This window comes from Physella acuta, unplaced genomic scaffold, assembly GCF_028476545.2.
Source record: "Physella acuta isolate Inbredline_101_S28 unplaced genomic scaffold, ASM2847654v3 ptg001010l, whole genome shotgun sequence".
Lineage (NCBI taxonomy): Eukaryota > Metazoa > Mollusca > Gastropoda > Physidae > Physella > Physella acuta.
The window spans coordinates 161,368-233,456 of NW_026732527.1; the positions used below are offsets into that span (position 1 = coordinate 161,368).

The window sequence follows — 72,089 nt, forward strand, 5'->3', positions numbered from 1 at the left end:
TGTACTTCAGGCATGCTTCTCTAGAGATGGTATTTTCTTGAACTTCCAGAGTGTACTTGAACTTGGGGGTGTGGGGAAGACAAGTAAAATATAGATACTTTTTGTTTATAAATAATAATTTATTTCCATTCTTCTATTTTGGCTGAGGATCTTATACATTCATATTATATATATATATATATATATATATATATATATATATATATATATATATATATATATATATATATATATATATAATTTCGTCCGTCTTACTGAAAATCTTGATTTTAGTTTTATGTCCATCTCAAGAAGGTAACAAGATGTTCTGGTGATTTCAGCTTTCTAACAAACTGCTGAAAGTAACCAAAACTGCGCACCAAAGTCGAAAAAGAAATTGATTTTTGCAGCAAAGTGAACGCAAACAAGACGTGTGCATCTGTTTTACTTTCCAACATGGCAGCGAGCGTGCCTGCCTGATATAGATTGACAGAGGATTGTAAACAAATGTATGTTTCTCACAGTGGTTGTAGACTATATGAACACCATGAGATTGAAGTCAAAGGACACTGAAATGATTTGGTTAGTCCTACACTTTTGGATACTGTCTAACACTTGCATTGCAGGTAAAATATATGTGTAACGAGTGTATGTCACGATACAAGTTCTAAATGTATCGTTATATCGATTGTTATTTATGTAACATATTTCTAAATCAAAAGTATAAAATAATTGAGGAATTCTTTGTGTATTAGAATCTCAATCTAATCTATTTCTTGCATTACACATTTTTCGAAACCTTAGCCTTACACCAATCCCTAACACTTGGACGAACACTATTCGACACCAACACTAACCATAAACCTAAACAACATACACAGCGACATTCCTTGGTATATATCTCTAGACCAAGTATCATATCGGCGCGTATTTTACGAAATTATCCTACTGGGATACGGGCCGCCAACCAAAGATCTCGAGAGTCCTTCTGGGTTATGGGCCGCCAACCAAAGATCTCGAGAGTCCTGCTGGGGTATGGGACGCCAACCAAAGATATCAGCAGTCCTCTGTCCTGCTTTTTAGAAACTATCAAAAACCAGAAAGCTGGACGAATTTCTAATTTCCAAGGCCTTTGACAAATCAGGCAGCATTAAACTTGACGAATTGAAATCTTAAATGAATCATTGTATCAGAACTTTGACGAAACAGTCCCAGAAAAACGTGAAGAAACCGTGTTCCCATTAACTTCACAACCTATAGCCACTGTCATGCTCTGTCCAAAAAGAAGCCGCCATAATGAAAGAGATTTCTATGGGACAAAGGTTTGACAAAAGTGGTCTAACCACAGCTGAACTGCATAGGTTAAGCAGCCATGCCATTCTTATGTTCAATTTTTTTTCCTTATATTTACTTTTTTTTTTTTTTTTTTTTTTTTTTTTTTTTTGTGTTGGATCGTTTATAATACGATTGAATGGTAGTATTTACTTTTACATTGTTATTTGAAAATCTAGGTTTTATGAGTCATAACATTCATACGTTAACTCTAACTTTATTTAAAAATCTAGGTGTTATGAAAATTTTAATATGTTATCGTGGAATAATAACATAAGTAACAATGAGATTTTGTAGGCCGACATGCTTTCATGTTTTAGGGCACTTAACACCATGGCTTTACTTCTATTGGGGACCTAGCCCCAGTAGAGCCGACATCAAGATGTCTGCTACATTGATCTCTGCCGTGAAAGCTACTGTTGACGTGAGTATTATTTCCCCTGGAAGGTGGGTTAATGTTGTAGGGGAGATAACGTACCAGCCTGAATCAATTTCAGCGCTCGTTATTTTTCCCACGTTTTCTTTAACTTGCTTTCGCGTCTGTTTGTTTGTTTGGTTCTCCAATCAAATCTTGCGATCGAAATTTCGGGCACTTCCCAGTTAGCTAGCGCGCTGAAATTTTCAGGGAAGCTTTGTTTCCGATGACAATAGAATATTCAATTGTTTTTATTACTAAATTGATCCATGGAAACATTTTATTGATCATTTTAGACCCCTATATATTTGTACAAAAAACGTGGGAAAAAGGGACATAACCCAGTAATTGTAATTTGATGAAAACAAGGTTCGGTACTCTCCCTCTTTTGGCTTACTGAGTAGTGGTCACGCGGTGTTTGTGTACAAACCTATGCAAATCTAACACAGAAGAAACTTCGATTGGAAAAGGCACGTGTTTTTTACGAGTTGTCTTCGTTTACCCCCCCAAAAAAAAGTGAATGCGAGAAGATCAAATTGATAGCAAGATTTGAATGCAAACAGACAAAGACTAAAAAGTAGAAAATAATTATCATTAAAAAAAGTTTTTAAAAACCCACGTTTTCTGATTGAACTAAAAAGTAGAAAATAAATGCTATACATCACAATAATGCAAGCGCTCACTCTACTATAAGCGATGAAAAACGTGGGGCGCCGTGATTTTCTTAGTTTCTAATACTGTTGACTCTCTACAAGCTCCCTAATAAAAGTCAATAGTATTATCTAATGAATAGTAATATAACTTTTACATCTTATATTAACAATGACCGATAAAAAACTTTTACTTCGGCGCCCCACGTTTTTCATCGCTTATAGTAGAGCGATCGCTTGCATTATTGTGATGTATAGCATTTATTTTCTACTTTTTAGTTCAATCAGAAAACGTGGGTTTTTAAAAACTTTTTTAATGATAATTATTCATTTCTGTAACGATATTTTAAGTTTCTCGCATACGGAGTATAGAAAAGTATTATAGTCGTGCTAAAGAGAATAAACAACAAAGAAATCGAAATTTAGTACAATCTCGAAATTCTGTCCAATCTTGACATTTAAACATAGTTAGTCGAAAAACACAGTTGGCAGACTTGTCTGTGTGTATGCGTGTCTGTGGATAATTGTACTACCGTGATTACTTGTTTACCGTATTATACGTGGGACAATGTGTTATATAGAAGCATTCGATTCTATAATAAACGTGTTTCAGCTTTGAGCCTTATCCAGTAACCGGAGATGCAACTGCATGTCTGTAAAATGAATGTTATAGTGTACCATATGTATTGCAGGTAGAGTACCACGTTCTATCAGAAGTTCCATCTTTGACTGTCTCCGTTCCTTTAGAAGAATCTACCGTGAAGGGGTTTGTCCTGCCAAACAAGTAAATATCGCGCGATTTTAAAGACACATTACATCTTATCAAGAAAAGAGATAAACTCTCTCGATAAACAAACTATGGCATAGCTGTCTGTCTGGTCTGTGTGTTTACTCTGTCTGTCTATCTCGCTGCCTACCTGCTTTCCTTCCTTCCTGCCTACATGCTTACCTGCCTGCCTTGTCTGGTCTGGTCTGCCTGTCTGTCTGTCTGTCTGACTGTCTACCTGCTTTCCTTTCTTTCAGCCTACATGCTTACCAGCCTGCCTGCCTGCCTACTTCCCTGTATGCCTGTCTGTCGGCCTGCCTGTCTGTCTGTCTGTTTGTCTGTCTGTCTGTCTGTCTGTCTGTCTGTCTGTCTGATTTCCTTCCTTCCAGCCTACATGCTTGCCTGCCTGCCTAAATGCCTGTATGCCTGTTGTCTGCCTGTCTGTCTGTCTGTCTGTTTGTCTGTCTGCCTGATTTCCTTCCTTCCAGCCTACATGCTTACCTGCCTGTCTGTTTGTCTGCCTGCCTGCCTGCCTGCCTACTTGTCTGTCTGTCTGTCTGTCTGTCTGTCTGTCTGTCTGTCTGTCTGTCTGTCTGTCTGTCTGTCTGTCTGTCTGTCTGTCTGTCTGTCTGTCTGTCTGTCTGTCTGTCTGTCTGTCTGTCTGTCTGCCTGTCTGTCTGTCTGCCTGCCTGCCTACTTGCCTGTCTGTCTGCCTGCCTGCCTGTCTGTCTGCCTGTCTCTCTGTATGCCAACATAAAACTATTACAAACACATTTTTCTCATCATTTAGTTGTAAGTCTTACAAGCAGTTCCTTCAAATTCTGCCGTGTTTTCTCTTACTTTAGCGACATATTCGAGCAAACAGACTACTTTACAGTGTGCTTTAAATCAGACAATGTCGTGTTTTCTCTTACTTTAGCGACATATTCGAGCAAACAGACTACTTTACAGTGTGCTTTACATATGACTATGTCGTGTTTTCTCTTACTTTAGTGACATATTCGAGCAAACAGACTACTTTACAGTGTGCTTTAAATCAGACAATGTCGTGTTTTCTCTTACTTTAGCGACATATTCGAGCAAACAGACTACTTTACAGTGTGCTTTAAATCAGACACCGCTTTCCATATGGTGCTGGTCTTGTTGACGAACGACAAGATACGTGACGTAGTGCGGCCCCTCTTCTACACCGACTGGGGTCATATGTACACAGTCATCGCCCTTGTGTAAGTATTTGCATTGTGTTTGCCTTTTCTTCTGTGTTTGTATTTGTGTTGTATTTATGTTTTCATTTGTGTTTGTGTTTGCGCTGTGTGTTTAGTTTTGTTCTGTTCCCAAGTTGGTACATTTATATATATATATATATATATATATATATATATATATATATATATATATATATATATATACGTATGTATATATATAAACATATATATATATACATATATATATATATATATATACTTTATATACATATATGTGTGTGTACATATAAAATGAATCAATGAATAAATACATACAAATATCGAATCAAACGTATAATCGAATTAAAGAACACTACCTCACAACACAAATTAATTTATTTTTAAATATGAATTAATAAATACAATAAATATTTAGCCATGTATTTTAAGGAATGCAATCTGAGTTTTCTATTGGATAATTTTTTTACACATTGTATTGTGGCACTCATTTCAGTGGAAAACCTTCAGTGCTAGTGCTAACAATCAAGCACCTGACCTTAAAAATCGAGAGACACTACGCCAATAACGATTCGATTGAGTATACCAAGCTGACTACAGAAGTCATATTGAAGACGTGGGTACAACGTTGCATTTTACTTTTTAACAAATCCGGACATGTTAAGTCGCTCGTGAAATCTACACATTTTTTCACACAATGCTTATCTTTGATTAAGTAAATTAGGTTTATCTCATTTTTTAATGCCGTTGAAAGCATATTCTAGTATTGTTTTAACATTGCCATGATCTTTGTAATATAATTGATGGTAAATAAAAGTGTCGGAAATAGTTTGGCAACCATCAAACTTTTGTTAAACTCGAGCAAGTATTATATCTCGTTTTATATACAGCCCGCTTAGAACACTCCGCTTCAAATGTTGCGGTCGGGTTCAAACCTTCAACGTGTACATGAGACTTCCAGAAAGGGAAGGACACAAGTTTATAGCCTATATATTTCCAATATTTACTTCTCTCAAGTAAGGGAGGTAGGGGGGGGGGGAAGGAGCGCGAGAGAAGGTATACCCCCACCCCTAACCCCAGGAGTCGTGCCTAAAACACAGCACAGTATGATCCCACGTCTTAGAAAAATGACTATAAAACTAGCGCGAAAAATAATAATTTCAACGGCTGTTATAGAATCAAACTTTCAAACGCAAAGAGAAGAAGAAAATTTTTTTGCATCAGTAACAAAGAAAATGGTCATTTAAATATTTGTTAAAGAAAAATAGTCATTTCAATAATTCCTACAGCATGAAAAGAGAAATCGGCCATTTTTTCAACAGAAATTTTGTTCTTAATTTTAAGGACCGCGATTAGGTAAATGTTTTTTTTTTAAAGTTGGGAACTGAAAATGTTGTGATAGCAAGCAAACATTGGTCTGACAAACAAAATATTGCGTACTATTGCTCAAATGACACTTGGGTCTGATTTTTCAGTACAATACACTGCTATAAGAGAGCACCCAATGAGTGTTATAAGAGAGCACCCAATGAGTGTTATAAGAGAGCACACAATGAGTGTTATAAGAGAGAGCACCCAATAAGTGTTATAAGAGAGCACAAAATGAGTGTTATAAGAGAGCACCCAATGAGTGTTATAAGAGAAAACCAATGAGTGTTATAAGAGAGAACCAATGAGTGTTATAAGAGAGAACCAATGAGTGTTATAAGAGAGCACCCAATGAGTGTTATAAGAGAGCACCCAATGAGTGTTATAAGAGAGCACCCAATGAGTGTTATAAGAGAGCACAAAATGAGTGTTATAAGAGAGCACCCAATGAGTGTTATAAGAGAGCACCCAATGAGTGTTATAATAGAGCACCCAATGAGTGTTATACGAGAACACAAAATGAGTGTTATAAGAGAGAACCAATGAGTGTTATAAGAGAACACCCAATGAGTGTTATAAGAGAGCACCCAATGAGTGTTATAAGAGAGAGCACCCAATAAGTGTTATAAGAGAGCACAAAATGAGTGTTATAAGAGAGCACCCAATGAGTGTTATAAGAGAGCACCCAATGAGTGTTATAAGAGAGCACAAAATGAGTGTTATAAGAGAGCACCCAATGAGTGTTATAAGAGAAAACCAATGAGTGTTATAAGAGAGCACCCAATAAGTGTTATAAGAGAGCACCCAATGAGTGTTATAAGAGAAAACCAATGAGTGTTATAAGAGAGCACCCAATGAGTGTTATACGAGAACACAAAATGAGTGTTATAAGAGAGAACCAATGAGTGTTATAAGAGAGCACCCAATGTGTGTTATAAGAGAACACCCAATGAGTGTTATAAGAGAGAGCACCCAATAAGTGTTATAAGAGAGCACCCAATGAGTGTTATAAGAGAACACCCAATGAGTGTTATAAGAGAGCACCCAATGAGTGTTATAAGAGAGCACACAATGAGTGTTATAAGAGAGCGCCCAATGAGTATTATAAGAGAGCACACAATGAGTGTTATAAGAGAGTACCCAATGACTTATATAAGAGAGCACCCAATGAGTGTTATAAGAGAGAACCAATGAGTGTTATAAGAGAGCACCCAATGAGTGTTATAAGAGAGCACCCAATGAGTGTTATAAGAGAGCACAAAATGAGTGTTATAAGAGAGCACCCAATGTGTGTTATAAGAGAGCACCCAATGAGTGTTATAAGAGAGCACCCAATGAGTGTTATAAGAGAGCACCCAATGAGTGTTATAAGAGAGCACAAAATGAGTGTTATAAGAGAGCACCCAATGTGTGTTATAATAGAGCACCCAATGAGTGTTATACGAGAACACAAAATGAGTGTTATAAGAGAGAACCAATGAGTGTTATAAGAGAACACCCAATGAGTGTTATAAGAGAGCACCCAATGAGTGTTATAAGAGAGAGCACCCAATAAGTGTTATAAGAGAGCACAAAATGAGTGTTATAAGAGAGCACCCAATGAGTGTTATAAGAGAAAACCAATGAGTGTTATAAGAGAGCACCCAATGAGTGTTATAAGAGAGCACCCAATGAGTGTTATAAGAGAAAACCAATGAGTGTTATAAGAGAGCACCCAATGAGTGTTATACGAGAACACAAAATGAGTGTTATAAGAGAGAACCAATGAGTGTTATAAGAGAGCACCCAATGTGTGTTATAAGAGAACACCCAATGAGTGTTATAAGAGAGCACCCAATGAGTGTTATAAGAGAGCACCCAATGCGTGTTATAAGAGAACACCCAATGAGTGTTATAAGAGAGCACCCAATGAGTGTTATAAGAGAGCACACAATGAGTGTTATAAGAGAGAACCAATGAGTGTTATAAGAGAGCACCCAATGAGTGTTATAAGAGAGCGCCCAATGAGTATTATAAGAGAGCACACAATGAGTGTTATAAGAGAGAACCAATGAGTGTTATAAGAGAGCACAAAATGAGTGTTATAAGAGAGCACCAATAAGTGTTATAAGAGAGCACCCAATGAGTGTTATAAGAGAGCACCCAATGAGTGTTATAAGAGAGCACCCAATGAGTGTTATAAGAGAGCATCCAATGAGTGTTATAAGAGAGCACCCAATGAGTGTTATAAGAGAACACCCAATGAGTGTTATAAGAGAGCACCCAATGAGTGTTATAAGAGAGCACCCAATGAGTGTTATAAGAGAGCACCCAATGAGTGTTATAAGAAAGCACCCAATGAGTGTTATAAGAGAGCACAAAATGAGTGTTATAAGAGAGAACCAATGAGTGTTATAAGAGAACACAAAATGAGTGTTATAAGAGAGCACCCAATGAGTGTTATAAGAGAGCACAAAATGAGTGTTATAAGAGAGAACCAATGAGTGTTATAAGAAATACAAAATGAGTGTTATAAGAGAGCACCCAATGAGTGTTATAAGAGAGCACAAAATGAGTGTTATAAGATAGCACCAATAAGTATTATAAGAGAGCACCCAATGAGTGTTATAAGAGAGCACCCAATGAGTGTTATAAGAGAGCACCCAATGAGTGTTATAAGAGAGTACCCAATGACTTATATAAGAGAGCACACAATGAGTGTTATAAGAGAGAACCAATGAGTGTTATAAGACAGCACCCAATGAGTGTTATAAGAGAGCACCCAATGAGTGTTATAAGAGAGCACAAAATGAGTGTTATAAGAGAGCACCCAATGTGTGTTATAAGAGAGCACCCAATGAGTGTTATAAGAGAGCACCCAATGAGTGTTATAAGAGAGCACCCAATGAGTGTTATAAGAGAGCACCCAATGAGTGTTATAAGAGAGCACCCAATGAGTGTTATAAGAGAGCACCCAATGAGTGTTATAAGAGAGCACAAAAAAAGTGTTATAAGAGAGCACCCAATGAGTGTTATAAGAGAGCAACCAATGAGTGTTATAAGAGAGTACCCAATGACTTATATAAGAGAGCACCCAATGAGTGTTATAAGAGAGAATCAATGTGTGTTATAAGAGAGCACCCAATGTGTGTTATAAGAGAGCACCAAATGACTGTTATAAGAGAGCACCCAATGAGTGTTATAAGAGAGCACCCAATGAGTGTTATAAGAGAGCACCCAATGAGTGTTATAAGAGAGCACCCAATGAGTGTTATAAGAGAGCACCCAATGAGTGTTATAAGAGAGAACCAATAAGTGTTATAAGAGAGCACCCAATGAGTGTTATAAGAGAGCACCCAATGAGTGTTATAAGAGAGCACAAAATGAGTGTTATAAGATAGCACCAATAAGTGTTATAAGAGAGCACCCAATGAGTGTTATAAGAGAGCACCCAATGAGTGTTATAAGAGAGCACCCAATGAGTGTTATAAGAGAGCACCCAATGAGTGTTATAAGAGAGCACCCAATGAGTGTTATAAGAGAGCACAAAATGAGTGTTATAAGATAGCACCAATAAGTGTTATAAGAGAGCACCCAATGAGTGTTATAAGAGAGCACCCAATGAGTATTATAAGAGAGCACACAATGAGTGTTATAAGAGAGCACCCAATGAGTGTTATAAGAGAGCACCCAATGAGTGTTATAAGAGAGCACCCAATGAGTGTTATAAGAGAGCACAAAATGAGTGTTATAAGAGAGCACCCAATGAGTGTTATAAGAGAGCACCCAATGAGTGTTATAAGAGAGCACCCAATGAGTGTTATAAGAGAGCACAAAATGAGTGTTATAAGAGAGCACACAATGAGTGTTATAAGAGAACACCCAATGAGTGTTATAAGAGAACACCCAATGAGTTATATAAGAGAGCACCCAATGAGTGTTATAAGAGAACACCCAATGTGTGTTATAAGAGAACACCCAATGTGTGTTATAAGAGAGCACCTAATGAGTGTTATAAGAGAGCACAAAATGAGTGTTATAAGAGAACACCCAATGTGTGTTATAAGAGAGCACCCAATGAGTGTTATAAGAGAGCACAAAATGACTATTATAAGAGAGCACCCAATGAGTGTTATAAGAGAGCACCCAATGAGTGTTATAAGAGAGCACCCAATGAGTGTTATAAGAGAGCACCCAATGTGTGTTATAAGAGAGCACCTAATGACTGTTATAAGAGAGCACCCAATGAGTGTTATAAGAGAGCACCCAATGAGTGTTATAAGAGAGCACCCAATGAGTGTTATAAGAGAGCACCCAATGAGTGTTTTAAGAGAGCACCCAATGTGTGTTATAAGAGAGCACCTAATGACTGTTATAAGAGAGCACAAAATGAGTGTTATAACCACCAACAGGTACAACCATCTCCTGATACCACTGTACGGCAACTATCACGCTACATTGCCCTGCCAAGGTACGTAAGGAATCCTTGGATCATTTTCATGAGTCTCTAACTCTCTCTCTCTCTCTCTCTCTCTCTCTCTCTCTCTCTCTCTCCCTAAATCTCCATCTTTCCCCGTTTTATTTATCTGTTTTTCTCACTGTAGCTCTTCCTATCTAAAAACAAGTAGGCTAAAATGTTAAGTTACCTTTCCAACTGATTGTCCAAGGAACAAGTGAAGTAGAGTTCACCTGTTTCTGTGACATCGGCATATAAGAGGATAATTTGGTCAGTATGATGCATCCACTACTTTCCCTTACGTGAGTTGGGTACCGATTAGAGCTGGACGGACTCAGGGACGTTCAACTGACCTGAACCTGGATTCGAACTGGGGACTTCCGGGTCAGCAGTCTAGCATAAACGCCATCCCTCTTATATAAGAAAGTAAAAGTAAATTTCCCTTTTGCCGGGCCGTGTGGTAGATGAAGTAGAGTTCTGTGACCTCGACCTTGAAAAAAAAATTGTGAACAGTACTATGGATAGCCTTCTTTACCTTTCCATAAGAAAGCATTATTTAAGTAACACCCCAAACTGCATTGGCCAGGCTACGGCTTACCTACACACATGAGCACAACCCACATCCCGCCCAACAACATTACACCATCTCTCTTTCCTTTCTCCCTTTCTCTCCTCTAACTCGGTTCCTCATTTCTCTTAGTTTTCTTTATATATTCGTCTTTCTCTCTCTCCGTCTCTCCAATTTTTCTCTGTATATCTCTTTATCTTTTCCTGCCATCCTCTTCCCCCCTCTGTTTACCGCCAGAAAGGATCGTTTAAAACCTGTTAACTCATTGACTTACGAGTCAAATAACTGTGTGCTAAGCCTCGTGTTGTTGATGTGTACTCACTGGTGTAGGTGCCGTGTTAGAGGCAGCAGATAAATTCGGTGTGATGTACCTAACCAGACCACCAAAGCAGTACTCTTCAGGTAAACAGCTGATTTTTTAACGGGGAGTTGTGACTTGCTTAATCCATTCCTAAAGAATTTTTAAACAGGAAAGTGTTATATTTGGTTTCCCAGTTTGTTTTAACGAGTAAATTAATTTAGAAGATCTGTTTACAGTTTATTTTTTTAACTGTGGGCTGTAGTTTAGGGGATCTAGTTCTCAATGTTTCTTGCAGACTTTTTTTCTCCGTGGGGGCGGGGGGGGGGGGGGGTGTGGAGGCACTAGATATTTTCGGGGGGGGGGGGGGGGCGGACACTAGTAAAAGTATATGTTTACTATATAAATTCCATCTCGTTCGGGAGGGGGGGGGGGAGGTAGACTTTCCCGAAGAGATGCCTGGAAGAATCTCTACCACTGTGAGCTGTAGTTTAGTAACATTTTTAAAAATGCCGAGTTCGTTCCTAACTTTTAAAGCGGAAGCTACTGATTGGTAGACTTTTTTTCTGTCTGATAGAGACTGACTGATCTAGACCTCAAATGTTAACAGCAGGCTGCACAGTTTAGTCTAATACAAAATAAGTTGATACATTTTATAAACAACTTTATCACTTGGATAAAGTTTACAAAAAAAAAAAGAAAAACTTTAACATTTTTAAATTTAAAAAAATAAGTGAAGATTTTCAGACTTAAAACTAAATCATGAAAACTAAATTGCAAATTAATTAAAAGTAACTCTGCATTACCTACGTATAAACTAACGAGGAGGTAAGAAAGATTTTTGAAGAGTTTGTCCTGTTACCGACATGCACACGTGACCTTCCCTCGCAGAGCATGCAGTCCCAGATAAACTATCTGGCAAGAAGTATCTTACGTACCGATTTGGTCAGAACGCCGGCGGGGGAAAGTACTACATCGTCTCGCAGGAACTTGAAACCAAACTGGACATCGTGACCAAAGGGAAAGGAGAGCCCGTCATACTGCACGAGATTGGGAATCGCCACGAGGTGAAGGTTAGTCACATTGGTTTTTTATCGTTAACTAGACGTTTGAGGTCAGAGGCGTAGCGACCCTTTCCGGCGACCGGGGACAAACTTTGCACCCCCCCCTCGAATTTCGATTTGTACCCCCCCCCCCCGTCAAACTTTCGATTTGCACCCCCTCGAACTTTCGATTTGCACCCTCCCCCCCCCCTCAAACTTTCCATTTGCACACCCCCTCGAACTTTCGATTTGCACCCCCCCCCCCCGTCAAACTTTCGATTTGCACCCCCTCAAACTTTCCATTTGCACACCCCCTCGAACTTTCGATTTGCACCCCCCCCGTCAAACTTTCGACTTGCACCCCCCTCGAACTTTTATTTGCACCCCCCCACCCCTTACTTTAGATGTGCACCCCCTCGAACTTTCGATTTGCTTCTCCACCCCATTTTGGCGCCCCCTAAGGTCGGCGCCCGGGGACATATGTCCTCCCACGCCCGCCCCCCCCTCGCTACGCCTCTGTTTGAGGTTTCATTTGAATACATGACCAGTTTCTAATTGGCTTCCTCTAAGATGTGGTTAACGAGATGTAATTTCATGAACTCAGACACAATATCTTATCCTAGAAACATACCTCGGGTGTGGGTATCGCATGATATTTGTAAGTTTTATTTCAATACAACGAATGTTTCTCTGACATGTATGTTAAATGACATGTATATTAAATGACATATACTGACCGGGTCACGCTGACATGTGTGACGACTGACATCTCCATGTCATGTAGATTGAAAAGTCAGCCCTGGCAATCGTCAGTGAAAAGGATGTTATCGTCATCTTCGCCTCACAATCTGATGATCAACTCTCGAATATGGTGCCGCTAGAACGCTTCAAAACTAGCTACATTCTAATGTAGGTATTACACTTTTAGATGTAGGGATTGTAGTCTTATGGTGGTCTTGCAGTTTTATATGTAAGTATTGTAGTCTAATGTAGGTGTTACAATTTTATATGTATTTATTGTAGTCTAAAGATGGCACTACTCTTTTAAATGTAGGTATAGTATTCGTATGTAGGTGTTACAGTTTTACATGTAGGTATTGTAGTCTAAAGATGGCACTACTCTTTTAAATGTAGGTATAGTAGTCGTATGTAGGCGTTACAGTTTTACATGTAGGTATTGCAGTCTAAAGATGGCACTACTCTTTTAAATGTAGGTATAGTAGTCGTATGTAGGTGTCACAATTGTCATCAGAAGTTAGATAGTTCTGCCTCAGTGCAGATGATAATCACAAATCTATTCAAACAATATGGTTTGTTTCTAATGGTATCGATATTCTGCGTGGCCATTACCTACCTGTAATATATTAAGTAATAGAACATATTTTATCACTGATATGTACTATACTGTTCCGTGGACTCGATACTAGGGCAGTAGAATGTGTAATAATCGGTAATTATGTAATTAAACTGGTAAGAGGGTCTGAGCTACTTCTCTAGCGGGGATATATTAAATAAATGTGATAATCGACAGTAACAAAGTGAAACTAAGTCGCGGACAGGGCAAAATATTACATGCAATAATCAAATCAAAGGACAAAGTATTACATGTAATAATGAAATCACAGGAGAAAGTATTACATGCAATAATCACAGGACAAAGTATTACAAGCAATAATCAAATCAAAAGGCAAAGAATTGCATGCAATAATCAGCTTGCGCTAGCTAGTGACAGCACGTATTTAGCATTGCTAATAGTCAGGTCTAATGATCACTAGGCTTAGCTAGGGTTTACATCGACACTCAAACACACACAACCACACTTAAACACACACAACCGCACACAACCACACTCAAACACACACAAACACACTCAAACACACACAACCCCACTCAAACGCACAACCACACACAAACACAGACAATACCACTTAAACACACACAACCGCACATAACCACACTCAAACACACGCAAACACACTTAAACACACACAACCGCACACAACCACACTCAAACACACACAAACACACTCAAACACACATAACCACACTCAAACACACAACCACACACAAACACAGACAACCACACTTAAACACACACAACCGCACACAACCACACTCAAACACACGCAAACACACTTAAACACACACACAACCGCACACAACCACACTCAAACACAGACAACCACACTTAAACACACACAACCACACTCAAACACAGATAATCACACACAACCACGCAAACGTTATACCAGACAAACAAACAAAATTCTCAAAAACACAAGCACATATCCAAGATATATTTATGCCAATTGAACATTGATCACCATAGAAGACGGTCAGATACTGTATATAAGAACGTCTATAAAAGGACAACTGGATTTTGAGATGTCTTTCAGAGTTCCATTTGGGTTGCCTAACTGGGCCAAGAATCTCATCACCCTGATACACAAGAAAGTCGACTCCGGGAAGATAAATTTGGACGGGAGAGCTTTGGTGACTCCGTAAGTATCTCAACATTTGATCGGTGTTTCATACATTCAAGAATCTATGGGAAAAGGTAAAATCCACAATTTTCACCAGTTTAAAAACACACGTCAAAGAACAAACAAGATCCTTTAAACAGTTACGCGAATACGCAAACACGAATATACAATCACGAATATATACTTAATACCACACTTGCATACTGTAATCTAAATTTAATGAAAGGAAATTAAAAGGAACAAATGAAACATTGCAAAAATGAATTAATAAACAAAATACCAAATGAACGAATGCCAAATCTATATATATATATATATATATATATATATATATATATATATATATATATAAATATATATATATATATATATATATATATATATATATATATATATATATATATATATATATATATATATATATATATATATATATATATATATATATATATATATATATATATAAATGAATGAGTAAAGGATTTTTTTAAAAAAATCAACGTTTAACCACTAAAATATTGAACAATTGAAGAAACGGACGAGTTGATATATAACTTATAACGAATGACACCATTTTCGAATGCGTGGATGAAAGAATGTAAAATATGTTTCTGTATGTGCATACATGTGCTTTTGTTTTGTATGTGTTTTTGAGAGAGACACCCAACCACCTCTTCGCTCACTTCGCACATGCGGAAAACGTCACGCGAACCCTGGTTAAACCCTGCAGTGTCGCACCACCCACAAGTTTCACCTCGCAGGCTAAACACTGTTTAGTCCCTGAGATCTGGTGTTTTCCTCTTACGTGCTTTCGTATGATATGTTTTCTTAGGATTTTTTGTTTGCTAACATTTTCCTTTCACGTGTTTTTCTACCACACGTTTTCCTGCGTGTTTTCCTTTCACGTGTTTTTCTACCACAAGTTTTCCTGCTGTTTTCCTGTCACGTGTTTTCCTGTCACGTGTTTTCCTACGTGTTTTCCTGTCACGTGTTTTCCTGTCACGTGTTTTCCTGTCACGTGTTTTCCTACGTGTTTTCCTACGTGTTTTCCTGTCACGTGTTTTCCTACGTGTTTTCCTGTCACGTGTTTTCCTGTCACGTGTTTTCCTGACACGTGTTTTCCTGTCACGTGTTTTCCTGTCACATGTTTTCCTGTCACGTGTTTTCCTACGTGTTTTCCTGTCACGTGTTTTCCTACGTGTTTTCCTGTCACGTGTTTTCCTGTCACGTGTTTTCCTGTCATGCGTTTTCCTGTCACGCGTTTTCCTGTCACGCGTTTTCCTGTCACGTGTTTTCCTGTCACGTGTTTTCCTGTCACGTGTTTTTCTGTCACGTGTTTTCCTGTCACGTGTTTTTCTGTCACGTGTTTTCCTGTCACGTGTTTTCCTGTCACGTGTTTTCCTGTCACGTGTTTTCCTGTCACGTGTTTTCCTGTCACGCGTTTTCCTGTCACGTGTTTTCCTGTCACGTGTTTTCCTGTCACGTGTTTTCCTACGTGTTTTCCTACGTGTTTTCCTGTCACGTGTTTTCCTGTCACGTGTTTTCCTGTCACGTGTTTTCCTGTCACGTGTTTTCCTGACACGTGTTTTCCTGTCACGTGTTTTCCTGACACGTGTTTTCCTGTCACGCGTTTTCCTGTCACGTGTTATTCTATCCTTTTCAGGGAGCCGTCGGAAACCGTGGGAGAGTATGTTATTTACAACTTAGAAATTCGAAGCACGTCGATCAAACTGTACTCTGTGGATCAAGTAAAGTTTGGATGTTTTCAATTGGCTATGGACTCCACCAATAAACACATGCATGTTTATTACTTCGATGCATTTCCGTTTGAATTCGATGAAAATGTGAGTCGATTTTTAACGTCTAATGTTTAAAAATAAATTACCAAATTTTCTAGTTAGAAGCTGAGTTTAAAAATTTGGTTTTTTAAGAATGTCAAAATAGGAACATTTTCATTTATTCAGATTCAGCAGGTTTTTTAGTTATTACGACTGTCAGATTCAGAAGGTTTTTATTTATTATGACTGTAGATTCAGAAGGTTTTTATTTATTATGACTGTAGATTCAGCAGGTTTTTATTTATTATGACTGTAGATTTAGCAGGTTTTTATTTATTACAACTGTAGATTCAGAATGATTTTGCTCCTTCAACTGTTAGAATTAGGAGGCATCTTAACCACCCAATGCCCTAACGAAATGTCCGTTTGATTTAAAAAAAAAAAGCTTATTAGTTAAACAATTTCCTTTTTTCTTTTTATTTTATTTTCTCGACCCACGAATCTGGTCTCCAACTTTGAAAAAATTGGTAATGTTAGTTCACTCCTCGAATCTGTTAGTTCACTCCTCGAATCTGTTAGTTCAATCCTCGAATCTGTTAGTTCATTCCTCGAATCTTAGTGTTAGTTCACTCCTCGAATCAGTTAGTTCACTCCTCGAATCTGTTAGTTCACTCCTCGAATCAGTTAGTTCACTCCTCGAATCTGTTAGTTCACTCCTCGAATCTGTTAGTTCACTCCTCGAATCTGTTAGTTCAATCCTCGAATCTGTTAGTTCATTCCTCGAATCTTAGTGTTAGTTCACTCCTCGAATCAGTTAGTTCACTCCTCGAATCTGTTAGTTCACTCCTCGAATCTTAGTTTTAGTTCACTCCTCGAACCTTAGTGTTAATTCACTCCTCGAATCTTAGTGTTAGTTCACTCCTCGAATCTGTTAGTTCACTCCTCGAATTTGTTAGTTCCCTCCTCGAATCTTAGTGTTAGTTCACTCCTCGAACCTTAGTGTTAATTCACTCCTCGAATCTGTTAGTTCACTCCTCGAATCTGTTAGTTCACTCCTCGAATCTGTTAGTTCACTCCTCGAATCTGTTAGTTCACTCCTCGAATCTTAGTTTTAGTTCACTCCTCGAATCTTAGTGTTAGTTCACTCCTCGAATCTTAGTGTTAGTTCACTCCTCGAATCTGTTAGTTCACTCCTCGAATCTGTTAGTTCAATCCTCGAATCTGTTAGTTCACTCCTCGAATCTTAGTGTTAGTTCACTCCTCGAATCTGTTAGTTCACTCCTCGAATCTGTTAGTTCACTCCTCGAATCTTAGTGTTAGTTCACTCCTCGAATCTTAGTTTTAGTTCACTCCTCGAATCTGTTAGTTCACTCCTCGAATCTGTTAGTTCACTCCTCGAATCTGTTAGTTCACTCCTCGAATCTGTTAGTTCACTCCTCGAATCTGTTAGTTCACTCCTCGAATCTGTTAGTTCACTCCTCGAATCTGTTAGTTCACTCCTCGAATCTTAGTTTTAGTTCACTCCTCGAATCTTAGTGTTAGTTCACTCCTCGAATCTGTTAGTTCACTCCTCGAATCTGTTAGTTCACTCCTCGAATCTGTTAGTTCACTCCTCGAATCTGTTAGTTCACTCCTCGAATCTTAGTGTTAGTTCACTCCTCGAATCTGTTAGTTCACACCTCGAATCTGTTAGTTCACTCCTCGAATCTGTTAGTTCACTCCTCGAATCTTAGTGTTAGTTCACTCCTCGAATCTGTTAGTTCACTCCTCGAATCTGTTAGTTCAATCCTCGAATCTGTTAGTTCATTCCTCGAATCTTAGTGTTAGTTCACTCCTCGAATCAGTTAGTTCACTCCTCGAATCTGTTAGTTCACTCCTCGAATCTTAGTTTTAGTTCACTCCTCGAACCTTAGTGTTAATTCACTCCTCGAATCTTAGTGTTAGTTCACTCCTCGAATCTGTTAGTTCACTCCTCGAATTTGTTAGTTCCCTCCTCGAATCTTAGTGTTAGTTCACTCCTCGAACCTTAGTGTTAATTCACTCCTCGAATCTGTTAGTTCACTACCTCGAATCTTAGTTTTAGTTCACTCCTCGAATCTGTTAGTTCACTCCTCGAATCTTAGTTTTAGTTCACTCCTCGAATCTTAGTGTTAGTTCACTCCTCGAATCTGTTAGTTCACTCCTCGAATCTGTTAGTTCACTCCTCGAATCTGTTAGTTCACTCCTCGAATCTGTTAGTTCACTCCTCGAATCTGTTAGTTCACTCCTCGAATCTGTTAGTTCACTCCTCGAATCTTAGTGTTAGTTCACTCCTCGAATCTTAGTGTTAGTTCACTCCTCGAATCTGTTAATTCACTCCTCGAATCTGTTAGTTCACTCCTCGAATCTGTTAGTTCACTCCTCGAATCTGTTAGTTCACTCCTCGAATCTTAGTTTTAGTTCACTCCTCGAATCTGTTAGTTCACTCCTCGAATCTTAGTTTTAGTTCACTCCTCGAATCTTAGTGTTAGTTCACTCCTCGAATCTGTTAGTTCACTCCTCGAATCTTAGTGTTAGTTCACTCCTCGAATCTTAGTGTTAGTTCACTCCTCGAATCTGTTAGTTCACTCCTCGAATCTGTTAGTTCACTCCTCGAATCTGTTAGTTCACTCCTCGAATCTGTTAGTTCACTCCTCGAATCTGTTAGTTCACTCTTCAAATCTGTTAGTTCACTCCTCGAATCTTAGTGTTAGTTCACTCCTCGAATCTTAGTGTTAGTTCACTCCTCGAATCTGTTAGTTCACTCCTCGAATCTGTTAGTTCACTCCTCGAATCTGTTAGTTCACTCCTCGAATCTGTTAGTTCACTCTTCAAATCTGTTAGTTCACTCCTCGAATCTGTTAGTTCACTCCTCAAATCTGTTAGTTCACTCCTCGAATCTGTTAGTTCACTCCTCGAATCTTAGTGTTAGTTCACTCCTCGAACCTGTTAGTTCACTCCTCGAATCTGTTAGTTCACTCCTCGAATCTGTTAGTTCACTCCTCGAATCTTAGTGTTAGTTCACTCCTCGAATCTGTTAGTTCACTCCTCGAATCTTAGTGTTAGTTCACTCCTCGAATCTGTTAGTTCACTCCTCGAATCTGTTAGTTCACTCCTCGAATCTGTTAGTTCACTCCTCGAATCTGTTAGTTCACTCCTCGAATCTGTTAGTTCACTCCTCGAATCTGTTAGTTCACTCCTCGAATCTGTTAGTTCACTCCTCGAATCTGTTAGTTCACTCCTCGAATCTGTTAGTTCACTCCTCGAATCTGTTAGTTCACTCCTCGAATCTGTTAGTTCACTCCTCGAATCTGTTAGTTCACTCCTCGAATCTGTTAGTTCACTCCTCGAATCTGTTAGTTCACTCCTCGAATCTGTTAGTTCACTCCTCGAATCTGTTAGTTCACTCCTCGAATCTGTTAGTTCACTCCTCAAATTATAGCGTTACTTCAATCCTCGAATCTGTTAGTTCACTCCTCGAATCTGTTAGTTCACTCCTCGAATCTGTTAGTTCACTCCTCAAATCTGTTAGTTCACTCCTCGAATCTTAGTGTTAGTTCAATCCTCGAATCTTAGTGTTAGTTCACTCCTCGAATCTGTTAGTTCACTCCTCGAATCTGTTAGTTCACTCCTCGAATCTGTTAGTTCACTCCTCGAATCTGTTAGTTCACTCCTCGAATCTGTTAGTTCACTCCTCGAATCTTAGTGTTAGTTCACGCCTTGAATCTTAGTGTTAGTTCACTCCTCGAATCTGTTAGTTCACTCCTCGAATCTGTTAGTTCACTCCTCGAATCTGTTAGTTCACTCCTCGAATCTGTTAGTTCACTCCTCGAATCTTAGTGTTAGTTCACGCCTTGAATCTTAGTGTTAGTTCACTCCTCGAATATGTTAGTTCACTCCTCGAATCTGTTAGTTCACTCCTCGAATCTGTTAGTTCACTCCTCGAATCAGTTAGTTCACTCCTCGAATCTGTTAGTTCACTCCTCGAATCTTAGTGTTAGTTCACTCCTCGAATCTTAGTGTTAGTTCACTCCTCGAATCTGTTAGTTCACTCCTCGAATCTGTTAGTTCACTCCTCGAATCTGTTAGTTCACTCCTCGAATCTTAGTGTTAGTTCACTCCTCGAATCTTAGTGTTAGTTCACTCCTCGAATCTGTTAGTTCACTCCTCGAATCTGTTAGTTCACTCCTCGAATCTGTTAGTTCACTCCTCGAATCTTAGTGTTAGTTCACGCCTTGAATCTTAGTGTTAGTTCACTCCTCGAATCTGTTAGTTCACTCCTCGAATCTGTTAGTTCACTCCTCGAATCTGTTAGTTCACTCCTCGAATCTGTTAGTTCACTCTTCGAATCTTAGTGCTAGTTCACTACTTGAATCTTAGTGTTAGTTCACTCTTCGAATCTGTTAGTTCACTCCTCGAATCTTAGTGTTAGTTCACGCCTTGAATCTTAGTGTTAGTTCACTCTTCGAATCTGTTTCACTCTTCGAATCTGTTAGTTCACGCCTCGAATCTGTTAGTTCACTCCTCGAATCTGTTAGTTCAATCCTCGAATCTTAGTGTTAATTCACGCCTTGAATCTTAGTGTTAGTTCACTCTTCGAATCTGTTAGTTCACTCTTCGAATCTGTTAGTTCACGACTCGAATCTGTTAGTTCACTCCTCGAATCTTAGTGTTAGTTCACTCCTCGAATCTGTTAGTTCACTCCTCGAATCTGTTAGTTCACTCCTCGAATCTTAGTTTTAGTTCACTCCTCGAATCTTAGTGTTAGTTCACTCCTCGAATCTTAGTGTTAGTTCACTCCTCGAATCTGTTAGTTCACTCCTCGAATCTTAGTGTTAGTTCACTCCTCGAACCTTAGTGTTAATTCACTCCTCGAATCTTAGTGTTAGTTCACTCCTCGAATCTTGGTGTTAGTTCACTCCTCGAATCTTAGTGTTAGTTCACTCCTCGAATCTTAGTGTTAGTTCACTCCTCGAATCTTAGTGTTAGTTCACGCCTTGAATCTTAGTGTTAGTTCACTCCTCGAATCTGTTAGTTCACTCCTCGAATCTTAGTGTTAGTTCACTCCTCGAATCTTAGTGTTAGTTCACTCTTCGAATCTTTTTTACTCTTCGAATCTGTTAGTTCACGCCTCGAATCTGTTAGTTCACTCCTCGAATTTTAGTGTTGATTTCAGGCTGCCCGTAAGAATATCACAACCTCAAAAGGATTAACTAATATCTATACAGAGAGTTACGAGGATTCCATATGGCGAGAGTTTCTACATCTACACCCGTTTAACGAATTTGAGTACAGTAAGAGTTTTTTCCTTCGGTGTCTACTAGTTGTCTAAGTAAACAAATATACTTTTATATAAGGATTTATATTGAGCTGTTCTTCTTAGCGAGTTGTACATTGCAAAATAGAGAAGAATGTATTTGTGATTGTTTATGAGTCATGGGAGGTTTATAAATGTGAGAAAGTAGTAAACGTGTATGCTGTAGTATTAATGCCTAAGGTTGAGTCATGTAAAACATGTGATATATTTCATTGGTATCATTTGAACTTTTAATATAATAATATTAATAATAGTAATATAATAAGTAATTATAATTAGCGATACATCAAGAAAATGTTTCAATTTTAAATATATTATGCGCAGTTTTAGAAAAGTGATTCAGTATTTTTATTTATTTTATATAATATATGTTCGCGCTATGCTGATCAAATGCCTTGAACTTAAATGTAAATATTAGTAGTATAGTAGGTCCCCTTTGGGTATCATTGAGGTGGAGGTGGTGGAGGTGGAGGTGGAGGTGGAGTGGACAACTGTTGCATATTGAGGTGGAGGTGGAGTGGACAACTGTTGCATTTTTTGACCGTTATTGATTGATTTTTACCCATCTGTTGCATATTTTGACCGTTATTGATTGATTTTCGACCACCTGTTGCTTTTTCTTCCTGTTTTTTGCCCACCTGTTGATTATTTTTAACCCGTTGTTGATTGTTCATTAACCAACTGTTGATTATTTTGACTAGTAGGTTATTGTTTTGATCGGTATGTTGACCACTTGACCAACTGACCACGTGTTGGGCAGAGGTGGAGGTGGAGGTGGATTCCCCTATTGATTTGTTTGTATTGAGGGTTAGGGTACCTAGTAGTTGACCAATTGACCAGTTCTTTTATTAACGGTTAAAATAAAGTTATACATTTGTTTACCAGTTGACCAACTGACCAGTTGTTGACCAGTTGACCAATTGACCAATTGTCCACTTGTTGATAAGATGTTGGTTGTTTGTATTGACCTGGACGACAGTCCAGCTTTAACAGTATATAGTAAAATAGTATTTCCCCACCTCCAATGGGGGTGTGGGTGGGGGTGACGCGGGTGGGGGGAGGTGGTAGCAGGTGGTACCCCTTCCCTTTGTGTGTTGCAATCTCATTCTCCCTTTGTCTGACGTCTGTGTGAGCATGTCCTTTTGTGTGCCGCTACTCGCGTCATACACAAAGGCAGGTGCCCTACCCCATTGTCTAATCCAACTCACGCGCCTTTACTATCGATTTTTTTTTTTAAAAGTCATGTTTAAACATATTGACCGTATAAAAGCTTTGTTGAATAGGCCTGGTGGATGTCGAATTCTACTCGTCTTAATATAAAGAGATACAACACGTGTCAACAGCCGGGGCGGTTATTACCCCCTTCCTGGTTTCCACTTGTTTGTTGTGTTTATGGCTGGCGTTTATTTACACACACACACACACACACACACACAACTTACACACAACTTATATCACAACAAAAGACTTCTTATATTTTATGAATTTATTTCAACTTTCTCCAAGTCATCAAACGCTTTTAAGATATCATATCTCAGGGCGAGTAAACGTTCACCTAACCCTAACCCTAACCCTAACCCTAACCCTAACCCTAAATACCCTTGATTATGTTTTTGCTTTAGTTTCAAAAGTCGAGTATGTTTCAAAGCTCAAGTTTTGTAAATTTCTTTTGAGACTATGTAGGTAATCACTTCGTTTTCATTGTTTTATTTATTTATTTATTATTATTTTTTTTTTTTCACCACCTTTTAATTTTAAGGTTCTATAATTCTACCATATTGACTTCCACTGAAAATATATGTTTAAATACATTTTGTTTATATTTTTATAATTTTCTAAAAAATATTAATGTAGAAGCTAAACAAATAAAATTTTGTTTCTGTGACCTCGGCATATGAAGAGATAGTGTGTTCATCACTATACCCACACAAGTTTACTTTCCCTAACGTGAGTTAGGAACCCATCAGTACTCAGAGAACTTATATTGATTTGGATCCGAATTCTACTCTTCCCTGTCTATAGAATTGGACTTCTGTGAGAGTGGGGAGGGAGTGGGGTGGTTCACCCCTAAACTAATCCATGACCACAACGATGCATCTTTCATCTTTTTATAGTTTTTAATTGTCCCCCTTTAAGCATTCTCAAGGACGAGAACGCACTGACATACATTATCATAGCGACAATGGAACGATGTAGCCCCGCGCGTTTATTGTTTACATTTAAAAACGAGTGACGCGTGCGCTGCTCGCGTTTTCCCTAATAGAGCAACGAAGGTAGAATCCGATGTTCTATAATTAGAACAGTCTTGTTTACTTTCAAAAATAGCTTCACATAAATTTAGGATCCCAAGGGTTTAACTGAGGACTGATACGGATTTACAATAGTGATCTTTTTGACTTGAACTTTTTTAATTTAAGAAGGTTTACTTATACATAATTCAATACGTCTAATTACAATTTTATTTTTTGCAACTTATTTTATTTTGTTTTTCTATATCTTGCATTGTCATCTTAATTTTTTGACCAGCTTAGTAAATTTTTTTGCTTTAGATTATAAATTTAAAGTTTAAAAAACGTTATATTAGTTCGTGTCAAATGAGACACCGTTTAACATGTCTACATTTAAATTTCACCAAAATAACGACGTAAAAACTAAATACGGTATGCCTTTTTATAAATTAAAAGTTTAAAAACGTTATAGTAGTTCGTGTCAAATGAGACAGCGTTTAAAATGCGTACATTTAAATTTTCACCAAAATAACGACGTAAAACCTAAATACGGTATGCCTTTAGCATACATATCCTTCAATCAAATCACTTTTTTTAAGTACAAATCAGTAATTTTGATTGATTAATGATCTTGGCGAGTTATTTTTTATCCGTCATTTACAAACATCAAATAGGGTATTCTCACACAAGACGAGTACTCTGTTGAAATTAATTAAAGGGAGAAATCCCTAAAAATATTTACTAATGTCCCTCTGGTGTAATCTTTACAAGCTTACAAAACATACGCCGTCATTCACTCTACGCCTTTTTTTAAAGTGCTACGAAAGCACGCGGCTACCTTCCATTGTGTACCGTGACCACAATGCCCATTGTATGGGTATCTGCGCATAGGACAATGAATCAAACAGACTGTGTCGGAAAAATACTTCCACACAACACCCTTCTCTCGAAGAAGACAATTTATTTTTAACTTCACGTTGAGTAATTTTTTATTTTTTTTTATTTTTTTAAAAGTGTTTTTGGTACATTTTAGTAGCGAGATATCGTCTACTCGTTTCTTCCTTGCGATCTCATTAGCAGGGGAGATGATTCGTCTTTTACAGTGAGCTAGACCATCTCTTTTCCAAGTGCAACGTACGCGAAATAAAGACACTAGCTTTTGTATTTTATATCGCAAGCAGGTGACGGGATATTTATACATCTGCTTGAGCGTTATCGGCGAAACTTGTTTTAAACATTATTAATACGCTAACATTTTTAAATATTATTGTTTCATACACCGATCTCAAGATAGAGTTTTTAATCAGATCTATTGTTAACAAATATTATCATTTTAACACACTTCGTAACCATCAAGTTGAATCAACCACACCTGATGTTACCACTCGTAAAGTCAAGTCTTCAAGACAAAACACTGATACTAAACAAGACATTAAACTGAATTATATGCCACTATGTGATATAACTAATATTGTCTTTGCAATGTTAAAAGAGGGGGTATAACTTGTATTGAGTATAGATGTATACGTGTTTAATATTTAATGCATAGAACACAGGACAAAAAACAGATTTACATCCCCGCATCATCCGACATAAGGGTTGAGATGGGTACGGGGAGGGCGGAGGAGAAGAAAAAAAAAACACCATAAAATGTTTAACGCTACAAATGTTTGGCTTTATTCAACGACTTAAGAGTAGAAATGTGCTATAATTTTATGTATGTCTTCATTGTAACAGTCACAATATCAAATGATTAAACTTTATGATTTTTTGTGTGTGCGAGAAATGCTACCAGGGTGATTGCACCAAGTCCTGCCACAGACCATTTAATTAATGTTTTAAAAGATGGCCAATCTCTCTGACTTTCAGTGCGGCGTGAATAAAACTCAACCAGACCTTGCTGTAGAAGATAAAAAAGAGAGACTCAATTTCTTAATTTCCCTATCTTGAAGATAGGTAATCAGTACACTTTATAGTCATGTGGAGAGGGGTTAAAACAAGTCAATATACTGATTTAGAATCTTCTTAACAGGTGATATAAATTTGATATTATGATGTATGCATATAGAAACTATTCTTACCCATTTATCATTAGACGTCAACCATTCTTGTAAGTTAGTGTCGATATAGGAGGTAACCCATTCAACAACATTATCCGCCAAATGGCTTTTATTATGTACGAAACAATATACCACAAAGCATCCAGCGAAGCCTAAAAGCGCCACAATCCGGCCCCAGTTAACACCATCAGAGAAGGTTTCATCAACTATTATTTTAAATGTATCATAAGCGTTGTTATCAGTGATATTAAGCTGTTCAATCAAATCATTGAATCTATTTCTAAATCGTTCCTCAAATTCATCACCAAGACTACGCATTGCCGCTTGGACAACATTTGGAGTAACACTACTTTGTCGCCCATCATTTTCCCACTGATAACCTTCCTTCGCTACTCGATGTTTGATATAATCCACTACTATTGAACGAGTATTAGAAGATTCCATGTTTTCAGACAATTCACTCGAACTTAACACATCTGTTTTAAAAAACCATCTCAAACTTTAAATGAGATTCATTTATATTACACAAAAACAAAAATGCCTAATTCAGCAAACAAAAAAAAATGAAGACCTTTTGTTATTCGTACCAACTAAAGCGCCAACCAATCTTACGGCCACCTGCATAATCGATCAAATTATAGAAAGAACGTGGTTTGCATCGCAAATTTAAAAACATGGCGATGTTTACCTATGCTTACAGACCTCAACCAAAAAAGGCAATGAAACTATAAGAAGGAGGAATATATATCTTAGTCATGCAGCAGATTACCTGCCCATGTTTGCTTTAGTATTACAGTTTTCATTTAATTTCTTTTTGACTTGAACTTCTTTAATTTAAGAAGGATTACTTATACATAATACATTACGTCTAATTACAATTTTTTATTTTTACCACTCAATGTATTTTGTTTTTTCTATATCTTGCATTGTCATCTTAATTTTTGATCACCTTAGTAAAAATTTGCTTAAGATTATAAACTTCAAGTTTTAAAAAACATCAACGTTATAGTACGTCTTGTCAAATGACACACCGTTTAAAATATCTACATTTAAAGTTCACCAACATAATGGCGTAAAAACTAAATATGATATGACGTTAGCATACATATCATACAATCTAATCACTCTAAAGTACAAATCAATAATTTTTATTGATTAAGGGGCTGGGTGAGTTATTTTTATCACTATTCGCCCTATCCCTTGGAAAACTTTTGTCCGCAACCCCTTTCCCCTTCTCCCATTCCTAACCTCAATACCAACCGTTAGATACACAGACCGTACCACTACCCATTCTATTCCATTTAAGAGACAAAGGATGTATAACAATCTTACAGACAAATATTTAGTTAACTAATATCACAACTCCTACACACCACTCCAACAGACTGGGATATTTAACTTATAGACACCACTCCTCGTTGAATATCACTGGCAGCCTAGCCACCTATGTCCGCTGCCCTCGCCCGATCCCTAAACACCCGCTAGATAAACAGACCGTACCTCTACCCACACTATTACTTGGACAGACAAAGGACAAAGTAACAGACAAACTTGTATCTGTATTCAACTAATGTTACAAGTGACATCGTTTCCATCCAACTCCGAAACATTCATGGCCCAATTTCGAAACCAGCCTCGTTTAAAACTCCCCTGACCCTAGTTTAACTTTGCCTCACCGTTTCCAAAACAGTCCTGTACCAAACATCCTTGTACCAACTTTGAAACCTGTCTTGTTGAAAACAAAGACCGTCCCACTCTAGTGTAAACTCTAACCCAACCTATTCCGAAACATGGATGGTCCCAGTTTAAAACCTGTCTAGGTGAAAACAAAAATCCATCCCACGGTAGTATAAGCTCTTCCCCGATCACTTCCAAAACATCCATGTACCAAGTTTGAAACACGCCTCTGTGAAACCCAAACTCCCCCGACGCTAGTTTAAACTCTACTTCCATCAATTCCAAATCATACCTGTAACAACTTTGAAACCTACCTAGGTGTTAACAAAACACCTCCGACCTTTGTATAAACTCTGCCCCTCATCTATTCCTAAACATACATGAAACAACTTTGAAACCTACCTCGGTGAAAACTTCACCGACCCTAGTATGAACTCGACTGACAACAATTCCTAAACATCCATGTCCCAACTTTGTAACCTGCCTCGGTGAAAACTTCACCGACCCTAGTACGGACTCTACACCTACCGATTCCAAAACATGAATGTTCCGAGTTCAAAACCAACCTTCACCGACACTAGTATGAACTCGGCTACCAACAATTCCTAAACATGCATGTACCAACTTTGCAACCTGCCTCGGTGTTAACAAAACTCCCCCGACCCTAGTATGAACTCGACTGACAACAATTCCTAAACATCCATGTCCCAACTTTTGTAACCTGCCTCGGTGAAAACTTCACCGACCCTAGTATGGACTCTACACCTACCGATTCCAAAACATGCTTGTTCCGAGTTCAAAAAACAACCTTCACCGACACTAGTATGAACTCGGCTACCAACAATTCCTAAACATGCCTGTACCAACTTCGAAACCACCCTCGGTGTAACCAAAACACCTCCGTCCGTAGTATAAACTCTACCTCATCCAATTCCAAAACATGGATGTCCCAACATTGAAACACGCTTCAGTGAAACACAAACTCCCACGACTCTCGTATAAACTCTCTACCTATCAATTCTAAAACATGGATGTACCAATCTGCCTAGGTGAAAACTCCCCCGACCCTACTATAAACTCGAACCCTAACAATTACAAAACATGCATGGTCTAGCTTCGAACCCTGCCTCGGTGAAAACGTCACCGCCTCGTGTATAAAATCTGTCCCAACCAACCCCAAACCTTCCCTGGGCACCCGAATAAAAATAACTCACCCAGCCCCTTAATCAATAAAAATTATTGATTTGTACTTTAGAGTGATTAGATTGTATGATATGTATGCTAACGTCATATCATATTTAGTTTTTACGCCATTATGTTGGTGAACTTTAAATGTAGATATTTTAAACGGTGTGTCATTTGACAAGACGTACTATAACGTTGATGTTTTTTAAAACTTGAAGTTTATAATCTTAAGCAAATTTTTACTAAGGTGATCAAAAATTAAGATGACAATGCAAGATATAGAAAAAACAAAATACATTGAGTGGTAAAAATAAAAAATTGTAATTAGACGTAATGTATTATGTATAAGTAATCCTTCTTAAATTAAAGAAGTTCAAGTCAAAAAGAAATTAAATGAAAACTGTAATACTAAAGCAAACATGGGCAGGTAATCTGCTGCATGACTAAGATATATATTCCTCCTTCTTATAGTTTCATTGCCTTTTTTGGTTGAGGTCTGTAAGCATAGGTAAACATCGCCATGTTTTTAAATTTGCGATGCAAACCACGTTCTTTCTATAATTTGATCGATTATGCAGGTGGCCGTAAGATTGGTTGGCGCTTTAGTTGGTACGAATAACAAAAGGTCTTCATTTTTTTTTGTTTGCTGAATTAGGCATTTTTGTTTTTGTGTAATATAAATGAATCTCATTTAAAGTTTGAGATGGTTTTTTAAAACAGATGTGTTAAGTTCGAGTGAATTGTCTGAAAACATGGAATCTTCTAATACTCGTTCAATAGTAGTGGATTATATCAAACATCGAGTAGCGAAGGAAGGTTATCAGTGGGAAAATGATGGGCGACAAAGTAGTGTTACTCCAAATGTTGTCCAAGCGGCAATGCGTAGTCTTGGTGATGAATTTGAGGAACGATTTAGAAATAGATTCAATGATTTGATTGAACAGCTTAATATCACTGATAACAACGCTTATGATACATTTAAAATAATAGTTGATGAAACCTTCTCTGATGGTGTTAACTGGGGCCGGATTGTGGCGCTTTTAGGCTTCGCTGGATGCTTTGTGGTATATTGTTTCGTACATAATAAAAGCCATTTGGCGGATAATGTTGTTGAATGGGTTACCTCCTATATCGACACTAACTTACAAGAATGGTTGACGTCTAATGATAAATGGGTAAGAATAGTTTCTATATGCATACATCATAATATCAAATTTATATCACCTGTTAAGAAGATTCTAAATCAGTATATTGACTTGTTTTAACCCCTCTCCACATGACTATAAAGTGTACTGATTACCTATCTTCAAGATAGGGAAATTAAGAAATTGAGTCTCTCTTTTTTATCTTCTACAGCAAGGTCTGGTTGAGTTTTATTCACGCCGCACTGAAAGTCAGAGAGATTGGCCATCTTTTAAAACATTAATTAAATGGTCTGTGGCAGGACTTGGTGCAATCACCCTGGTAGCATTTCTCGCACACACAAAAAATCATAAAGTTTAATCATTTGATATTGTGACTGTTACAATGAAGACATACATAAAATTATAGCACATTTCTACTCTTAAGTCGTTGAATAAAGCCAAACATTTGTAGCGTTAAACATTTTATGGTGTTTTTTTTTTCTTCTCCTCCGCCCTCCCCGTACCCATCTCAACCCTTATGTCGGATGATGCGGGGATGTAAATCTGTTTTTTGTCCTGTGTTCTATGCATTAAATATTAAACACGTATACATCTATACTCAATACAAGTTATACCCCCTCTTTTAACATTGCAAAGACAATATTAGTTATATCACATAGTGGCATATAATTCAGTTTAATGTCTTGTTTAGTATCAGTGTTTTGTCTTGAAGACTTGACTTTACGAGTGGTAACATCAGGTGTGGTTGATTCAACTTGATGGTTACGAAGTGTGTTAAAATGATAATATTTGTTAACAATAGATCTGATTAAAAACTCTATCTTGAGATCGGTGTATGAAACAATAATATTTAAAAATGTTAGCGTATTAATAATGTTTAAAACAAGTTTCGCCGATAACGCTCAAGCAGATGTATAAATATCCCGTCACCTGCTTGCGATATAAAATACAAAAGCTAGTGTCTTTATTTCGCGTACGTTGCACTTGGAAAAGAGATGGTCTAGCTCACTGTAAAAGACGAATCATCTCCCCTGCTAATGAGATCGCAAGGAAGAAACGAGTAGACGATATCTCGCTACTAAAATGTACCAAAAACACTTTTAAAAAAAATAAAAAAAAAATAAAAAATTACTCAACGTGAAGTTAAAAATAAATTGTCTTCTTCGAGAGAAGGGTGTTGTGTGGAAGTATTTTTCCGACACAGTCTGTTTGATTCATTGTCCTATGCGCAGATACCCATACAATGGGCATTGTGGTCACGGTACACAATGGAAGGTAGCCGCGTGCTTTCGTAGCACTTTAAAAAAAAGGCGTAGAGTGAATGACGGCGTATGTTTTGTAAGCTTGTAAAGATTACACCAGAGGGACATTAGTAAATATTTTTAGGGATTTCTCCCTTTAATTAATTTCAACAGAGTACTCGTCTTGTGTGAGAATACCCTATTTGATGTTTGTAAATGACGGATAAAAAATAACTCGCCAAGATCATTAATCAATCAAAATTACTGATTTGTACTTAAAAAAAGTGATTTGATTGAAGGATATGTATGCTAAAGGCATACCGTATTTAGGTTTTACGTCGTTATTTTGGTGAAAATTTAAATGTACGCATTTTAAACGCTGTCTCATTTGACACGAACTACTATAACGTTTTTAAACTTTTAATTTATAAAAAGGCATACCGTATTTAGTTTTTACGTCGTTATTTTGGTGAAATTTAAATGTAGACATGTTAAACGGTGTCTCATTTGACACGAACTAATATAACGTTTTTTAAACTTTAAATTTATAATCTAAAGCAAAAAAATTTACTAAGCTGGTCAAAAAATTAAGATGACAATGCAAGATATAGAAAAACAAAATAAAATAAGTTGCAAAAAATAAAATTGTAATTAGACGTATTGAATTATGTATAAGTAAACCTTCTTAAATTAAAAAAGTTCAAGTCAAAAAGATCACTATTGTAAATCCGTATCAGTCCTCAGTTAAACCCTTGGGATCCTAAATTTATGTGAAGCTATTTTTGAAAGTAAACAAGACTGTTCTAATTATAGAACATCGGATTCTACCTTCGTTGCTCTATTAGGGAAAACGCGAGCAGCGCACGCGTCACTCGTTTTTAAATGTAAACAATAAACGCGCGGGGCTACATCGTTCCATTGTCGCTATGATAATGTATGTCAGTGCGTTCTCGTCCTTGAGAATGCTTAAAGGGGGACAATTAAAAACTATAAAAAGATGAAAGATGCATCGTTGTGGTCATGGATTAGTTTAGGGGTGAACCACCCCACTCCCTCCCCACTCTCACAGAAGTCCAATTCTATAGACAGGGAAGAGTAGAATTCGGATCCAAATCAATATAAGTTCTCTGAGTACTGATGGGTTCCTAACTCACGTTAGGGAAAGTAAACTTGTGTGGGTATAGTGATGAACACACTATCTCTTCATATGCCGAGGTCACAGAAACAAAATTTTATTTGTTTAGCTTCTACATTAATATTTTTTAGAAAATTATAAAAATATAAACAAAATGTATTTAAACATATATTTTCAGTGGAAGTCAATATGGTAGAATTATAGAACCTTAAAATTAAAAGGTGGTGAAAAAAAAAAAATAATAATAAATAAATAAATAAAACAATGAAAACGAAGTGATTACCTACATAGTCTCAAAAGAAATTTACAAAACTTGAGCTTTGAAACATACTCGACTTTTGAAACTAAAGCAAAAACATAATCAAGGGTATTTAGGGTTAGGGTTAGGGTTAGGGTTAGGGTTAGGGTTAGGTGAACGTTTACTCGCCCTGAGATATGATATCTTAAAAGCGTTTGATGACTTGGAGAAAGTTGAAATAAATTCATAAAATATAAGAAGTCTTTTGTTGTGATATAAGTTGTGTGTAAGTTGTGTGTGTGTGTGTGTGTGTGTGTGTAAATAAACGCCAGCCATAAACACAACAAACAAGTGGAAACCAGGAAGGGGGTAATAACCGCCCCGGCTGTTGACACGTGTTGTATCTCTTTATATTAAGACGAGTAGAATTCGACATCCACCAGGCCTATTCAACAAAGCTTTTATACGGTCAATATGTTTAAACATGACTTTTAAAAAAAAAAATCGATAGTAAAGGCGCGTGAGTTGGATTAGACAATGGGGTAGGGCACCTGCCTTTGTGTATGACGCGAGTAGCGGCACACAAAAGGACATGCTCACACAGACGTCAGACAAAGGGAGAATGAGATTGCAACACACAAAGGGAAGGGGTACCACCTGCTACCACCTCCCCCCACCCGCGTCACCCCCACCCACACCCCCATTGGAGGTGGGGAAATACTATTTTACTATATACTGTTAAAGCTGGACTGTCGTCCAGGTCAATACAAACAACCAACATCTTATCAACAAGTGGACAATTGGTCAATTGGTCAACTGGTCAACAACTGGTCAGTTGGTCAACTGGTAAACAAATGTATAACTTTATTTTAACCGTTAATAAAAGAACTGGTCAATTGGTCAACTACTAGGTACCCTAACCCTCAATACAAACAAATCAATAGGGGAATCCACCTCCACCTCCACCTCTGCCCAACACGTGGTCAGTTGGTCAAGTGGTCAACATACCGATCAAAACAATAACCTACTAGTCAAAATAATCAACAGTTGGTTAATGAACAATCAACAACGGGTTAAAAATAATCAACAGGTGGGCAAAAAACAGGAAGAAAAAGCAACAGGTGGTCGAAAATCAATCAATAACGGTCAAAATATGCAACAGATGGGTAAAAATCAATCAATAACGGTCAAAAAATGCAACAGTTGTCCACTCCACCTCCACCTCAATATGCAACAGTTGTCCACTCCACCTCCACCTCCACCTCCACCACCTCCACCTCAATGATACCCAAAGGGGACCTACTATACTACTAATATTCAACTATTTTTTTGCCTATGACGCGATGAAGTTACGATATTATGCTTCGTATAATGCTGTTTAACTTGAATTAATCCCGTCCAAATAGCCACCTCCAAATCTGGCACTCTTTATATTATATACGTATATACATATATATATATATATATATATATATATATATATATATATATATATATATATATATATATATATATATATATATTTATTTATTTATATGTTATTTAGTTATTTATTATTATTATTATATTATAAAATTTCCCACAAAAATACTAAATTCAGTCTTCTTAATCTCCCGTCTTACCGCTCCCCCGTAAGTTGTTGGTCAAACTTATAATCCTATTCAAAACTTAAATGGTTCCATTTGTTGTTATTATAAAAATGTAATCCGGAATTTTATTTATTTTATTTGTAACAATTGATCAGAAAAGCTGTTCAATCTATCAGTTTACTAATGATTGATATTTTTTCATTAACTTGATTGTTTGGTGATATCGATTCTTCCAACCCAAAGGTACATTAAAATTTGATATATGCTGATTCGTGTTTGACGAAGTTTGCAGAGGCGTTTGGCTGGTAGCAAATGGTGGGTGTGGCTGGTAGCAAATGGTGGGTGTGGCTGGTAGCAAATGGTGGGTGTGGCTGGTAGCAAATGGTGGGTGTGGCTGGTAGCAAATGGTGGGTGTGGCTCAGTGGCGTAGGCAGGGGGGGTTAGGGGGGGTCATAACCCCCCCCCCCCCATAGACCCCTCGGTATATATAAAAAGTATGAGGGGGGGTGCAAATCGAAAGTTTGAGGGGGGGGGGGGTGCAAATCGAAAGTTTGAGGGGGGGGGGGGGTGCAAATCGAAAGTTTGAGGGGGGGGGGGTGCAAATCGAAAGTTTGTCCCCGGGTAAAAATTGGAAACCTCCCCTTGAGACGATCCTGGCTACGCCACTGGTGTGGCTGGTAGCAAATGGTGGGTGTGGCTGGTAGCAAATGGTGGGTGTGGCTGATAGCAAATGGTGGGTGTGGCTGATAGCAAATGTTGGGTGTGGCTGGTAGCAAATGGTGGGTGTGGTTGGTAGCAAATGGTGGGTGTGGCTGGTAGCAAATGTTGGGTGTGGCTGGTAGAAAATGGTGGGTGTGGCTGGTAGCAAATGGTGGGTGTGGCTGGTAGAAAATGGTGGGTGTGGCTGGTAGCAAATGGTGGGTGTGGCTGGTAGCAAATGTTGGGTGTGGCTGGTAGCAAATGGTGGGTGTGGCTGGTAGCAAATGTTGGGTGTAGTTGGTAGCAAATGGTGGTTGTGTCTGGTAGCAAATGTTGGGTGTGGTTGGTAGCAAATGCTGGGTGTGGCTGGTAGCAAATGTTGGGTGTGGCTGGTAGCAAATCGTGGGTGTGGCTGGTAGCAAATGTTGGGTGTGGTTGGTAGCAAATCGTGGGTGTGGCTGGTAGCAAATGGTGGGTGTGGCTGGTAGCAAATGGTGGGTGTGGCTGGTAGCAAATGTTGGGTGTAGTTGGTAGCAAATGGTGGGTGTGTCTGGTAGCAAATGTTGGGTGTGGTTGGTAGCAAATGGTGGGTGTGGCTGGTAGCAAATGTTGGGTGTGGCTGGTAGCAAATGTTGGGTGTGGCTGGTAGCAAATGTTGGGTGTGGTTGGTAGCAAATGGTGGGTGTGGTTGGTAGCAAATGGTGGGTGTGGCTGGTATGTGCCTGTGTGCGCCACGTACAGCTGAGCCTTTAAGATTTTTCTCTTTTGACAGTTTGTCCGGCAGGATTCTACTCCACTAATTGTCACGACGTATGTAGCTGTTCACAAGTCCATTGCTTCTTTAATGGCTACTGTTACGACTCAAATTGCCAGATTGGATATTTCGGAGATTTATGCGACAATGGTTAGTTTTCTTACTTACATATTCGATATATATATATACATATATATATATATATATATATATATATATATATATATATATATATAAATATATATATATATATATATATATATATATATATATATATATATATATATATATATATAGATATAGATATTTGCAATTATATATAAATATAAATATATGTATATAAATATAATATATAAATAAATATATATATATGTATGGTTCCATGTCAAATGATCTCAGGACAAATGATCTCAGACAAAATATCTCAGACAAAATATCTCACGGACAAATGATCTCAAGACAAATGATCTCAAGGACAAATGATCTCACGGACAAAAGATACCAGGACAAAATATATCAGGACAAATGATATCATGGACAAATGATCTCAGACAAAATATCTCAGACAAAATATCTCACAGCGAAATTTTAATAGTATTTCGATGATTTTAGTTGAACTTTTTTTATTGACTGTTAATATGGTTTTGTTTACTTTTTTGCGTATAATAATTGTGAATAAAATGAATTAGTTAACCTAACAAACCATCAAAATGTGTATTAAAAAATTGTAGTAGCATTTGATTTGAAAAAGTAAAAATTAAAACAAACTGTCTTTTAGCCTAAAGGTATAAAACAAATAAAGTAACGGTAGCTATACAACATTAATGTTCATATCACGCGAAATATCTTTCAAAAATGTGAATGGGTCTGAAGGTTCGTAACGTTAAACTATTGTTTTTATTACATCATCAACACAAACATAAAGTGTAAGTTTCTTTTCTGGTAGGTACATCGTTATGATCACACCTCGCCAATACTATGTGATCATCTATTGTGTGAACTCTTGCTAGACATGTCCTAATTTCACATTTCCAAATGGCAAACATACATTCACCAGAAACTAATGTCCTAATATTTTTCTGCGAGGTAACGAAAGAGACCATAGCAAAGCAATCACCATTAATACTGCTTTGTTTGATGCACACTACGACATACTTAGCTTCGCGATGACCGCTGTCTTTTAAATAAGCATTTGTCACCTGATCACTAAGGTGTGACCGAAGCATAACAATAGACTTGAAAAGCTAGTCGTATTGTCCATGGAGTGCGGATGTCTTTCCCTTAAGGCATGTCTCTGCCATCAAAGCGAGCGGCCACCTTGATACAAAGGTGTGTCTTTATTGTTATTTCATCCCCTTTGATCTAGTTTCGTCCACCTGACGTGGTAGAATTGTCTCACGTTTGACAAGCACACCTACGCTGTCTTTCGAAATTATTTCTTTAAACTTGGTATACTATATTACTAATACTAACCTTAAAATGTTTAGTGCAATATGACAAATTTATACTGCAAACATTTCTTACAATTACTATAGAGGCCTATAAACAATGTTAAACATAGTAAACAAAACGATAAGAGAGTCAATAAAAAAAAATTCAGATCAATTAAAATCATCCAATACACTATTAAAATTTAGTTGTGAGATATTTTGTCTGAGATATTTTGTCTGAGATCAATTGTCCGTGGTATCATTTGTCTTGATATATTTTGTCCTGGTATCTTTTGTCCTTGAGATCATTTGTCCTGAGATCATTTGTCCTGAGATCATTTGTCCTGAGATCATTTGTCTTGAGATCATTTGTCCGTGAGATATTTTGTCTGAGATATTTTGTCTGAGATCATTTGTCCTGAGATCATTTGTCCTGTCACCATATGTATATATATATGTATATTATATATATATATATATATATATATATATATATATATATATATATATATATATATATATATATATATATATATATATATATATATATATATATATTATTTATTTATTTATTTATTTATTTATATACATATATATATATATATATATATATATATATATATATATATATATATATATATATATATACATAATTAAATATATCCCTTGCACCTTAATATGCATACATCTTATGTCCTTTCTTGTCTGCAAATAAATAAATTTCGAGTCTAGAATTTTGATTTTTTAGGTTACGATCACAGTAAGGAATGTTTATAGTGTGTGATATTTGGCCAGAATAAAATTCACCTGGGCTACCATTTGAGGCTTGGTGAACCTAACTAAATACATCTCACGTATTAATTACCTCTCCTACTGAGTTAGTGTACTCCCTTAATCAACAACACTTTACTCCTCTTCTGCCCTATAATGTTAATCACATTATAATGTGCCAACCTACTCCGCAGTTAAACTTTCTTTAACTCTCCAGTTGAGCAATCTACATACACCCCAGTTGACCTATCTATATACGCCCCAGTTGACCTATCTATATACTCCCCAGTTGACCTATCTATATACTCCCCAGTTGACCTATCTACATACTCCCCAGTTGACCTATCTACATACTCCCCAGTTGACCTATCTACATACACCCCAGTTGACCTATCTATATACGCCCCAGTTGACCTATCTATATACTCCCCAGTTGACCTATCTATATACGCCCCAGTTGACCTATCTATATACGCCCCAGTTGACCTATCTATATACGCCCTAGTTGACCTATCTATATACTCCCCAGTTGACCTATCTACATACTCCCCAGTTGACCTATCTACATACTCCTAAGTTGACCTATCTATATACGCCCCAGTTGACCTATCTATATACGCCCCAGTTGACCTATCTATATACGCCCTAGTTGACCTATCTATATACTCCCCAGTTGACCTATCTACATACTCCCCAGTTGACCTATCTACATACTCCTAAGTTGACCTATCTATATACTCCCCAGTCGACCTAACAACCTATGTAAACTGTGTGTACCCAAGAGTGTTGTTTGATTACGATGGTTACACATGTGAAGATATGTCTGAAACACCAGTCTACCTCTGCTTTGTGACAGAGTTCATTGTGCGGTCAGTGCGGATTATTTTTGATGTACCAGGTAACTTAGATCTTACCACACCTGCAAGTTATTCAAGTTAAAAGTACCTGCCTCAATAGCACCTCTATCGGCATGGTAATCAAAGCTAGCTTAAATTATTTGATTGTTCATACACTTTAATTCATGGGATGGGGCGGTGTGGCCAAGCGATAGGGTGCTAGATGCTGACCCGACAGTTTCGAGTTCGAATACAGGTTCAAATCATTAAAACGTCCCTAAGTCCACCCAGCCAGAGTTTCTTCCAGGCATCTTTTTTTACCGCCCCCCCCCCCCCCCCCCAAACGAAATGAAATTTATATAATTTATATAGAAAATATATACTTTTAACATTGTCCGCCCCCCCCCGAAGAAAGTTTACCGCCCCCCCCGAAAATTTCAAGTGCCCCCCCCCCCCCCCCCCGGAGAAAAAAGTCTGGAAGAAACACTGCACCCAGCTCCGATAGATTCCTAACTCACGTTAGGGAAAATTAAGGCGGCTGGACATAGTGCTGACCACACTATCCATTCAAATGCCCAAGTCATTTAAACATATGAACTCTACTTCACCTGCCCCCCTTTATCTTGTTCACGAAGGGGAAAAAAGGCGGGAGATGATTAATCAGGGTATTTTACCTTTATTTACCATTTTATCATGTTTGTTTTATACTTGCAAACAAATTGCAACTGCTCCTGTAGGTGTGTTGTCTGATACATGATTGTTTATGTACTTACATTTGTAATGCAGTAAGTGTGGTCCATGATTGTTTCTGTATTTACATCTGTAACCTAGTCGATGTGATCGACGAACCAGCTGTGATAGAAATCTTGAGTTCCAAGCACACCGAGCCTTATCATGTGAAATACAGTCCAGATTATATAGATGAAACCACGGCCGATTTGCTCTTTACTGAACCTATTGCTGTGAAAATCATGAAAATAAGTATCCTGAACATATCAACCGCTGTCTGCGCGATGCGAGTAAGTGGTGGTGAGTATACATCCTTAAATCCATCTATCAATCGTTCTATCCATCTATCCTACAATCCGTTTATCCATCCGTTCATCCGTTGACACACTCAATTAATTTGTGTACAATTTGTTCCCCCAAGGAATCTCAATCAAAGACCTAAGTCCAGTCTACACAGTAGGCGGTAACTCGGAGAGACCCCATCTGTCGGACCTGTTGCACGACCGTGTAAAATACCAGACGTGCATCATGACTAGAGATTTCAACGAGCTGCAGATAGACATCGGGCAGATGGTGCTCATCTACCTGGTCATCTTCTACGTCCCGGGTGCGGTCTTTGGTTTCTGTTCACTCGCATAGGTCGGGGACTTTATGGGTCTAGGTCGGGGACTTTATGGGTCTAGGTCGGGGACTTTATGGGTCTAGGTCGGGGACTTTATGGGTCTAGGTCGGGGACTTTATGGGTCGAGGTCGGGGACTTTATGGGTCTAGGTCGGGGACTTTATGGGTCTAGGTCGGGGACTTTATGGGTCTAGGTCGGGGACTTTATGGGTCTAGGTCGGGGACTTTATGGGTCTAGGTCGGGGACTTTATGGGTCTAGGTCGGGGACTTTATGGGTCTAGGTCGGGGACTTTATGGGTCTAGGTCGGGGACTTTATGGGTCTAGGTCGGGGACTTTATGGGTCTGGGTCGGGGACTTTATGGGTCTAGGTCGGGGACTTTATGGGTCTAGGTCGGGGACTTTATGGGTCTAGGTCGTAGACTGGATAGGTCAAGCTCGGAGACTGGATAGGTCAAGGTCAGAGACTGGATAGGTCTAGATCGGAGACTGGATAGGTCAAGCTCGAAGACTTGATAGGTCTAGATCGGAGACTGGATAGGTCAAGCTCGAAGACTTGATAGGTCTAGATCGGAGACTGGATAGGTCAAGCTCGAAGACTTGATAGGTCTTTCTTTGACCGTGGGCTTGCTGACACACAAGAGATACGCCAAAGTCTCTGGTATCGTACCAAACAGAGAGCTTGTATGTTTTGGTCTCTCTTAAAATTTTGTTTGTCATGTAGGAATACACATTTTCGAACTTAATTAATTGTTGTAAACATGATCCACATTGATATAGAAAAAATTTTTGCCGTCGGTATAAACTTGGCTACACTTCAAGATTTTAAAACAACAAAAGCACCCTGAATGCAGCAAATATTTTTTTTTTACTTATAATAGGACAAATTTAAACTAGCCTACATGTTATCATTGTTTACGATTTTAAATACATAACGTTAAAGGAAGTAACTATTATATATTTTTTACCGATTTTATAAAAAAAGTATTTACATTTGGTTTGAAAAATTTTTGCTAGCAAGTACAAAAACAACAAGTTAGTGACCTACTTACAAGTTATTTTTGGGAGTAATATACTAATTGGAACTTAATTTTAATAATTTCCGCTTCTAGAATACTTATTAACATTAGATGCATTTTTAAATGTTTTTTTAATTTATTTGTTTATTTTATTAATTGATTAGAAATAGTTCCACGGGATTTATTGTTTATTTATTGTGATAAGAAAAAATAGCTTATTATATGTGTGTTACCTTACACACTTACCATACTTGTTTCACCTTACAAACTTACCATACTTGTTTCACCTTATAAACTTACCATACTTGTTTCACCGTACAAACTTACCATACTTGTTTCACCTTATAAACTTACCATACTAGTGTCACCTTACAAACTTACCATACTTGTGTCACCTTACAAACTTACCAAACTTTTGTCACCTTACAAACTTACCATACTTGTGTCACCCCACATACTTACCAAACTTGTGTCACCTTACAAACTTACCATACTAGTGTCACCTTACAAACTTACCATACTTTTGTCACCTTACAAACTTACCAAACTTTTGTCACCTTACAAACTTACCATACTTGTGTCACCCCACATACTTACCAAACTTGTGTCACCTTACAAACTTACCATACTTGTGTCACCCTAAAAACTTACCATACTTGTGTCACCTTACAAACTTACCAAACTTGTGTCACCGTACAAACTTACCAAACTTGTGTCACTCATACATATTTTCATCAAAAACCAAATCCATACATTTCTGGGCATACTTAAACGTAACGTATTTTTCCCTTCTCCCTAGACATTACAGCTCCATGGACGATACAACTGGAATTGTATGACACCAACGGCAGCTCCGTTTTCGAAACGATCTTCACCCATCAAGGAGTCTATACCTATTTTGCCGTAATCAACGAACATGCTGAAAGAATCATACTCCGATTTCTGGATGGAATCTTTGGGATCTGTGAGGTGGAGACATACGCAGGTGAACAAAATATCTTGTCGCTGTTGAAAAGTATCACTAAGACATCGTTGCGGGTGTAGGTACCACCCTGACAATTATCCCCCCCCCCCCGAAAATTAACCCCCCCCCCCCACCAAGCTAGAATCCTAACTCTAACTCAAATTCTATACCTATATATAACCTTAATATATAACCTACATAAATAAATAAATATATATATATAATATATATATATATATATATATATTATATATATATATATATATATATATATATCAGTATATAACCTTTATCATTACCATAAGAAAAAGACCAAAAACTAAGGGATTTGTCAGAAGGGTAATTGACGGGTGGATAATGCCCTGTTCCAGTATATATAGTATGTATATATCATTATATATCTTTATATATATATATATATATATATATATATATATATATATATATATATATATATATATATATATATATATATATATACATGCGTTTTTCTTGCTGTGTCTCAGAAATAAGCAATTCAGAAACATTTACTGAGACCGTGGATGAATCGATGAGTACGGAGACCACCCTAAATACGTATGTGGAGGATGAAGTAGAGGACAGCGCCCTGTTGAATTACACGCTCGACTTCATCAAGGTGTTGTTCTGGCTCAGTTTTATCCTCATCGTCTGCTTTGTTGTGGACGCAAACTTAAGACGGAGGCGAAAGCAAAAAGGTACTTTTTTTTAACTTTTCGTGTTTGCGTTTTAAAAACAATTAGGGATCACTGTTATTTACTACCATAAAAAATGACATCATTAGCGTGTATTATTGAGATTATAGAGTTGACAGATGATGATTATGTAGATAATAGTGGTGGCAGTTAATGATTATGTAGAGTATAGAGGTGAAAGCTGATGATTCTGTAGATAATAGAGATGGAAGTTGATAATTTTGTATAGTCTAGTTTAATACTTGTTATGTGTTTAGATGTAGTGTGGTTTAGTTTTTTGTCAGTTTATCGATAAGATGGCTATTAAGTCGTATCGGCAATTGATTATGAATTTAGGGTTGTGTTTACTTAATAGCAATTTTCTGTTAATTAAACAAAGCGGCAGTTTAAGCTAGGCAAGATGGACTAATGTCTAGATTTTTACCATACTACCCCCAATGTCTTGAGTAAAAATTATTTAAGATAATAATATATGCATGATGTCACGCTTTTTAACTATTTGTACACATCGTCACACTTCGTCGTTCAAACCCCCCACCCACTACCCCGTAACGTGACGTCACACCCGAGCTTATCACAGTTATCAAGTTTCCATTTTTTTAAAATAAGTACCGTTTTCTTTCTAAAATATATATTGTGCACGGTCAACATTGAGTGTAGAAATCGATTTTTTAAAATCATTAAATAAAAACAACCTAAATCATTAAAATTAAGTTTTAAACATTACTTTTTCAATTGAAAATATGTGTCGTCACACGGTCGGAAAATCCCTTCTTGCCGTAACACATCGTCCCATAAATCCCGACCAACCATTCCTTTGGGGGACGGAGTGGTCTAGCGGTAGAGAGCTGGACTGCTAACCCTTAAGTCTCAAGCCAATAGACCGTCCCTGAGTCCACCCAACTCTGATGGGTAACTAACTCATGTTAGGGAAAGTAAAGGCGGCTCATAGTGCTGACCGCACTATCTCTTCATAATTATGCCGAGGACACTGAAACAAGTGAACTCTACTTCACTTGCCCTATAGACCGTCAGGTTTGAAAGGGAAATTTACTTTCACTTTTACCTTTCCTTGGAATGTGTAATCGACGATTTTCTTTGACAGCGGAACGTGTTGTGAAGGAATAGAGACGAAGGAGCCACCCATGAAAGGTCTGCTGGTTGGCTCTCGGCTTCCAACCCAGTAACACTCATTAAGTTTCTTAATTAGCAGGGTCTCAGCAGCTTTTAATTAATGACCATTTTAGCTTAGTTTACTTAGTGACCAGTTTATTATATTAGCTAAGTTTACTTTCATTTTTAATACTATTAGATTCTTTTTTTCACCGTAGTTTAACTTTTTCAGCAGTGAGGTGATATTAGTGTTAATTTTTTTTTTCAAAACGTTACAAATATTATTATTGCTCTTTATGAACATATACGATACGTGTTTAAATATTTAAAACATAGGATTTATGAAAATTATGTTAAAATATTAATTATTTACTTTAAAAAATATAAGAAGTAAAAAAAAAAAATACCTTATAAATTAGTGAGTGTCACGATTTCATGATTTTTTAAATACTGATAGAACATTAGTCAAGGGTTCGTAATATACAAATTATTCATTCAAACATTAAACTCACTTAGGTCTAATTATAGTTTTATTTAGATTTCATGTTAACACTTCATTTAAAGTGTCTCCGGAGGTTAACTGTCTCAAGTATAATCAATGCTGACAGGTGCTTAACGATAACATGTAGTAAATAGACATAGTATATATATATATATATATATATATATATATATATATATATATATATATATATATATATATATATATATATATATATATATACATACATATATACATATATATATACATATATATATATATATATATATATATATATATATATATATATATATATATATATATATATATATATATATATATATATATATATATGTACATATATATATATGTGTGTGTGTGTGTTTGTTTTTGTCCGTAAGTGTAAATATATATCTATATGTGCATTGTTTTAATGAGTTATTAAACCTTGATTTATTTTTATAACGAGTCGGTATTTTTTTTAAATTGTTTGCTTTTATATAAGAGGCACAAAGTTCATCTAAGTGTGGTTCCCGTCAGGGTGTATTTGAGGAGGGGAGGGGGGACACCCCACGGAACACGTCCGTACATATAAAATATAACCAGTGTCCGCCCCCTCCCCCACGGAAATTGTAAGTGCCTCTACTCCCTTCGCGGAGAAATATTTCTAAAGGCCGTTCTCATTGCTAGAAATAAAATAAAAAATTTGCGAAATATATTTTGCAATCACATTCCGTGTATCAGACAGACGTTAAGGAAGATATTTCTCTGGAGCTACTTAATACATCAATACTTAGCACGCACTAACAATGTTATAAATGAAGATATTTCTCCCGAGCTATCTACCTCTCTCCTTCCTTTCCTTAGCGCATGCGCACACCCATACTATATTTTATATTCATATCGCCTTTTTATGATACATAGGCCTACTCGAAACATACATTCATCTACATTTAACTGTTACAGTTATAAAGGAAGATATTTCTCCCGAGCTAATACATCAATACTTAGCACGCCCTAACAATGTTATAAAGGAAGATATTTATCTGGAGCTACTTAATACATCAATACTTAGCACGCCCTAACAATGTTATAAAGGAAGATATTTCTCCCGAGCTAATGCATCAATACTTAGCACGCCCTAACAATGTTATGAATTATGACGTTCCATTGAAGATAACTTTGATCAAGACTGTTACAAAAATCAAATATATCACTGACTTTACCTAACGATGCATGGAGGAGAACTTGACTACAAATTTGAATCAAATAACTATCAAAATGTTAACTGAATTTTTACTCACAACGTTTTTAATTCCTCCAATGCAATGAGTGTATGTTGATGCATTACTGGATTTTTTTTATAGAAAATCGTTTTATTTTCTGTTTTTTTATGTCTTATTCAAAAGATTCTCACTAGATTTTTATCATTAAATTTAACTTTCTCGTATTGTTTCTCTATATCAGCTATGATGGGTACCTTACGTTAGGGAGAGTGTGGGCGGCCGGGCATAGTGCTGACCACACTATTTCTTTATATGCCGAGGTCACAGAAGCAGGTGAACCTTGCTTCACTTACCCCATGGGCAGCGAGTATCAAAAAGAGAACTTGCTATACGGATTAGTAGAAAGATTTCTAAAGCAGCAAAAAATTTAAGAACAATATAAAACAAAACTGGATTTTTTAGTATATATATATATATATATATATATATATATATATATATATAATTATGTATGTGTATGTGTGCGTGTATGTGTGTGTGTTTGTGTGTGTGTGTGTGTGTGTGTGTGTGAATACATTTGAGCCTTTAGTATAAGCAGAAAAAAGTCACTGCGCTGGTGCGCAATTGACCAAATCTTTGTGCATAGGTAGGGTGGGTAAGTTCGCACGAAATATTACCTAAACATCCGCTTTTTGGTCATATGTTTAGTTTCGTTTAGACTTACGTGTTTCTGTCTAATGTTAAGTTTATAATGCTATTGATATTTGTTAAATAACTTCCTTTGGAAAATCACCTGACAAAGCATGACTTGGAAGACTTTTGTTTTTCTTATTGCTACTGTTTGTTACGCCAAGAATCGTCTTCAGATAAAACCTGTACCAGTGTCAGACACAGGTTGGTTTTAGATGAGTTTAGAGTTAAGAGTTAAGAGTTAAGATTTAAGAGTTTAGAGTTTAGAGTTTAGAGTTTAGAGTTTAAGGTTTAAGGTTTGAGGTTTGAGGTTTAGAGTTTAGAGTTTAGAAGAATTTGTGTGTTTTGCAGATCAAATAACACAATAATGTAAAAAAAAAACATTGGTGGGGGTATTTTTTTTCCATTTTTAAGTGGTATTTAAACGCATGTAGACTATAACTTGAATTGTAGTCGTTACATATCTTTAAAAGTGTCATACGTTAATTCAATCTCTCCATGATTTTGGGGGTATATCAAAGACGATTATAGTTCTGGGTACGGTTAGGTTTTGAAATAGAAGTAGAATTGAGCAAATGACTATTGGAGGCTTCTCTTATGGAGGACTTTTCGCATATCTAGAAGTGTAACTATTCTAAAATATAGAGCTTTAATATAATGTAATGCAAATGTTTTGTTCCGATCTACACGTCTAGTAATCTCAGTAGCCGTGGTTATCCCATCAAACTTATCAAAGCACATAGATGCTAGCTGTACATACATCCAGGGGCGTAGCGAGGGGGCGGCGGAGGGTGCGGACCGCACCGGGTGACACCATTTAGGGGGGTGACACCAAGGCAAAAAATAGCAAAATATATAGAGAAAAACTCGAGAGGGGGGGGGGGTGCAAATCGAAAGTTTGGGGGGGGGGGTGCAAATCGAAAACTTGAGGGGGGGGTGCAAATCGAAAGTTTGAGGGGGGGGGGGGTGCAAATCGAAAATTTGAAAGTTTGTCCCTGGGAAGGGTCTCTATGCCTCTGGGGGGGGGGACACACCATTAGGTGCCGCCACTGCATACATCTACTTGCTTCATCTTAATTTAAAAAAATTACTACAATTGCTGTTTTCGAAGTTGTACCACTAAAATATTTTAAACATAAACACTTTAAAAGCATAACAACTGTGATGTTAATTATCTATAAGACTAAATACATGAGAAATGTATCTATTTTTTGTGTTTTGAATTGTGAAAGGGCTGCCTGTAAAGGTGAAGAGTATTCAGTACGTGCTGTTTGGCCCCAACCCACAACTTTTCGATCAGCTGATTGAGCTGACATTTCTGTCAATCAATCCTAAACCTGTCGCGACGGTAAGCCGTGATCAATTTAGGCTAATTAATTTATTTTGAAAACATTTGTATTGTATACTTCACCAGCTGTAACGACAGGTAACTAACTATACTTCGATATATATATATATATATATATATATATATATATATATATATATATATATATATATATATATATATATATATATAGGTGGGTTAGTGTATAGGCGTGTTCGCTTGTTACAGCTCAGCTATTACGACTACCTACAACATAAAGCTGAGAAGACAATCAACCTAGAACTGATCGAATCCCAGAGAACACCTTACACCTACGAATACATGTAATGTACTCTTGATGTTTCGGCTTCACATAGCTTGTTTAATGCTGATATAGATCGATGTACTTGCGTGACTAAACTACGGTTACCATACAACTTACTACTCTTCTCTCGCTGGGTGTGACGCTAAATTCACCCAGAGTATTCATGGAAAGTAACAACTCAAACACTGTAAAACAGATTCTGTTATTTTTAAGTTATGCAAAGTATGCAAAAACTTTCATGGAGTTATGTTTATTTTTATTTTTCGGTGTCTAAAGCCCGTCAGAATGTGTAGGGGGTAGGGGTATCCCGTCAGAATGTCTAGGGGGTAGCGGTAGCTCATATGAATCTCAACAAAAAGTGAGAGGGAAAAAGCTTTGAAAACAGTGTAATTCTGTAAAAAGTATAAATAATAACTGGGTACAGCAACTCCTCTGGGAGAGATAACTCCAAAATCAAACTGCTGCTGTATTGGTGGAAATCCCATCCAATATTATAATTAAAACACGAAGAAGAAGATTACCAATAAACTGCATTTTTGAAGTGAAGTAAGCTCTGAGTTACGAATGTTAAAATATCCAAATATAGACCCTTTAATTAAAAGTTCAGGTCAGTTACAAATGTTAAAATATCCAAATATAGACCCTTTAATTAAAAGTTCAGGTCAGTTACAAATGTTAAAATACCCAAATATAGACCCTTTAATTAAAAGTTCAGGTCAGTTACAAATGTTAAAATATCCAAATATAGACCCTTTAATTAAAAGTTCAGGTCAGTTACGAATGTTAAAATACCCAAATATAGACCCTTTAATTAAAAATTCAGGTCAGTTACGAATGTTAAAATACCCAAATATAGACCCTTTAATTAAAAGTTCAGGTCAGTTACGAATGTTAAAATATAAAAAAATGGACACTTTAATTAAAAGTTTGGGTCAGTTACGAATGTTAAAATATCCAAATATAGACCCTTTAATTAAAAGTTTGGGTCAGTTACGAATGTTAAAATATCCAAATATAGACCCTTGAATTAAAAGTTTGGGTCAGTTACAAATGTTGAAATATCCAAATATAGACCCTTTAATTAAAAGTTCAGGTCAGTTACGAATGTTAAAATATCCAAATATAGACCCTTTAATTAAAAGTTCAGGTCAGTTACGAATGTTAAAATATCCAAATATAGACCCTTGAATTAAAAGTTTGGGTCAGTTACAAATGTTGAAATATCCAAATATAGACCCTTTAATTAAAAGTTCAGGTCAGTTACGAATGTTAAAATACCCAAATATAGACCCTTTAATTAAAAGTTCAGGTCAGTTACGAATGTTAAAATATCAAAAAAAGGACACTTTAATTAAATGTTTGGGCTATGTTATATATTTAAATTGAAGAAGCTACCTTCGTATTTATTTTTATTTATTTAAATAGTTGTTCATTATTATATATTTAAAGAAAATAATTTATTTTCTCCAATTCAGTGCACGATTTAATAACATATTGATATTAAAACCTTTTTAATGCCTTTGTTTCATCAAATTTTAAAAGATGCAACTTTGGTTGGTACCCGATTAATTGGTCATAAATCAACCTTTAAGTATAAAGATAAAAATAGGGTAAGAGTAAGGAAGCAGATAAATACAGACTGGAGAATAAGAGGAGAGACAGAGAGAGCGTAAAAATAGAAGGTGCGAGAATCAGAGAAAAAGAGAGTGAAAAAATAAAACATACTATTCCAAGTATTGTAATAGTTTTTGGAGAGACTCAGAATGTGTGAAAGAGAGAGAAAAAGAGAGAGGGAGAGAGAGAGAGAGAGCGAGAGAGAGAGAGATAAACTGGGGGGGGGGGGGAGATATAGAGACCGTTAAAAAATGTAAAATATACTATTTTATGTATTTAAAAAGATATATCTTCCAATGATAAACGTTCATATATAATTTACTTCTATTTTAAGAATAACGACTACTTTATAAAAACATTCTTAATATGAAAAATGTCTAATAATCATGACTAATTTACTATATAAATCAATTTTATTCCAGAGAAAATTTCAAGAACTACGACCACTTTGTCTTAGACATCGCTGGCAGTATTCCATTCGAATTCGTTGCTGTTACGTCCTGCGGCATCACACCGTACGATTCCGTGAGGCCCGCCATAATTGACGCGTGGTCTAAGGAGTACTACGTACCAGGCGGCAGGTAGGCAATAGCATTTGAGACACGTACAACCGCTGAAAGAGAAAATTTGGTAAACTAAATTATAAAATAAATTTAAATAATTACGTTATTCACTGTTATATACCTCGTAATTGTAGCATATATATATATATATATATATATATATATATATATATATATATATATATATATATATATATATATATATATATATACATACATATATATATTTATCCCGTTCGTGCCCAAGATACATGGGAAGGGTGAAGTAGAGTTCATCTGTTTCAGAGACCTCAGCATTTAAAAGGGTAGTGTGGTCAGCACTATATCGGAATACCTTTTAAAGTATGTACTGCTCCCTTTAGGATAAGGCGGTCCAAGGGTCGGAGGATTTGAGTTGAACAGGTGACCTTGAAATATAAAGGTAAACACACTCCGGAACGAGATTCCAACTCGAGACCTCGGGGGTGGCAGACGAACGCTCTACCACAAGACCACGTTAGATACAGGCAGATTGCTTTCATGTTTAAGGTGGGGATTGGCTGTTCTGCTGCTGACCTACATGAGCCAAGTTAGAGTGACCGAGCTACTAACGTATGGCGTCAAGTCCCAACCGATGGAGTCACACATGATTAGTGCAGGGATACACAATTTGACGCATACTTTAACAAGGTGAATACTAGCCCTAATGAACCGAACAAGTTAAATACTAGCTTGCCCTAATGAACCGAACAAGGTAAATACTAGCCCTAATGAACCGAACAAGGTGAATACTAGCCCTAATGAACCGAACAAGGTAAATACTAGCCCTAATGAACCGAACAAGGTAAATACTAGCCCTAATGAACCGAACAAGGTGAATACTTGCCCTAATAAACCGAACAAGGCAAATACTAGCTAGCCCTAATGAACCGAACAAGGTAAATACTAGCCCTAATGAACCGAACAAGGTAAATACTAGCCCTAATGAACCGAACAAGGTGAATACTAGACCTAATGAACCGAACAAGGTAAATACTAGCCCTAATGAACCGAACAAGGTAAATACCAGCTAGCCCTAATGAACCGAACAAGGTAAATACTAGCCCTAATGAACCGAACAAGGTGAATACCAGCCCTAATGAACCGAACAAGGTAAATACTAGCTAGCCCTAATGAACCGAACAAGGTAAATACTAGCCCTAATGAACCGAACAAGGTGAATACTAGCCCTAATGAACCGAACAAGGTAAATACTAGCCCTAATGAACCGAACAAGGTAAATACTAGCCCTAATGAACCGAACAAGGTGAATACTTGCCCTAATAAACCGAACAAGGTGAATACTAGCCCTAATGAACCGAACAAGGTAAATACTAGCCCTAATGAACCGAACAAGGTAAATACTAGCTAGCCCTAATGAACCGAACAAGGTAAATACTACTCCTAATGAACCGAACAAGGTGAATACTAGCCCTAATGAACCGAACAAGGTAAATACTAGCCCTAATGAACCGAACAAGGTAAATACTAGCCCTAATGAACCGAACAAGGTGAATACTAGCCCTAATGAACCGAACAAGGTAAATACTAGCCCTAATGAACCGAACAAGGTAAATACCAGCTAGCCCTAATGAACCGAACAAGGTAAATACTAGCCCTAATGAACCGAACAAGGTGAATACTAGCCCTAATGAACCGAACAAGGTAAATACTAGCCCTAATGAACCGAACAAGGTAAATACCAGCTTGCCCTAATGAACCGAACAAGGTAAATACTAGCCCTAATGAACCGAACAAGGTGAATACTAGCCCTAATGAACCGAACAAGGTAAATACTAGCCCTAATGAACCGAACAAGGTAAATACTAGCCCTAATGAACCGAACAAGGTGAATACTAGCCCTAATGAACCGAACAAGGTAAATACTAGCCCTAATGAACCGAACAAGGTGAATACTAGCCCTAATGAACCGAACAAGGTAAATACTAGCTAGCCCTAATGAACCGAACAAGGTAAATACTAGCCCTAATGAACCGAACAAGGTAAATACTAGCCCTAATGAACCGAACAAGGTAAATACTAGCCCTAATGAACCGAACAATGTAAATACTAGCCCTAATGAACCGAACAATGTAAATACTAGCCCTATTGAACCGAACAAGGTAAATACTAGCCCTAATGCACCGAACAAGGTAAATACTAGCCCTAATGAACCGAACAAGGTAAATACTAGCCCTAATGAACCGAACAAGGTTAATACTAGCCCTAATGAACCGAACAAGGTAAATACTAGCCGTAGTGAACACAACCTCTGTCACTGTATAACACTGTTTTTAAAATCTGATTTGAATGGAACTTCATCTTGTACGTATACATTAAAATATAGATTGAAGATATATGTGGATGTGGATTTGGTTGTGGTTGATGTACATGTGAATGTGAATGTGGATGTTGACGTAGATGTAGATGTTTAAGTATATGTAGATGTTTAAGTATATGTAGATGTTTAAGTATATGTAGATGTTTAAGTATATGTAGATGTATTTGTAGGTTAAGATGTCATGTAGGTGTAGGTGTAGGTGTAGGTGTAGGTGTAGGTGTAGGTGTAGGTGTAGGTGTAGGTGTAGGTGTAGGTGTAGGTGTAGGTGTAGGTGTAGGTGTAGGTGTAGGTGTAGGTGTAGGTGTAGGTGTAGGTGTAGGTGTAGGTGTAGGTGTAGGTGTAGGTGTAGGTGTAGGTGTAGGTGTAGGTGTAGGTGTAGGTGTAGGTGTAGGTGTAGGTGTAGGTGTAGGTGTAGGTGTAGGTGTAGGTGTAGGTGTAGGTGTAGGTGTAGGTGTAGGTGTAGGTGTAGGTGTAGGTGTAGGTGTAGTGTAGGTGTAGTGTAGTGTAGGTGTATGTGCAGGTGCAGGTGCAGGTGCAGGTGCAGGTGCAGGTGTAGGTGTAGGTGTAGGTGCAGGTGCAGGTGCAGGTGTAGGTGCAGGTGTAGGTGTAGGTGTAGGTGTAGGTGAAGATGTAAACATATATGTAGATGAAGATATAGAAGTAGATGTAGTTGGAGATGTAGGCGTTAGCGTTGACATTTACTTTGACATTGACGTTGACGTAGGCATTGCCGTTGACGTTGCTTGACGCTGATGTTGATGAAGATGTTGCTATTGATGTTAATGTGACCGAGCAATAATATTTTATGTGATTGATTTACCTTTTTTAATTGACTGTATTCAACAGATTTGTTCCTAAAGATGTTACGCTGATGAACCGCAAACATTTAGGGCACCCAATTATTAGTTAGTAAACAGTTATTCCAGTTCTAATATGTCGCTTTTTACTTGTGTCGATTTCTTAGAGAACATTTAGAAGTATACTCTGTATTTTGTATAAAAAATAACACATATGTGCAATCTGTTTTTGTTAGTAAATAAACATATTAAATACTCATTCGTTCACCTATTCATGCCGCACATCAAACTTTTATTTTAAAAAAATTATAAATTGACTTGCTTTTAATATCGATTTCTCAAACCATCAGGTTACCATTTGACATCAAACGACTATTTCTCAGTAATGATGCTAGGCGTTGATAAGCAGAAGAAATACATGGCAGGTAGGTGTCATATATATATAAATATATATATATATATATATATATATATATATATATATATATATATATATATATATATATATATATATATATGTACCTTAAAGATTTTTATGGTACTATTAATTATTAAGCGGTTTTTTTTGTTGAACAGAATTCGTGAGCACACATGTCAACGGTAAAATGTATGACGTTGTACGCTTACTGTCTGCAACAACTATACAAGATTACGTCTTCATTTCGACGGTCGATAATAACACGCTGGTGGTTGAAAAACACGAGGATCCAGTTCAAGAGCAAGTCACGTTGTCTAAAGGAGACTTGTACCATGTAGGTTGATATACAAAGCATTTCAATCAAATCGTTAAGGGGGACCTATGGTGAGATTATCTCTCTATGTTTTGTAAAACAAATTATAAAGGAGGTTTGCAAGGAGGTTTGCAAATGAGTGACGATTATCGATAACCAGGGGCGTAGCGAGGGGGGGGGGGGCGGGGGGTGCGGACCGCACCGGGTGACACCATTTAGGGGGGTGACACCAAGGCAAAAAATAGCAAAATATATAGAGAAAAACTTGAGGGGGGGGGGGGTGCCTATCGAAAGTTTGAGGGTGGGGGGTGCAAATCGAAAACTTGAAAGTTTGTCCCCGGGAAGGGTCGCAACGCCTCTGGGGGGGGGGGGGGGGGTGACACCATTAAGTGCCGCACCGGGTGACACCCGACCTCGCTACGCCACTGTCGATAACTTAATACTATCTTTATAACTGAGATGTATTTATATAGTAATAGTAAAGATGATTCTGTTATAAGTTATAAAAAAAAAACAAGTGATATATATTGCTCCCAAAACTCGACATATAATAAATAAAAAATTTCAACAGCTGAACTACACGCAGTTTTCACAAGTAACTGGCAGTGGCGTGTTATATGCCTTTCTATACATCAGCGATCTATACTTGGTTGCACAGCTTGTGGCTATCAGTGGTTACGAGAACGCGTATATTTTATTGTAAGTTGGAATGCACTAGTCTTTAAGTTCTTGGAAGTGGTAACATAACTAAGAATATCCATACATTGATTTAGGTACTAGGAATGAATAGACCTATATTGTTTTACTTTGGCGACACATTAAGAGAAAGAAATAAACTTAACGAAGTTTGACGAAGGTTTATATATATATATATATATATATATATATATATATATATATATATATATATATATATATATATATATATATATATATATATTATATATATTATATATATTATATATATATATTATATATTATATATATATATGTATATCTGTATATTCTCTGTATAGCTTATATACACATAATTATATTTGGCCGTAACATTTAAAAAAATTATTAACAAAATGCTTAATAAATATTTAAAAAAAGCAAAACAATAATAATAATAAATTTTAAAAAATAATAATAAATTTTTTTTTTAAATGTAAAAATTATATAAATTTAAATAAATAAATAAACAAACAAAAAACATACAATCAAACGAACGGACAAGCGAACACAGGAACAAGCGCACAAATGAACAAATTAACAAACGAACAAACGAACCAAAGAACCAACAAACGAACAAAATAAAAAACGAGTAAACGAGTAAACGAGTAAATGAGTAAATGAGTAAATGAGTAAATGAGTAAATGAGTAAATGAGTAAATGAGTAAATGAGTAAATGAGTAAATGAGTAAATGAATAAATAAATAAATGAATAAATGAATAAATGAATAAATGAATAAATGAATAAATGAATAAATGAATAAATGAATAAAGGAATAAAGGAATAAAGGAATAAAGGCATAAAGGAATAAATGAATAAATGAATAAAGGAATAAAGGAATAAAGGCATAAATGAATAAATGAATAAATGAATAAAGGAATAAAGGAATAAAGGCATAAAGGAATAAATGAATAAATGAATAAATGAATAAATGAATAAATGAATAAATGAATAAATGAATAAATGAATAAATGAATAAATGAATAAATGAATAAATGAATAAATGAATAAATGAATAAATGAATAAATGAATAAATGAATAAATGAATAAATGAATAAATGAATAAATGAATAAATGAATAAATGAATAAATGAATAAATGAATAAATGAATAAATGAATAAATGAATAAATGAATAAATGAATACATGAATACATGAATACATGAATACATGAATACATGAATACATGAATACATGAATACATGAATACATGAATACATGAATACATGAATACATGAATACATGAATACATGAATACATGAATACATGAATACATGAATACATGAATACATGAATACATGAATACATGAATACATGAATACATGAATACATGAATACATAAGCGAATGAGCGAATGAGCGAATGGGCGAATGAGCAAATGAGCAAATGAGTAAATGAATAAATGAATAAATGAGTAAATGAATACGTGAATACGTGAATACATGAATAAACGAGTAAACGAATAAACGAATAAACGAATAAACGAATAAACGAATAAACGAATAAACGAATAAACGAATAAACGAATAAACGAGTAAATGAGTAAATGAGTAAATCAGTAAATGAATAAATGAATAAATGAATAAATGAATAAATGAATAAATGAATAAATGAATAAATGAATAAATGAATAAATGAATAAATGAATAAATGAATAAATGAATAAATGAATAAATGAATAAATGAATAAATGAATAAATGAATAAATGAATAAATGAATAAATGAATAAATGAATAAATGAATAAATGAATAAATGAATAAATGAATAAATGAATAAATGAATAAATGAATAAATGAATAAATGAATAAATGAATAAATGAATAAATGAATAAATGAATAAATGAATAAATGAGTAAATGAGTAAATGAGTAAATGAGTAAATGAGTAAATGAATAAATGAATAAATGAATAAATGAATAAATGAATAAATGAATAAATGAATAAATGAATAAATGAATAAATGAATAAATGAATAAATGAATAAATGAATAAATGAATAAATGAATAAATGAATAAATGAATAAATGAATAAATGAATAAATGAATAAATGAATAAATGAATAAATGAATAAATGAATAAATGAATAAATGAATAAATGAATAAATGAATAAATGAATAAATGAATAAATGAATAAATGAATAAATGAATAAATGAATAAATGAATAAATGAATAAATGAATAAATGAATAAATGAATAAATGAATAAATGAATAAATGAATAAATGAATAAATGAATAAATGAATAAATGAATAAATGAATAAATGAATAAATGAATAAATGAATAAATGAATAAATGAATAAATGAATAAATGAATAAATGAATAAATGAATAAATGAATAAATGAATAAATGAATAAATGAATAAATGAATAAATGAATAAATGAATAAATGAATAAATGAATAAATGAATAAATGAATAAATGAATAAATGAATAAATGAATAAATGAATAAATGAATAAATGAATAAATGAATAAATGAATAAATGAATAAATGAATAAATGAATAAATGAATAAATGAATAAATGAATAAATGAATAAATGAATAAATGAATAAATGAATAAATCAATAAATCAATAAATCAATAAATGAATAAATGAATAAATGAATAAATGAATAAATGAATAAATCAATAAATCAATAAATCAATAAATCAATAAATCAATAAATCAATAAATGAATAAATGAATAAATGAATAAATGAATAAATGAATAAATGAATAAATCAATAAATGAATAAATGAATAAATGAATAAATGAATAAATGAATAAATGAATAAATGAATAAATGAATAAATGAATAAATGAATAAATGAATAAATGAATAAATGAATAAATGAATAAATGAATAAATGAATAAATGAATAAATGAATAAATGAATAAATGAATAAATGAATAAAAAATAAGTTATTAAATGATTAAATGATTAAATGAATAAACAAATAACGAATAAAAAAAAATACCAAAAAAAACGAATAAATGAATAAACGAATAAATGCAATTTATTACTTAATTAGCTGACGCGCGATGCATATGTAATAGTTTTATAGTTTTAGTAAGAAAGTATGATAAAACAACGATGTTTAACTTTGCACGCAGATTTCCAAGTCTGAAAATACCTGTGACAAACTACGTCTTTCACGTTCTCACCAGAGAAGGTATACTAAATGAGACTTTAGATGGTAGCAGATTTACTCCACTTCTTCGGTTAGTTTTAAGAAAAAAGCCATAGCCATAGCCATAGCCATAGCCATAGCCATAGCCATAGCCATAGCCATAGCCATAGCCATAGCCATAGCCATAGCCATAGCCATAGCCATAGCCATAGCCATAGCCATAGCCATAGCCATAGCCATAGCCATAGCCATAGCCATAGCCATAGCCATAGCCATAGCCATAGCCATAGCCATAGCCATAGCCATAGCCATAGCCATAGCCATAGCCATAGCCATAGCCATAGCCATAGCCATAGCCATAGCCATAGCCATAGCCATAGCCATAGCCATAGCCATAGCCATAGCCATAGCCATAGCCATAGCCATAGCCATAGCCATAGCCATAGCCATAGCCATAGCCATAGCCATAGCCATAGCCATAGCCATAGCCATAGCCATAGCCATAGCCATAGCCATAGCCATAGCCATAGCCATAGCCATAGCCATAGCCATAGCCATAGCCACGGACGAAAACATCGACGTGGGCGAAAACTGTTCCTTATCTAATCCTCCAACATTGATTTAAATAACATACGGGTATGTTATACGGGTATGTTATATGGGTATGTTATACGGGTATGTTATACCTTCAATACTTAATTCACTTCACTAATTAATGATTTTAAAAAAAAATACCTTAAATAGTTCTGAGGCGACTACAGGGAATCGATGTGCAGAAGTATTTCAAGTACCTGAGAGTTACATCTTTGCAGAGTCATCGCAACCTATGGGCTACTACTTCTATGCCATCAACACCAAAAACAACACACAAATGATTTACCATTACCCAGGCAGACCCCCTTTTAACGTTTATGGGGTAAATACTTAATTCTAAGTTTAAGTTATGGGTGTGCATGCGGATGCAAGCGATGCCACATGTTCATGTTCATGTTCATGTTCATGTTCATGTTCACGTTCACGTTCACGTTCATGTTCATGTTCATGTTCATGTTCATGTTCATGTTCATGTTCATGTTCATGTTCATGTTCATGTTCATGTTCATGTTCATGTTCATGTTCATGTTCATGTTCATGTTCATGTTCATGTTCATGTTCATGTTCATGTTCATGTTCATGTTCATAATTATGTTTGTTCTTTATTTGTATGTTTATGTTTATGATTGTGGTTGTCGCTGTGATTTTGATATTGGTTTTGGATGTGGTTTTAGTTGGGGGAGTTCGTTAGGTAGGGTATGGTTTAGATTTAGGGAAAGTTAGGATATTATCTCAAAATTTTGGTTATAGATATTTGATTGGAAATTTAATGGATTTTCAAAACCCGGACAGCGCCCGGTATATATAGCGTAATAAACGTGCAAGCCACGGACATATACTGATACATTTTTACAATGCCCAGTAAAGGACCTGGCTGGGACCGATAGTATATACCTACATACATACAAGCATATATATATATATATATATATATATATATATATATATATTTATTTATTTATTTATATATATGCAGTGGCGTAGCCAGGATCGTCTCAAGGGGGGGGGGGGGGCTGGGTTCCAATTTTTACCCGGGGACAAACTTTGGATTTGCAACCCCCCCCCCCCCCCTCAAACTTTCGATTTTGCACCCCCCCCCCTCAAACTTTCGATTTGCACCCCCCTCAAACTTTCGATTTTGCACCCCCCCCCCCCGCCCTCAGACTTTCGATTTGCACCCCCCTCATACTTTATATATATATATATATATCGAGGGGTCTAGTGGGGGGTTATGACCCCCCTAACCCCCCCCTGCCTACGCCACATATATATATATATATATATGTATATATATATATATATATATATATATATATATATATATATATATATATATTTATATATATATATATATATATATGTGTGTGTGTGTATGTGTGAGTGTGTGTAAGTTTGAGTGTGTATGTGTGTGGGTGCGTGCGTGCGTGCGTGTTTGTATGTGTGTGTGTGTGTGTGTTTGAGTCTTCAGATAAATTAGCTGTGAGCTAAAAGGCAGAGATCCATCACCTTTCTTCTTGAAACATTTCAGGGGAAGCTACCGACGGGGTACAAGCCACCCAATGAGCCGAAGGACAGAATGACGACAGCCTCTACCTCAGCCAGGTCCGCCCCGCAGAACGCATGGACTCTGGGCCAAGGGTCAGCACTTATTGACCAACACGAACTGCGTAAGGACTTGCTTCACCCTAGTATAACTCTAGCTGTGGTACTTCATAAAAACCTTTCTTCATGGAATTACAGTCTTCAACATTTTTTTAAAAAAACCTTTAGTATTGTTTTCATCAATTTTGCTCGCTATTTTATCCGTTGTTTTAATCAACTTTGAAACTTACTCGATACAGTACACTATTTTCGTAAGTTGCGAAATACGCCCGATTCAGTATCAGTTGTTTTCATCCATTGTAAAATGTGCTTGATTGGGTATCTGTTTTTTTTTCATCCATTTTGAAATGAGCTTAATTCAGTCTCTGTTGTTTTCATCTATTGTAAAAATGTGCTTGATTCAGAATTTAGTGTTTTCAACCATTCTGGAATGTGCTTGATTCAGTCTGTTTTTTTCATCCATTGTGAATTGTGCTCGATTCAGTCTGTTGTTTTTATCTATTGTAAAAATGTGCTTGATTCATTCTCTGTTTTTTTTCATCCATTGTGAAATATGTTTGATTCAGTATGCCCCGTGTACTACTACGGTGAGCAGTGCAGTGAAGTGTGTACGTGCGCCGGCAACAAGTGCCGTACCGACGGATCGTGCTACACAACAGAATGCCACAGAGGCTCATTAGGGGACGGCTGCACCAGAAGTGGGTTGGACACATGTCAGTGGCACACGATAGGTGTCACTGACACATGTCAGTGGCACACGATAGGTGTCACTGACACAAGTCAGTGGCACACGATAGGTGTCACTGATTTTCGTTTGTTTCATTTTTACATTTAGGGTAACCCTGGCTAATTACACTTCCTACTTTTTTATCTTCAAATCTTGTATTAGCGCTACAATATTAATTTATATGGTTATAGTTGCATACGAGATATGTATATGATGGTAAAGGAAAATAGAGATAATTCTCAAAACGAAAAAAGGTTTTATGTGTTCATTTTTTTATTATTACCAAAACAAGGAAGGTGAGGCAATTCCACACCCAAGAGAGATACCTTTTTTTTTAAAAGTTAATTTGAAAATGTGCAGAAGACGTGTTTGGGGGTAGCTACTCTTCATCCCTGTAAGAAGGAGAAAAAGCCCATTTAACAACTTTGGGCCTCTTCTTTAACCATTTTCAAAACCTCCACGTCTTAAGCTGCTCTTAAGCAGATGTTTAGGGCTGATTATGGCTGACCATACTGAAATGTGAACCAAAAAAGTTATTTTCTACTAATTTTTCTAATGCTAATAATCTAATTATTACTGTCTTTAAATCTTGCATTACAAATTAAGCTAAAGTAAAAATTAAATTAGGAATTGCCCCCTACCTACTCTTGATAAAAATGTTATCAAATTCTAAAAAAGCAGCAGTATTTGACATAATTAATGTTGCTATTAGTAACAAAAAATGATGAAGCTAACATAAAATTCAATTAATAGGGCACCGAAGTTGAAAAAAAAATGTAAAATATTTTCGAAATTGCGTGTGTTAAACTTATGTTAGGGAGCTGGAAGATAGATGCAGGCAAAATAAAATAAATGCTTTAATCGTAAAAGAATCCCTTTTAAATAAAAACAGGAATCCCACGAAATGACCTCTTACAAACAGTAAATGATATTTTGTGTAAATTAATTCACTTTTTAAAAAAGACAAATCAGTGTATAGGGTGTGGAATAACTCCGGGTGTGGAATTATTCCGGGTGTGGAATTATCCGGGTGTGGAATTACCCCGGGTTACCCTACCGTAAAACCTGTTTTAGAATCAACTCTTTTTTCCAACTGTATAGATTTTATTCGCTCCAATGTTAGAGAAATTAAAAAAAAAATGTTTCAATTTGAATCTGGTACTAGCGGACTTGGTGATGACCGGGGGAATCTTCTCCCACAAAGTGTTGATCGACAGCGACAGCAGCACCGGCGTGGGTCTAGCCGGGAATACACTGACCCTGGTGCTAAATGACCCTGGGCTCTCAAGATCCTTCACACTCGAACTGGCGGAGGATGGTAAATATATTTCAAACATTTCCGTTTGAGGGGTCTGGGAAGGAAACGCTACATGAAGCATACAACAATCAGCAAATCATAAGGGGCTACGTAGTGCGGAGGGTGTGTCACAGGCGTAGCGAAGGGGGGGTGGGTACATACGTCCCTGGGCGCCGACCCTATGGAAGCCAAAATGGGTGAAAAAAAAATTAAAAGCTAATTTTAGCTGCAGTTTTGAATTATAAAGATACAAAATATATGGGGGGAGGGGGGGGGGGCGCCAAATTGAAAGTTTGTCCCCTGACGCCGGAGGGGTCGCTACGCCTCTAGGGTGAGTGTTCGTCTGCTAACTCTAGAAGTCTCGAGATCAGATCCCGGGCAGATAAGGTTCGTTAGCTGGGGACAGCAAACAGTTTATGAGAGAAAACTAAAATTAAACAACTACTGCCTTTTAGAATTTTTTGGTGGACACATTCTACAAAGTAAATCAAGAAAGAAAATCAGGCAGAAGTAGGCGCCAACGAGACATACAGCACAATTATGTATGACAAATTAGCATGAACTCAGGAATTTATAACAGCATACACGATCATAAAAATGTAATTTTCTAACATAATAATGGTTTTACTCATCGCTAAAGAAAATTACGCGTCATATGTTTATCAATTGCTAGGTGTTGAAACATGTTTAAAATGAAACTACTGTAACCATTGGTAATACTTGATTCATCGCAATAAAATAAAAATACACTTAGCAAGGTTAGGAAAGACATTTAAATGCAGTTCTAATTTCATTATTTTAGTCACATCTTACACCCCTCCCCTTTCAACATTTGACAATCTTTAACAACAATCTCTCATAATCCTCTGGGATGTGTTTGTGAATCATATCAAATTCGTATAGTTAATTATTGTTTTATGAGCCTCCGTTCAATAGGTATATATGTCTTTCTAAACGTATTTCAAACCGTTTAAAAGATATATTTTTCGTATTGTATTTTTTGGCCCATTATTAGACAGTTGGTTTTAAACTCATTAACGAACAAACCATCTGACACTTTAGGATTAACAATTCAAACTCGTCATAGGTACAAAGTTAAGACTATAATTATGCGAACTTTAACCGTAAAAGATTTGAGTTCTAAAAATGTCCAGCATTGTCACTGCGTTATACAGCATGTCCAAGTGTGTCTGAAAACAAAATATGAATACTTTTTACTTTCATTATTGTAGCTAAAATCACGCCTGAACAGATTGAAATTCAGATTTGGAATCCCGGGCGAGAAGTGTATGAGCCGCTAAACCAACCGATTACGGTGGAGAGCAAAACTATAAAATGTCACGTGGTTTGGTGGGAAAAACCCATCATCATCCACCAATTACAAGTAAAAGTGGATTCCACGCAGCAAGCCACGTCGTTTCTCATGGACGGCGGTGAGGAAGTGTGGGGTGTGGTGTAGTGTGTGGTTTGTACCTTGTTTGACGTGGATGGCGGTAAGAAAAAAGTTGGTTTTGGTGGTGTGCGGGTACCGCCAAATGTGAGGGAAGGGGTGAATGAAGATAACACAAGCCCAACTCAAGATATGATGTTCTTTATTTTCACAAATCAATTATTCTACTTCTACCTAACTAGTCTATACTGTATGCTATCTACTACTACTTCTACCTAACTAGTTTATACTGTATGCTATCTACTACTACTTCTACCTAACTAGTTTATACTGTATGATATCTACTACTACTTCTACCTAACTAGTCTATACTGTATGCTATCTACTACTACTTCTACCTAACTAGTCTATACTATATGCTATCTACTACTATTTCTACCTAACTAGTCCATACTATATGCTATCTACTACTACTACTTCTACCTAACAAGTCTATACTATATGCAGGGGCGGAACTACAGTGCCGCCAGACCCCGCAATGCGGGGGGGCCCACGCCATTTAGGGGCCCAAAGCCGACCCCAAAAAAAATTTTTATAGTTAAAAAAAAAATAATTTTCTAGCATTTTTGACTTGATGGTTGTTTTGCAAAAAGATTACCGTAGCTGCGGTTGGATAATCTTTATTCTATACCACCCCAGGCCATGTATATTCTTTTTCCCTTTGTTTTTAAACCACAGTGAAAGCCGAGTCCTCTTTCTCCTACAATCAAACTTATCAAAGATAAGCAAACCACTTCCATGACTTATTTCCCTTTTTTAAATAATCAAGTGCTCATAAACTCCTTTTAATAGATTTGTACTAAACAAATTAAAAAGGAATTACTTCTCTTAATTATTATTTATCAAAAAGTATTGACTAAATAATGATATTGTACAAAAAGGAAATGAATTTCAAATTAATAATATAAATAAAAAAATAAAATAAAATAAACATAACACGAGACACCATAACTTTTACAAAGCTTTCATGTTTTATATTCTTTATACCGACTAGAAGGAAGTCACGTATCAGAGTTAAAGTAAAACTATTTTCACAAAACACACTAACTAACGCACTTACACACATAACATGATGATGTAATTTGATTTAATTGTTTTTTTTTTCTCAAAACCCGAACAGGCCAGTAATGAGTATCATATGTTCGTATTTATATGTTTATATATATATATATATATATATATATATATATATATATATATATATATATATATATATATATATATATATATATATATACACATATATATATATATATATATATATATATACACATATATATATATATATATATATATATATATATATATATATATATATATATATATATATATGGGGGGGGGCCTAAAAATTTTTTTGCGGGGTGGCCCTTTTTTTCTAGTTCCGCCACTGACTATATGCTATCTACTACTACTACTTCTACCTAACTAGTCTATACTATATGCTATCTACTACTACTACTTCTACCTAACTAGTCTATACTATATGCTATCTACTACTACTACTACTTCTATCTAACCCAGAGGAGTAGCGAGAGGGGTGCTGGGGGTGCGGACAGCACCGGGTGACACCATTTAGGGGGTGACACCAAGGCAAAAATAGCAAAATATTTACAGAAAATTGATAATTTCACTTAATTAAATGATTACTTATAGGGAATTAAATAGTCTTTTAAGAGCAAAGTGGACAAATCCCCACACAGGTGGAGGGAGTTGGGTTTGACACCATGACGTAAACCTGCTAATGATAAAGAAAACCTGCAACATCAGCTGAAATTATAACCGAATATAGATACAAATAGTTAGTATTATCTGAACACAGTTTAAAGCAATCACCAAGGGGGTGACGAGGGGAGGGGGGAGAGTTACATCAACTTAACGTTGCAATATATAAGGCTGAGGAAAACGGTTTAGTTGAGAATCGTAATAAGCTGTATGTTAATCCGTGTATGTGGGGGGGGGGGGAGGTGTCAAAATATAATATATCCAGCAGAAAAAATATTTTAATACATATACACGTACGTATACACACAGTGTGTGGTTTGTACCTTGTTTTACGTGGATGACGGTGGGAAAAGGTGGGTTTTGTTGTTGGTGTGGTTTTTATCTTTTTTGACGTTGACGCTGATAGTAAATTTGTGTTTGCTTGTAATGTGGGATAGCTAGTTTGTAGCGGTAAAATAATCTCAGTTTGTAGCGGTAAAATAATCTCAGTTTGTAGCGGTAAAATAATCTCAGTTTGTAGCGGTAAAATAATATCAGTTTGTAGCGGTAAAATAATATCAGTTGTACATGGATTTAGTTATCTTGAGTGTGATGTTGGTAACCCTATTGTTAAAAATGTTGAACTTTGTTTTAAAAAAATATTTTTTTATAAAGTGTTGATCTATGTTAAGGGACTTTCACATACATTTTTTTGAATTCTAACTGATGGTAAAAAAAAAAAAAAAACTTGAGTACATTATTTCACTTTTTATTTTTTAAGGCTAAGTTTTGTGCATTCACTTCTGGAAAAGTTTTTAACCACGAGATATATTTAATACAGAGGCGTAACGAGGGGGGTGGGTGGAGGGGGACATATGTCCCCAGTCGCCGACCTTAGGGGGCGCCAAAAAGGGTTGGAAAAACAATTTGAAAGTTTGAGGAGGGTGCAAATCGGACGCTTGCCCCCGGGCACATGGAAGTGTCGCTACGCCTCTGATTTAATAGGAAAACGTATAGAATATATTAATTTTGGCTTTTTTTCATTTTAGGTGAAAACTTACGTGGCGGGGCAGCGGTGGGTGATGCCGGAAGTGCTGCCAGGGGGAATGAGTCATCAGGCCCAAGTGCCGTGTACACGCTGGGCGTGGCGCCCGATAATGACCCCCAGCTCGCGGCCCAGCTGAGGGACGGGAACCGCTTTAACACCTGTATCAAGGCAGACGATCAGGCCGAGGCTGGAATCGAGTTCCAAGACGAGTACACGCTGTACAATATGTTGATCTCAACAACAGGTGTGTTGGTGTGTTTGTATTTCGATTCACCGTGTGCTTGTCCCTTACGTTGACATACTGCCTGTATTTATCATACACCCAGCCTCGGTGGCGGAACTAGAAAAAAAGGGTCACCCCGCAAAAAAAAAATTCTGGCTCCCCCCCCCCCCCGCTATATATATATATATATATATATATATATATATATATATATATATATATATATATATATATATATATATATATATATATATATATATATATATATATATATATATGTATGTATATATATTATATATATACATATATATATATACATATATATATATATATATATATATATATATATATATATATATATATATATATATATATATATATATATATATATATATACATACATATATATATATATATATATACATATATATATATATATATATATATATATATATATATATATATATATGTATATATATATATATATATATATATATATATACAGAATACAATCATTGGATACTCATTTCTGGCCTGATCGGGTTTTTTTAAAAAGAAATGTCTTTTTTGTTTGGTGTTTTCAATTAAAACAAATTACAACATGTCATTTGTGTGAGTGCATTAGTCGGGTTTGTATTTTTTTTTTTTAGATTTTGACTAGTTTATTCAATAAGTTTGCTGTAATACCGCCTAACCTCCACACTGTAGCCGGTGACATGGTTGTAATGTGTAATGGTTTCTCGTGTTATGTTTATTTTTATGTTTTCTTTTATTTATATTACTAATTTAAAAAAAAAAAAACATTTCTTTTTTATCCCATGTCAATATGTATTTTAAAAAAATAATTAAGAGAAGTAATTGCTTTTTAATTTGTTTTGTACAAATCTATTAACATGAGCTTATGAGCACACTTATTTAATTTTTTAAAAAAGGGAAATAAGTCGTAAGTGTTTTGAACTTTTGTCTATCTTTTACACTACAGCTCAGGCACATACTTTTTATGCAACATCATGTGTTAGCTACTGTATAACATCAATACTGTAGTAGATCTGTTTGTTATTTACAAAAGCTTTTACCGTCCAGTCAAAAATGCAAGAAAATTAATTTTTTTAACTGTAAAAAAATTATTATGGTCGGCTATGGGCCTCTAAACGGCGTTGCCCCCCCCCCCCCCACCCCGATTGAGGGGTCTGGCGGCACTGTAGTTCCGCCCCTGTCCAGCCTACATCTTGTAGTCTATTATTATGATTGTTTTCCAATTTTTAAATTGAAAATTTATAACGATAGCGGAAGTAACATTTATATTAGATTAAATTTTTTGACTGATCTGATTAAATATTCACATTTAGTTTGATAACCATGTAACAATTTATATTTGGTTAATTTTTTTACTGATGTGATTAAATATTTACATTTGACAACAACAAAAAAAAAACAATAAAAAAAGGCTAGATGGCATGTACGAAAACTAGAAGTCGATGACCTACTTACAAGCCTAATTAGAGAAAGGAAGCGTGTTTATGTATAATTGTATATACGAGCGTGAATGTGTAAAATTAAGCACTACACTATCGCATTACGATGAACTTCTTTGATTTATAAAAATAATATTAACTAAAATAAACCGGAAGTGATCTCCCCTAAACTTTCTCGAATATTCTTATATAAAACAACAGGTTATGGGAAGTCCATTTTTAATACTTAAAGTTTTTAAAATAGAATAAAATCTCGTAGAAAAAGAATTGCACACCAAGTGAACGCCAAATGAAATGTGCATAATAGTGCTCAATATTATTAGTACTTTATAAATTTACATGCGTTTTTTGAGAAATCGGAAATAGCGTAAATTAGTACTTCCGGTCAACGGAAATTACTCAAAATTAGAAATAAGGTAGAGAATTAGATCTTTTACTTACATGTGAAATTTCATTTATCTATCTGAAATAGTACTCAAATAGTACATTGAAAAATTAAAAGTAGAAAAAGTACCACTTCCGTTTATTGGAAATTGCTCAAAAGTTGATACGGATCTACGATTTTGATAAAATACCTAAATATGAAATTTCATCTACCTAGCAGTAACAGTACTCAAGTTATGGTGTTTACACACACAGACACACACACACATACACAGACATACGGACAAGATTGCAAAATAATGTTTTTCTGTATCAGTGAGGTGTAAAACGTCGAGATTTGTAAAAATCTCGATTTTTTTTTTTGCATGATTACAAGACTTTCTCTATACTTCGTATATACGAGAAAGTAAAAATTGTATCAAATCAAACATGAAAAACATTATTTATTCCGTAGGCCTGCATATATTACGAGATTTTCTTTAAAACATCGTATTAATCTGAGTTAACGATTAACTCTTCAATCATTTTAAGTTTCATTTGCTCTTCGGCTTCAACAATGAAATTGAATTCAAAATCTATTTTAAGACATTCAATTAGCTCAAACTCTTGTACTGGTACCGTTTAGGGACGCCGTTGGTTGTCGTGGTGACGTGCACCAACTCTCTGGATGAGGTCCTGGCAAAACAGAAGGTTCGATACAAGAAGGGGAGCCGATTCATGCACCTAAACATCAACAAAAAGGTCAAGAGGTGTAAAATCCAATCGGACAATGGTCCTTTAGAACTATGTGAGATCGATGTCTTTGGAGGTTCGTATGTGGGTGGGGTTTTTTAATTGGTAATACATTCGGCCAGACTCTGATCATGGTAGTTGGTTTTGTAGATATCTATATTTGTGGTAATTTCTTTTGTAGATATCTATATTGGTGGTAATTTGTTTTGTAGATATTTATATTGGTGTTAATTTGTTTTGTAGATATCTATATTGGTGGTAATTTGTTTTGTAGATATTTATATTGGTGTTAATTTGTTTTGTAGATATCTATATTGGTGGTAATTTGTTATGTAGATATCGATATTGGCGGTAATTTGTTTTGTAGATATTTATATTGGTGGTAATTAGTTTTGTAGATATATACATTGGTGGTAATTTGTTTTGTAGATATCTATATTGGTGGTAATTTATTTTGTAGATATCGATATTGGTGGTAATTAGTTTTGTAGATATCTATATTGGTGGTAATTTTTTATGTAGATATCGATATTGGTGGTAATTTGTTTTGTAGATATTTATATTGGTGGTAATTAGTTTTGTAGATATCTAAATTGGTGGTAATTTGTTTTGTATATATATATATATATATATATATATATATATATATATATATATATATATATATATATATATATATACATATATATATATATATATATATATATATATATATACATACATATAGTTATATATATATATATATATATGTATATATATGTATATATATATATATATATATAATATAATATAATATAATATAATATCTTTATAGATTCTCATATGATGGTTAATGCTGAAGACATTGAGCTTAGTACAAGCGACGATGATTCGACCGCAGCGAGCACTTTTGCACTGGTCTCGAGTCTTGTTCTACTGTTCCTCTGTCTGCTGCTAAACGTAGTGGCATTGTTAAAAACCCATACCAAGTCGACACAAGATCTAGCCCTTACCAGTGGGTGGATGTTTGTCCGTGTGTACTTGTGGCTCTTTAGACCCACCTGAGAAAAAAAAACAATAGCATCTGGGAGGATAATGATTTTTGTTATCTCTTCCAAGAAACAATTAATCAAACATTAATACTAATAGTTTCGCTGTCTGTCTATCTATGTATCTATCTGACAAGAACCCTGTAGAGAAAACACAAGCAAATTAAAAACCTGCATAGTAATTCGAAAAACGAAGTATGACGTCGCCACATTTAGCATAGAGTAGAAAATAATCTCAAGCCGGAGATTGCACACAGTAATATGACGTCATTGATTCTCGAGTAAACATTGAATAAAAAGGAAATTTTGTCTAATCTAAGTGGTTTGCGTGAAGAGTTTCTTTCATACAATTCTTCGGGTAGGGGCGAAGCCCCACCCCCGCGTAAGAACGTCTGAGCCCCCCCCCCCCCCTCCCTAACTCAAAAGAAATTTCTTCATCGATACTCTATAATAAAATTACCGCCTAATTAATGAGTCTAATCTAAAAAGTGGTTTTCTTGCAATTTCTTTAATGCAATTCTTCGGGTAGTGGCTAAGCGCGACACCAGTGTTTCTTTCAGACTTTTTCCTACCCGGAGAGGGGTGGGGGTACTTGAAATTTTCGGGGGCGGGGGTAGAATTTTCGGGGAGGCGGCGGACACTGGAAAAAGTATATAATTATATTTTGTTGAATGGGACGGTAGACATGTTTTTTGGGGGGTGGGGGTGGGGGGGTGGGGGGTGGCGGTGGGGGGGGGGGGTGGTGTGTGGGGGGGTTAGGTGGTTTTAGTTTAGAGAAAAGAGACAGCACTATCAGCCTAGCGCCCGTTGTATCCTTCCTCAACGGGCCATTTTTCTCGTGTTTGATATAATAGCCTACTATTTATAATTTAATCGAGATTCAGAAACCTCTCTACTAACGAAACCTTCTGAACATTAATTGTGGTAAAAACAACAAAATGACATCGCGATATTCTGGTCACTCCTCTTACCCATTCATACTTAATCTAGTCACCACACATACATACTTAATCTAGTCACCATACATACATACTTAATCTAGTCACCACACATACATACTTAATCTAGTCACCACACATACATACTTAATCTAGTCACCATACATACATACTTAATCTAGTCAACACACATACATACTTAATCTAGTCACCATACATACATACTTAATCTAGTCACCACACATACATACATACTTAATCTAGTCACCACACATACATACTTAATCTAGTCACCATACATACATACTTAATCTAGTCACCACACATACATACATACTTAATCTAGTCACCACACATACATACTTAATCTAGTCACCACACATACATACTTAATCTAGTCACCACACATACATACTTAATCTAGTCACCACACATACATACATACTTAATCTAGTCACCACAAATACATACTTAATCTAGTCACCATACATACATACTTAATCTAGTCACCACACATACATACTTAATCTAGTCACCACACATACATACTTAATCTAGTCACCACACATACATATTTAATATAGTCACCACACATACATACTTAATCTAGTCACCACACATACATACTTAATCTAGTCACCACACATACATACTTAATCTAGTCACCACACATACATACATACTTAATCTAGTCACCACACATACATACTTAATCTAGTCACCACACATACATACATACTTAATCTAGTTACCATACATACATACTTAATCTAGTCACCACACATACATACTTAATCTAGTCACCACACATACATACATACTTAATCTAGTCACCATACATACATACTTAATCTAGTCACCTTACATTCGTACTAAATCTAGTCACCACACATACATACTTAATCTACTCATTCACAGCAAATCAGCATAACATGTATATGTCGTTTTGTGTCGTCGTAGTGTTAGAGTTTGTAGGATTAAATCGGTATTCTCATTAAAGTAGACTAAATAATGTCACTGGCTGTATGGTAAAGGGCGAGGAGGGGGGGGGGGTCAATCATGCATCGCAGCAAGCTCAGGTTTAAGTGAACAACACGCAGTCTGATGGTTTTGATGAACTGGATGTGTGACGTTTAACTTGTGCAGCACTATTTTGATGTC

General features: G+C 36.0%; 3 protein-coding genes across 3 annotated transcripts in view; all 3 read left to right on the forward strand.

The window, feature by feature from the left end:
• Positions 1-473: 473 nt before the first annotated feature.
• LOC131954540 (uncharacterized) lies at positions 474-44,198 on the forward strand. Its single transcript, XM_059318302.1, has 17 exons — positions 474-605; positions 1,632-1,735; positions 3,069-3,160; positions 3,988-4,044; positions 4,210-4,368; positions 4,841-4,960; positions 10,104-10,162; positions 11,046-11,117; positions 11,905-12,086; positions 12,841-12,965; positions 14,453-14,557; positions 38,587-38,702; positions 39,472-39,621; positions 39,791-39,976; positions 41,808-41,993; positions 42,479-42,688; positions 43,791-44,198. Exons 1-17 carry the CDS (start codon positions 491-493, stop codon positions 43,811-43,813), a joined length of 2,061 nt encoding a protein of 686 aa, XP_059174285.1. The 5' UTR covers positions 474-490; the 3' UTR covers positions 43,814-44,198.
• A 2,015-nt stretch (positions 44,199-46,213) lies between these two features.
• Positions 46,214-53,920, forward strand: LOC131954541 (uncharacterized). The gene is made up of 7 exons (XM_059318303.1): positions 46,214-46,399; positions 47,428-47,543; positions 47,751-47,845; positions 49,863-50,021; positions 53,209-53,267; positions 53,510-53,584; positions 53,736-53,920. Exons 1-7 carry the CDS (start codon positions 46,309-46,311, stop codon positions 53,918-53,920), a joined length of 780 nt encoding a protein of 259 aa, XP_059174286.1. The 5' UTR covers positions 46,214-46,308.
• A 3,798-nt stretch (positions 53,921-57,718) lies between these two features.
• Positions 57,719-72,089, forward strand: part of LOC131954542 (uncharacterized) — a 14,619-nt gene continuing 248 nt past the window's right edge. Inside the window, exons 1-8 of the mRNA XM_059318304.1 lie at positions 57,719-57,820; positions 58,474-58,645; positions 59,852-59,990; positions 60,492-60,623; positions 61,818-61,970; positions 66,150-66,392; positions 68,856-69,038; positions 69,777-69,956. Of these exons, the coding sequence (XP_059174287.1) occupies positions 58,556-58,645; positions 59,852-59,990; positions 60,492-60,623; positions 61,818-61,970; positions 66,150-66,392; positions 68,856-69,038; positions 69,777-69,956 (1,120 nt within the window). The 5' untranslated portion in view covers positions 57,719-57,820; positions 58,474-58,555. The remainder of the gene's footprint in view (positions 57,821-58,473; positions 58,646-59,851; positions 59,991-60,491; positions 60,624-61,817; positions 61,971-66,149; positions 66,393-68,855; positions 69,039-69,776; positions 69,957-72,089) is intronic.

Bases quoted from the DNA above. Each gene is read 5' to 3' on its own strand.
- LOC131954540 (XM_059318302.1), top strand. From the start codon at position 491: ATGTTTCTCACAGTGGTTGTAGACTATATGAACACCATGAGATTGAAG. The intron at 10,163-11,045 runs GTACGTAAGGAA...TCACTGGTGTAG, and splicing joins CGCTACATTGCCCTGCCAAG to GTGCCGTGTTAGAGGCAGCA. The intron at 42,689-43,790 runs GTACTTTTTTTT...TTTCTTTGACAG, and splicing joins ACGGAGGCGAAAGCAAAAAG to CGGAACGTGTTGTGAAGGAA.
- LOC131954541 (XM_059318303.1), top strand. From the start codon at position 46,309: ATGACTTGGAAGACTTTTGTTTTTCTTATTGCTACTGTTTGTTACGCC. The intron at 46,400-47,427 runs GTTGGTTTTAGA...GAATTGTGAAAG, and splicing joins TGTACCAGTGTCAGACACAG to GGCTGCCTGTAAAGGTGAAG. The intron at 47,544-47,750 runs GTAAGCCGTGAT...CGCTTGTTACAG, and splicing joins ATCCTAAACCTGTCGCGACG to CTCAGCTATTACGACTACCT.